At 39.2% G+C, this 72,089-nt stretch overlaps 1 protein-coding gene across 1 annotated transcript; it reads left to right on the top strand.

The window, feature by feature from the left end:
* The first annotated feature begins 21,414 nt into the window (after nucleotides 1-21,414).
* HTRA3 (HtrA serine peptidase 3) lies at nucleotides 21,415-45,531 on the top strand. Its single transcript, XM_062493358.1, has 9 exons — nucleotides 21,415-21,838; nucleotides 29,899-29,998; nucleotides 31,574-31,796; nucleotides 32,437-32,631; nucleotides 35,253-35,285; nucleotides 35,950-36,064; nucleotides 42,346-42,394; nucleotides 44,071-44,166; nucleotides 45,366-45,531. Exons 1-9 carry the CDS (start codon nucleotides 21,415-21,417, stop codon nucleotides 45,529-45,531), a joined length of 1,401 nt encoding a protein of 466 aa, XP_062349342.1.
* Nucleotides 45,532-72,089: the final 26,558 nt, after the last annotated feature.

Genomic DNA, 72,089 nt, shown 5'->3' with positions numbered 1-72,089 from the left:
TGGATGCCAATAAGATTCAAGAATTAATTAGCAGCATTCTGATAGGAAGTCCTCAACAAAAATTACATGTATCAAAAAAGTAATAAATGTATATGAAAAAGTACTAAAAGAATTATGAAAAGATGGAATATTGCAGAATTAAAATTTTGTATAACATGCCTATTTTCCATTTCTTATGTACCTTCATTACTTTACTGCAGATCATAAATTCTTAAAAGTTACAATTTTTTGCAAACATACAATTCATGTTAAGATTTTAGCCCTATTTTTATATTACTAAAATTGACTGAATAATTTATTTTCATACAATACAAGGATGATTGGGACACTAGGAAGATACATGAAACAAAGATAATTACTTGTTAGGCCTTATGGAGTAAAGTGCCAAAGTTACAACCTTTGAGTTCCCCAGATCCATAGGTTCAGCGAGTCGAGTATAAATGTCTCAGATATGTTCACAATCTTGGCAAATGTCTGAATTCAGGCATAAGAAAGAAGAATCTGTTAATTTTTAATATTGTGTTTAGTTTTTGTGTCCTGTATTACAGGGTATGGTGGAATATCAATGTTTGAAATAATCCATATCTTGAGGCAGTACTTCTGAGTAAAAGGTGGAAAACAAAATGGATTAAATTCATCCAACTTTAGAAAATATTAGAAACCAACCCGAAGCTATTTTCTTCCTTTCAATTTCTCAGTCTCCTAAGGGGAGGTGTAGCTCTTTGCTGGGTGGAATTAAATATAATTTTTCATTTGGTTCATACTCTTTTCCACATTAAAATAATGTTCAGTCTTTAAATTCATCTTCCATGAATGAAATAAATTAATACAATCTCTGGAATAAAGCACCACGGAAATAAGTTTTCATTATTGCAGAGGCTTAAATCATGAGTCAGCATTAGGTTTATGTATTTATAATTGAACTTACTAAAAGCAAAGATCTTGTAACAAATGTATTTCACACATCCTTTTCCAAAGAACGTATAAATGTGTTTCAATTCCAAGAGCCTACTCTTGAATGGAATTCTTTATTATTACAGAGAGTCCAGCAGAAAAGCACAAAGTCTCTGCAGTTTAGATTTGACAACAATTTTGCAATTCTTGGATTAACGTTGTCCTTATACTTTGAGAAACCTGTTGTAGCCAAGGATTTCAGAAGTGGGTTTTAAAAAAAACCAAAGGCATAATATGTACCACTGGCATAAAATTGGCAGTAGGAAGTACCAAGATGATGGTAAAGTGTCTTTGAGCCCACAAGTCAGTTTCCCAGGATAAGTGCTTTAATGGGGCAGTGGATGAAGTCATAAATGACAAATTTTGAAGAACAGTGTCACTTCATCCATGCTCTTGTACAGGCATAAATGATGTAAATGTGTGATTTATAAAGAATTTGAAAATAAGCAGCTGTGACTTCACACTATCAAAATGGAAAGCATTTCAAACATCAACCTTCTTTTGAAGAAATCTGGATGTATATAATTTGCCTTCAATGGCATATTGGAAGGGGCTAAATGCACTACTGAGGGGAGGATCAGAATTCAAATCTCCTTGAGAAAGGAAACTTGTGTTAGAGGGCTGTGTTAAGGAAAATAGATGTGGAATGGGCAACAGAAGTGGATGGGGGATTGTGATGGGTGACAAGTCAGACATTAATAAACATTCTGCTTGTAGTACAAAAATGGCAAGCTTCAAATCAGAAGAAGTGTCATGGACAACAGATATAAATTTATTCTCTGTCCAGCGAGGTCTTGGGACTGTATCCAATTTAGGCACAACTTAACACAAGAAACATGTTGACAAATTAGAGTACAAGGAGGAATAATAAAACAGATAAGAAGTTTAGAAAATATTAACTTTGTGGAAGGAGCAATGTTTGTTTAGTCTAGAACAGACTGAGGGCAGATGTAATAGGCTTGACAAAGTAAAAGCTTTTACAAAGAGGATGGTTCCTCTCATCTGCAGGGGAAAGAAAAACAATTTATACTGTATATTTTCATAATAGAAGAAGTAATTCATTAAAATACCAAGATCTATCACATTCTGAGGGTCTTGTTCATTGCACTTGTTTCAAACAAATTGGATAAATATATTTTTTAATATTTGGTGTCCTGGATGTAGGTATTTCTGCCTCAGGGCACCAGGGTTGCACTAGGATCCTTAGGGATCTTTCTGATCCTTTGCATTTGCATGCTTTCAGGATTTAACTTGACAAAACAGAACAGCTTTAGCTGGAGGGATCGAAAGCCTTCCATCTGTAACTGACCCAGACTATAGTAGATAGAAGCCAAAGAAGATGGTGATTCAGACTCTTTCATATCTACTTGTCCAACCACAAGTAAAAAGGCATTATTTCACTTGGTTGTGCTCTGTAGGAATAAACCATGCTTACATCACTAGAGCAAGAGATAGTGGAAACCTGTTTTCTTTCAGACTTTTTAGGCCATAGCCATATCTTTGGCACTGTCAGTGCTAATCTGCTTGTGACCAGTGACAAGGCTCTAAGTGTCATGGGATTTTATCAGGTTGGAGAGTTTGGGAGAGATTTTGAATGGTGGTTATACCAAAACACTGAGTAGATGTTTAATAAGGAATTACATATCCTACAGTGACTGAATGGGCTTTGGTAAACCTGAGCTAAACAATAAAAAAATCTTTTTGGAAGATTTAACTTTTCCATTGTATTATTCTTGTGCTCAGACAAGCTTAGTGCTTGTGAATGAAAGTAGATATGACAGCAAAAGAGACAGACATAATTTCTTTATCTGTACAGGCACAGCACAGGCACAGTATGAAATGCATGATGCTGAAAGGCTTTCTCAGTTTGTGGGAGGATAGTTTAGTCTCCCGGCTGATGCAGCAACAATTACTTACCAAGCCTGATGATTCTGCTACAAGTGCCTCCACTGGGAAATGAGACTGGGAGTGTAGGCTAGCTGTCACTAACATCTTAGACTATAAACCCATAACTTAGAACAGAAATGTTACATCAATTGCATATTACTGGTCTGTTCAGAAATTCATTTCCACTACTAAAACATTTTTATAGGCAGAATTTGTCATATGCAGATTTTTATTTCAGCTGAATGTAAGACTCCCTAATGGTATCTGAAAAACAAAGCTACTTGCAAAAATTTACAATATTTATCAGGAAGAACCAGATGTAATAGTGGGTAAAGCATGACACAATCTTTTCCAGTAATTTTTCTTGTTACTTGTTTCTTCTGGCTTACATTGCTTTTCTGTCCACTGCCCTCAATGAAAAGACTTTGAAGTACAATTGTGTGATCTAGACAGATGAATGGTCAGAAATTCATCACCTGACACCAAAGCTCCAGAACTCCAAACTCATGCTTATCAGCTGCTTAAAGCAATCTGAAATCCCATAGGCACTTAAAATTTTGGCCATTGGATTCTCTTGACTGATGTTCTTCCGGTGGTATAACCTTAGTTTCTATATCACAAATAGCTCAAACCTCAAATCTAAGTCCCACTAGAATCTGCTAACAAGATATTCCTTTGCTTATTTTGGCTGACAGCTCAATACAGAAAGCAGTTTCAAACTTCCTTAACAAATCAGTCTGTTAGAAAGAGTAACAGCAACAGGTTGCCCTCCCTAATCATCAGGCACTGTTAATTTTGGGGAAGAGGCAACAGGAAATGGAGGAAGTTGTTCCAAACAGTTCAGTAAGACTGTGAAATCACACAGGGCCTCTCTGGCTTTGTGGCTGCCTATAAACTGATGGATAGAATCACTGAATATCTTAGTGTTTATCTGAAGGTCACAGATAATCATATGTGGGCCTTGCAGTTCCAAAAGTAGATCCTCATCAGAATAAAAGTATTCTTTTGGAAGTCCCACTGTAAAACAGTGGGGCAATTTCCATATACCTTCTTTAGCTGGGTCTCAGTTGTGTGTGAAGTAAATGATCCCAGTGCTGGAAATTTCCATTACATATCCAATTCACTTGTTGATTGTCCTGTTTTGGCCTTCAGCTTTGGGCACTGTGGTTTAAAGTTGAGGAAAACTCAGGCAAACACCCTGAAGACTCAAAGACAACTGCTTTTCCAATGACTACAGTATTTCTCCAGTAACACTGCAAAAGTTACAAATGTGCACACAACCATTCCATGGTATCAAATCAGTAATGTATACAATAAATTATTTGTATCACTCCATAACTCCAAAAAATCTAGATTAATGAGAGCTTTCTCATGGTTAATTGGGAGAGTTCATGCTACTGTGCTAATTTTGTCACCTGAGAGATTTGTTGTAATTGAGTTCAGTGTCCTATTTCAGGTATAAACCAAGAAATATACCTTAGAGAGTACACAATTTTTAGCCACTCCTTTTATCACTTTCATTGCCAAGGATAATATTTTCAAAATTGAAAAACATGCAGGCTTTCTTCTCATACTTGTTGAAAAAAAAAAAAAATTCCACTGCTACACAAACACAAAAACACCAGTGAGGTAATGGCAAAGCTCAGAAGCAAGTCTGCAAGAACTGAGACTTGCTTATGTGAACAAAAAATGTTAAATTTATAGGCTGGCTGCTGACTGCTGTCTTCCACAGGTGCTAGACATAATTTAGTAATAGAATTCTTATTCATGACGGCATACATTTTTTATTTCTGCTTGCTGGAATTTATAGAACATGCCTGTCAAAAGGCCTTGGTCCTAATTACTATCTTCTGATTACTCTTGCTGAAAAACTTTGATTTTAATGGATAGCCATATCTGTGTTTGAAAAGACAACACTAAAGCTGTGGTTTCCAATCCTCATGCTTGCCGTTATATGCCATAAGTCAAAATGTGGTCCTGGTTATGCTATTAAGAATAACCAGCCCATTACTATAAGCAGTATAGATTGCAAATGATTCTTAAATATTTTTTAAATTAAAATTACTTTCCCTTTGGTGAAAAAGTAAAGTATATAAAATACTGGAAAAATAAAATATTTAGTATAATTTTTAATTTTAGAAATGTGAATAATCTTTCCTCTTTCTATAGGACCAGTGACTTAGTGAGGAAAGAAGAGTGAGGTCAATAAGTTATGTTTTTTATTAGATTTCAAATTCAAAATTCTGTAATTCCAAATGCACCTCAAGGCAAAATGGCTATTACCATGCATATAAAAGGAGATGACTTTGAGAATATTTTGTTTGTGGGTTTCATAAAATCAGATTTCTGAGGTCAATTTATTTCTCACTAATGGAAAATTTCTGTGGATTAATGAGTCATTTTGAGTTATGAAATTATATCAGTGCTGATTGTATTTGTCCATGGAAAATCTTGACCTATGTCATGAGGCCTAAGGGAAAGCAAAACAAGTCCCATTTTTCTAGGAGAGAAGTAGCAGAGAACTATGAAGCTGGTTAGGAGAATAACAGCTTGTATAAATGAGTTTCTAACCTCTCACATAAACGGCTTCTGGGATCTCTACCAGTATTACCCAGGCTATAACAGAGCAGACACCACAGGGATCATATCCTCCAAGCCTGTAAAGAGAACCAAAAATTGCCCCCAGAAGGTCTGAAAAGAAATTCCGTCACACATATGTCTATATTCACTCATATGTGTAGACAAAACTATCTCTGTAGAATGAAGACCATAATCCTCTTCCCTAAAATGTTATAGTCTAATAGAAAAGGTGACAGAACTACTAAGAATTAGAAACAATAGCTAATGATAGATATAGGCCACAGAAAAAGTTACACCATACTGAATCTTCTAAATGAGTAAAAAACCACATAATTAAAACAAATTAACAAACAAAACCCTAAACCCAAACAAACCTAAAAACATTAATCTTCCCCCTCCCCCCAAAAACCAAACCAAAATAAAAACTCATAAAACGAGCATCACAAGTACCACAGCATGGAACATAGCACTATTTCACAAAAATTTTCTGGCCCCAGAAATTCAGAGTTTTATTCTGTCTTTCCATTCAAGAGTCTGGTCATCTTTGACCCAAGGTATGCACAAATATTTTTTTCAGGAGCTCTTTGGGAAGGAAGCCAAAGACTCTTTCCTTGTGCCCTTACATAGTTATGTCCTAAAAATGCTTCCCGTGAACAAAGCTGTTATGCTATGGTTCTTTGGGAAATGAAATATCCTACATTGTAAGAGTCTGGAGTATATTGCCATGTAACCATGTCTGGTTTTCAATCTACAAGAAACCAAGATCTATATTGACTTAGATATGTGTTGAATCAAAAGTAACACCCTTCCAAGCCTACCTGAACTCTGCTTTATCAGACTCTGAGAAATGAAGAAAACGTTTCCAGTGAGTTAAGGATAATGTAGTTCAATTTTTTTTTAAAGATATCTCTGCCTTCCTATGAAATCTATAGTGATAGCAGTGGAGTAAGGGATAAGGAGACCAATATAAAAAATAGAAAGCGTACTGAAAACCAGCTGCTCGAGCTTATTTCAAGCTATGTATACAAGCAAAAAATGGTAACAATTTATCTGTCTATAGCATGTCAGATAATTTCTAGGTCAAAACCAAAATGAAAGACTAGAATTCTTACTACAGCAAAATTTTCCGCTATGCTCCACTGTAGCATGGTAATTTCTTTGAATTACTATTGCATAGAATATTCTCCTATCTATGAGGGTTTGTTTCAAACTCATCATTGAAGAGGCCTGACCCACTGCCAAATGGAAGTAGTGTAAAAACTACAACGAACTCGAGTGAGTTCTTGAAAAAGGAAGATTGTTGTGAATAAAGTTGCTTCGTTTTGGTATGGCTTCCCTTGAACAGAAGCATATTTCCACAACTAGAAGCTTTCATTAGTGGCTACAGGCCTTAATGAAGCAGACAAGCTGAAGGCCCTATATTACCTTTGCTATGTGGCAAAAGCATGCTTGCTAAATCTCACATAATCTGCATGTAACTACTTTCTGAAGGACTTTTAGTAACATTCTTGAAAAAAACAGTGAAAAAAGAAACAACAAATATTAAGAATTAAAATATGCTTCAATGGATATCACACTGAGAGTATTAAAGAAAAAACTGGCAAAAATAATGCAAATCTTGCTTGTGTTTTCTACAGGAGAGAGATCAGAACAGTTCAAGGTCCCTAATTTCATATACATACACTGAAATAATTTTAGGTTTTTCCTTTCTGAAATTATACTTTCTTCCATCCCACAATCTGATTGATATCATCAGTTTGGTGCTGGTGCAGTGGAATGGAATTGATGACACAAAAGGATCCTTGCCCAACCCAAATGAGTCTATGTAATCAATTTTTAGCTAACACAGATTTTTCTGCCCCTCTGCTAATCCTTACAATACAGGATATGTTCCTTTCTTAAGGGAAGGGATATTCCTTACATTTTAAAAAACACAACCCTTTGAATGCAAATAAAATGACTAATGCTTCTTAAGCTCACAGTGGTTCCCTGCAATAACTTAAATGAGAGGCTGTTAGTTCATCTGTGACTGAAAACCAAAACCAGAAGGATTAGTTTGCTAGAGTTCTCACAACACATAGCTATGAGTTATGATCATGGTGGGGAATATATTTCTTTTTCAGTTGCCTTCTTTTAAGCTTCTCTTTCAGCTGTTTCATTATATCGGGATTTTAGAAAATGGTTGCATCTAATCTCTTTCTAAAAAGTCTTACTGAGAAAGAAGGAAGGCACCGACGTTATTTTGAAATGTGAAAATCTAGCTAAGAAGATGAAACACAAGTTTGCTAGCAACAATCCATAAACCCCACACGTTCTTTTACTCTCTCTGTCTAAGGGAAACCAAATTTGAAAACCAGTTACAATGGGAAAAAGAGATATTGGTCTCCTTCTAAAAGCATATTCTTCAAGTCTTTACATGAATTTAGGATAAATTAATTAATGCAAGATGCCTGCTGGTCACTGTTCTCTGTGTGTACACAGAGAAATGCCTAGTGAAACACACTCATCAAAAGAATTTGGCATGAAGATACCAGCAGTGTGGATGGTCATGGGCTTTACTGGAGAACAGGCAGTTCGATATCCAGCTTGGTCAGGACAGAACAACTGTATGCATTCCAAGAAGTAAAGCTTTATATGTGTAAGAAAGTTTTAACAGGAAAAATTATATGTACTCATTTCAGCTCATAAATGCACTGTTTTTTTGTTGTAAGGAGCTTCTGCTCTGAGAGTTCTGGCAGCAGAAGTGTATTTTGAGTCCCTCGCCTGTTGATTCCAGAGTCCGCAGGAACACCTCCACTGCTGTGAGAGAGTGGATATGCTGGATTGTCCAGCATGCTTTAGGAATGCTCTAGACCCCCCCACTCCAATTTTTTTTTAATCTGATAAGCAGTGTGGATGCTCAGTGCCTGGCAGAAATTCCTGAAAATGTTCATCAGGACCCATCACAACAACATCTTTGCACTGTACAACATTTCTCCACTATAGCTGCTGTGATGACTGTCGGGCAATTGCCAGACCTGCTTTGCCTTTATTGGGACTACTGAGACTACAAGGTAGCTTCCCACTGCAGAGGTCTGGAGCTCTCTAACTGAACCAAACTGCTTTGGCAATATTATAAAATCTGGGACTTGGATACAAATCTAGTATCAACTTCACCACTTTTATCAGGGATGTAGATATCTATCTACAGGACTGAGATAAAAACCATCCATTAGATAAGCATAAGTTTCGATCCTGACCTGCTTTGCTTTTATTTGAAATGAAATAATGCAGTCCGGATATTGTCAGTTTGGAGGGCATTCAGTCTCCCACACTGTTACCTTTACTTTACATAGCTTATCTGATTCCCATCTAAACCAAGGGAGAGATTGATGGTGTCTTCTGTGAAAGATGAACCAAATCCTTTTCAAGCTCTCAAATGAAACAAGACACAATGCATGTGATCCCTCTCCCCTAACTTCAAGGTCTGAATTCAACTAAGTACCAGTGCAGACTGTGATTTTTAGCACTTTAATATATTCAAGACATTGGCGAGGCTGCCAGGAAAAATGGGGTATATGAGTGAGCTATGCTCTTCTGCAGTGCCAGTGTGCTTTTGCAGGCCAGATAGAATGCAGCTCAGATGGCAATAGATCCATATGTGTGCAACTGGATTGAGCCATAAGTAGCTGCAAAGGACATGTCCATATATAACTCAAGTATCCAGCCTAATCTTAATATTAACGGAGTTAATATATCAGTAAAATACATGGAATTATTTCTCTAATCTGAAAGTACAGACCCACATTCGATGAAATTAATTGCATCTTGAATTCGATGCATGACATTCATGAAATGAAGTAAATTTTCTGCTTCTCTTGAACTAAACATTCTGCTGTTCTATAACTCAAAGTCCACAACAATAAAAAAGTTAAAAAGCCTCTGTGTTGTGTTTGATAACCAACACTGACTTGAAGTTTTCATTTTTCTGCCAGTGCCTCTAGGTTGATCCATAAGGATTTTCAAACCTCAGAGAACTGTAATGGCTTTCCAGATCATATTTTCTCTATCTCCTGCACATTGTGTAAAACTGTTCCATTGTAACCATAGACTTAGGCATCTAAGTGGGAGCTCTCAGACTGAAGAGACATACTTTCTAACATGACATCAAAGTCTCCTATACATTTTTATTTTTTTCAGTAGCTAACTCAGTTAGATCTCTCTAGTTGTGTCTTGAAAGCCATATTTGTATTCTGGAAGTTGTGTGTATTGTGGAGATTTTAGCCTGTCTGCATAGTAAAGAACCTACTTATCAGATTTAAAGGTTTCTGAAATTGTGAGGCGCTTTCAACTCAGACACTACATAAACTCAGGTTATCATCTCTACAGATTTTGTACAGCAATGAAGGCTCAGAGTGGCTAAAACCAGGATGGCAGATGTGATCTTAAATAGCTGCTGCAGTGAAAGGGTGGTAGTGATTCCAAAGACAGGAGTTTTCCTCCAAGTGCCCAATGTGTTTCAAAGAGGCAGTATTATAAAGTACTGTACTGCTGAGAAAGATAAACCTGACTCTTGGTGGCCTGTGGTCAAAGATCTTAATGAAAATTTCACAAGGGAAAAGATATTGACCTCAGTGTCCTGGACTAGTTACGCAACACTAGTAAAACCAAGTCCAGAACATTTTGGGTCTAGTTTTGCATTCTTCACTCAGCCAGTTAGCTGCCAGTTTCTCTTGGTGTGCTCTGGATTCGAATGAGCTCTACAAACCAAAAGCTGTGTTGGACTTGGCTCCAAGTTCAGCTCCCTTCTAAATCTGCTGTCAGCTGTGCATTGGGAAATTCACCCACAGCAGATGGGCTTTTGTTCTGGTTTGGTTTGGATGCTGTCAGGTGAGTGGGAGTAATTTGAACTCCAAAGACTGAAGTGGAAATCAAAAAAACCAACCAAAATCCCAAGTGATCCTGTCCATGAGCAGATGTTTTCAGACCACAGCCATCAAAAAGCCTGTAGAAGAAAACATTAACTACAACAGAAAAACAGATTGTTGGCACTTTGTGCATGTCAAGAAAAGACAGTTACAAAAATGGGGAAAAAACATTTTGGTTGCTAAATAATACTTTTTTACTAAATATTGATACCACATGACTTCCCATTTGTTAATAAAAACATCACGATAAATGCTTTAATCTAAAAGTTTTTTTTGGAACATATTATAAGATGGGGAACACTTAACAGGAGAAAAAATAGGAAGAGCAGGTTGGTTTATATAAGTAGAAGCAAAATGCTGAGCATATAGGGACAACCATCATCACAATTCACTGGGTTAGTTATACCCTGTGGATACAACAGACAGACTTGACTGCATTCCCAATCCAAATACAGGTTGGAAGGAGAATGGATTGAGAGCAGCTCTGGGAGAAAATATTTGGGAGTGTTGGTGGATGAAAAGGGACCTCTACAACTTGATAAATTATATAATTTATGTGAGTGAAGTTCATCATATCCAAATCAGATGTCTGGTATAAGAGTCACCTCTTTAAATGTGTGGGGTGAATGGTGCAGGATGAATGGAAGAAACAAGGAGGAAGATTCTTCAAGAAGCTGGATGAGAGACAAAGGTAATGTCAAACAAAGCAGTTCTGATGAGTCAACCTCTCAAGGACTTGGGGAAGTTGCTATTGACAGATTAGATGGAGAGCCAGGAGGAGCTTCTCTCACCCTCAGTGTGAGAATGGCACTCAGTTATTTTCCTTACTTTCTGGATAAGCTCTCCAATCCTTATATGGATACATAAAATATGATTAAATCTTAATCTCCTTCAGATCTTCTGAACAGAAGACTTAGGCAAATGTACAGTCAGGGATTATACCCAGATGCCTCAGTGCAGAAGTTATTTCAGTCCTGGGTTTGTTTCACTGCAGTGACTTCCACCTGGCAATGTCACATTTGGCCTGTTTCAGCGATTTTCACTCACCTGGTTGTGAGGAATTCCATTCCCTCTCAGTTGCTCACTTCTTTGTAGCACTGTGTAACACCAAACACCTCATTTACTGCCTTGGAAAACGGAAGCTCATTCTAATCCTACTAAGGGTGCAGTGCCTTCTTCTCTAAGGAATAGCAGGAAGGGCTGGGGAGAGTGGACTGGAACTTGGAGGCTCTTTGGCCTGACTGAATGGCAGTCCAGTGGAGAAAAGTACATTCCATTTGGCACCTGAGTGGTACACTGCTGCTATTCCTGAACACCAAGGAACTGGCAGAACTGTAAAAGAGCTGTCCTTGCAACTCAACCTGCCAAAAACGTCCAATGATGAAAGATTTGTCTGTGGAAAAGCTTTATGAGTCTGTGCACCAATAGAGAGGGAATTATTGAATCCCTGTTCTCCCTTGCAACAACGAACATCACATTACTTGTTAATTCTCAGATTTTATCTCAGTTGCAAATACTGATACATTCATTTTGTTCTCTTCCATATGTAGTCACTACTCTTTCCTAACAACTCTGAAATGCAGCTGCTCCATGACAAGTAAAGGATGAGGAAACAGGCATGCATGACTCCTTGACTAGTAAAATTTTCCAAAGACTGAGCCAGGAGCACAGAGATGTCCTGGGGATAGCAGTAAATATACATTCCCTTGGGTTCTTTGGAGTGAAGACAAGCATCTCCTCTTTTTCCTCCTTCACGTAAAAAATACCCTTAAAACACACACATTTCCAAACACACTTTATGCTCCAATTTCCCTGTAGCAGTATGATTCAGTAATTTCACTATGCAAATTCCTCTAATTTAGAATGCCTATTATTTATTCTTCTTTTACCCAGTCATCACCAAAAAAAGCCATGATGATTTTAACTTATTTGGATAAAGCACAAAGAATTTGTGAGAATACTGATTAAAGCCATTATTTTTTTCAGCATGAAACATTGTGGGATATTTTCTATACAAGGCAGCTTTTGGCCCCAAATGGAAGAGGAGCGTGAAGCAGACGTGAAAGAGGTTCAGCTCCCATCTGTCTTTCAGTGGGGCTTTGATAAGGATACACAGAATTTCAACAGGCCTCTGTGTGGAGGGGGTGGCAAGCAGAAAACCTTGTCGTGAGCACTGGTGAATTTTCAAAGATAGTCATCCATGGAGACAAACCAGAGAAAAGTGATTAATGAGCTGGAATAACACAATCTTGAGGATTACAAACAATAGTTTGTGCTACAATGTTTCTTCACACTGCACACATCTGTCACAAACCGGCTCATGAAATCATTTGCTGTTTGCTTTATCTGCAGAAACATTCTCTGTGTGCTGACATCACACGAAACGTGCCAGGGTAAGCAAATACAACCCTGTGGCAAACAGCTTGGACCAACAGTAATATCTGTCTTGCTCTGGACAATTCTTTCACAGGGCTGAGCTAATAAAAATGCCCATAGCTTGGGCGAGAAGGTGCAACAAGCACCTCTGCAATCGGCCCTTTCGCTCAAAGCTATTCTGAGTCACACGGTTGAGCTGAGATCTCCAGTGTAAAACAGTAAAGGCAGGATGTGAGAAAACTGCTGCTTCCAAATCACCACCTACTATGGGAAGTGTCACTTTCTTTACTTCCTTCCAAGGACCTGTTTTAAGTCACCATAAATGAGAGGACACTGGCCCTTTGGACTGACCTTATCTTCTCCACACTTAACCCCATGTTCTCCTCTTAATGGTTTCCCTCATCCTATCAACCTCCCACCCTGGTTTTTGAGTTCTGCTAGCTCTTCTCTACTGCCATCATTCCATCTTCATAGGGAAAACTGAGGCTGCTTTATAATTTTACTCATTGTGCTTATGTTGCTTTTGCTTTAATTCCTCAGAAGTAGTTCTACTTACCTTTAAGTTTTAGGCCTCTGACTTAACCCAAAATTTCCAACTCTTATAATTTTGTGCTTTTTCAAATCTTGGAAATACGGTATTTTTCTTCAAATATTAATGACTGCAGTAATTTGAGACTTTCCATTCCATAGTAAAATAGTTTTCCAGTTCTCATTTCACAGACAGAAGCTCAGAAACACAACTCCCAGGCTTATAAAAAGACAACCATAAACACCATCTCCCCCCGATATTGGTTATAGATTTGTAAATTCATAACTAGGAAAAAGGTCAGGAGTTTGAAAACTTGAGGTGGGAAAGACTCCTAAACCCACCTCTCTTCAGCAATTTTCCTTTGGACTGATAGTTTAATTAGAAAAATTTGATGAGAAAAGCATCATATACTCTAGGCAAGCACCATATTTATGGTAAGTCCCCTAACCTTTTCCAAGTTAAATGGAACAATTTGTCCTTTCATGAATTAAAGAGAAGAAAGGTTTATTCATAGATTTAAACTTTTAACTTTGATTCCTATAATTAATTCTATATTTGTTTCTCTAATTAATTCTAAAATTCTGTTTCAGTCCAATCCCCATCCCTCTTGGCACCCAACCTGCAGACCCTCTCCCAGAAAGACTGGCTGATATCCAGTGACATCCACACCATCCTTCCACAAAGCCAAGCCACCATAAAAAGATCCATAAAATCTGCAGGCCCCTGAACCTTGTTACTCTGCCAACAAGGAAAAAACCAGTCACACAAAATGGGATGGTATCAAGAAAAAAAAAAACATTAGGGAAGAGCTGGAAAACAGAGGAAGGTTGATTTTGGGATGTTTTAGAAAATATGCATAGTTATATACTGAATAGAGAGTGATACCAATAATGACATACAAAGGGAGCAAGTTGGAATACATGGAATCTGCATTTCTAAAGGAGTAACTAATTTACAAGAAGTCTTTTCTTAGTTGCTGAATAGAATTTGATACAATAAAGTCAGTATAGCTCTATTTACAGCATAGCCTACTCTTGGCAAGATTCTCCAATCTTGCCAATCCTTCCAGGAGATAATACATGCCATCTGGAGGAAATGTTTCTCTTTCCCCCACCCTTCCATCTGTTATGTATTTCTCTCAAATATATTTCACCCTCAGCACTTTATCCTCTGATCATCCCTAGACCTCAGACTCTAGCTGTACAACCATCTTCACTTTCAGTCTCACTGTATTCCTCTTTGGGTTTTGCCTTATGGTTTTATCACTCTACTGAAACTCCTAGTCTGCAATAGTCTTAGCAGAATCCTCCTTCTCTAATTCCAAACTCTTTCTTTTTTTCATCTTGAAAATGTGAGTGGGCTTCCTGAACTCATTAAGGACTTCTGCTATCCAAGCACATACCCTTTAATCAGGCCAATTTTCTGCATTATGGTAACACAATCAGAAATAAAGTAGGGAGCTCAAGATCCTACCTATCCAAGACAGGATCTGTTCTTTCTAGAGTAATTTCTGAACAATAACTATATAAACGTTCTTATAAACAAGGTCTTTAAAAACAGAGATTCTGCATATTGTCCACAAACTCAGTTCCCGTCCCTTGCTATCTTTATATAAAATACACTTTACACTGAAGACAATCTTTGTAGTACCAGTCCTAAAACACCCTAGCAGCATTTGAGTCTTTTTCTTCTTGACCTACCCCAGTGGACACAAATAACAGCTTACTACTCTCTTTCAACAACCTTTTAGGTATTTGAATACCCTTATCATGTCCCCTTTCTGTCTTTTTTGTCCTAGACTAAACAAGTTCAGGTCTTTAAGGTTTAGCCGTAAGTCATGTTTCTAAAGCTCTAATGATTTTAATGATTTCACTCTCGTGTATTTTCTCTAACGGATTCATGTACTACATTTTAAGCAGCAAAGGCAAATCTAAGCACTGAATTCCAGCTGAGAGCTTACAAGCAGTGAGGAAAGAGGAAACAGGAGAGGTGAAGTGGTGGGGTTTCTCACAAGCTTGCAAACTTACATAGGGAACTGTACTGAGCCAGTTCAGTCAGTACAGTTCAGTCTGTTTCACTTCTGGATTGCTCACTACATGTGCCAAAGTGTAGCACTCTTCAGTTGCCCTTATTGAATTGCATCTTATTTACTGGAAACACGTCTCCATTTAAGTAAATAATTGTAAATTTCAATTTTTCTATTCTTTTGTCTTGCACTCAGCTGAAGGAACCATAATAATAGTGCTGGGATCAAGACATGTTCCTATGGAAGCATCCAACATAATTTGTGATGGACTTTGAATGACTGATGACTATTTGGACTGCAGAATTCCAAGAAGTTGTGCATTGCGAAGTTTTACCCATATTTTAATTTCACCGTTTGCTTACAAAAATATTATCAAAGATATTAGTAATATCAGTAGGTGATTATGTGACACCCATAGCTTTTACACAGTCTACAATACTTATTATTTTATTGTAGATGAAATTAGGCTTGTGACACAAGGTATTTTCTTAATCATAAGGTATGTTCTTAATCATAATGTCTGTTTATTACATTATGGTCATCTGAAGGCTTATAAACTGATTTTATTTTCACTGTACTGTGAACTGCTCTTCTAGGTTGATACTGGGAGCTCATGAAGAGCATCCTAAGGTGAAACATATTGGCCCAGCCAAGTAGAAAAAGTATAAAGTGACTCCTTTAACACATTCCTCAGAAATTAAGTTCCTTTTAATGCACTGTATCCTTTTTGATGAGCAGGATGTTGCAGGACATGTATATACACAGGGATACATCAGCTGGGATTAAGTTATATGAAGTTCTAGGCAAGTATTCAACACCAAAGCAGCACACAGAGCAGGAAAAAGCAAATTCCCATTTATGTTTGTGTTTTCCTTCAACTCACAGTAACCATTTATGACAAGAATAAGGAGTTTCCATGACTCACAGCCATTTCCATGTGACTGCTGGTTCCACATATCCGAATCACACACACACAAACCTATGAGCTAGAGCAGATGCAGTGTGGGCCTGGCAACATGTCTTGTCTGAAGAACCCACAAAAGTCTGACTTGAAGGAGATTCCTCTTTCTTTCAGAAAGTCCTTCATGTACTGAATTCATGGTAGCTGGGACCACCACTCTCCCTTTGGAGGCCAGCAGGACGTAAGGATCAATAGATTGGTATTTTTAGAGAACCACAAATTTTGGTATTCTGCAGAGCAGCGACTCTGCCCTAGGTCTGCCCTAGGTCTTGCACAGTGCAGCAAGGAGAGGGGCCTGCAAAGCAGAAAACCTGCACTCCTAGGTGGGTTTGATCTTTTCTGTCTTTTTGCTTCTGAAAAAAATCAAAAGTTTCTAAAACCATCTAAGAAAACTGAATTTTCCAGTGTAGATAGAATGTTTACCTGCAACACCAAAACCAAGTCCCTGTTCTTGACCAGAAAGATCAGAGAATTGACATTGTCTCCTACAGATCAAGGAAAAAGCCTGAAATTTTGCCACATGGATTTCATGGAAGGAAAAAACAAAGAGGACTTTTCTTTCCTTTGCCATTCTTCCTTCTTCAAACACATATTTTGACCTACCCTTGTCTCTTTATAAACACCCTCACACAACACACAGGTCTTCAAAACACAAGTCATCTTGCTTTGTTCCTCTGGACTACTTTCATTTTTATGAATCAGTACTTTCCAATAAGAAAACCAGATTATTTTGTTCCCAAACACCTGCTCAGATATACACTTATCTTTTGACTGCAGAATAACAGTAAAGTATGAGATACAATTCTCCCTTCCACAGCCACAAAAAAGCCAGTAAAGACTGTGGCAAAATTTATAGGTTATGATTTATAGCTTATGATTTCTAGGCCAGTTCTGTTATTAACAGTTTCAATTTCCTCTCCTTAAACATACTAATACAAACTGTTCTTTTGGCTGGAAAGGGAGTGAAGAACACAGCAGGCTGTGGCATTTCCTTCAGATCATCCTGTCTCTGTGCCAAAAGCCTACCTTTTTTCTCCTGCACTGAATGCAATCAGTTCAGAATAGCTGAATACATGTTAGAGGAGAAAAAGCTCTGGACTTTTTACTTTACTTTCAGTATACTTTCAGAGCATTTCTTGAACGGACTTTTGGATTCATTAACATTTCCAAAGGTTATTTATTGGCATCAGTTTCAGGCAGAACACAAAAAAGAAAAATTACTTCTGCTTTTCAATTACTATTAGGAGATGGAGGAAAGAGAAGTAAATTTTTCTTAGAATTATATTTCCAGGGCACAGCTTGCCTTGCTTATGGAGACAGCTGAGAAAGTTCTCACTTCGTTTGAACTGATGTGTTTGTGAAAGTCTTATTTCTTCTCCCACCTCTTCTTTCCTTCTACAGTGTCCAGTCTTGAAAACAAACTGACAGATGTGCTCTTGGATCAGCTTGTGAGACTTGCAATGTCAGAAGTACAAACAGACTTTTGCTGTTTAGTTCAGGAAATGAGATGCAGACAATCTGATAAATAAACAGTGTTTATTACTCCAGTTTAAAGTGTACTTTGGATTTCTTTTTAAAATACTCCTACAAGGAACTGAGGATGAATATTAAACATGTGCTCCTAATTTAGAGACCTCAATGGCAAGGTCAGAGGGCCTTCAACTTATACAATTTGTATGGTTAGGTTATAACAGCAGTGAGTGTTTCTGATCCATACTAAAGAAACAACAAGAAATATGAATTACATAGAAATACACTCAAAATAATCTTACAAGACTTATGAATACACCAAGATGAATTAAAATAATAGGATTTAGGACTGTGTGTGAATTGGAATGTTTTGTGACTTTAACTAAGAGACACAGAGAGATGGCACATAATTATCCAGTATAGAATGGGACAAGACAGAGTGAAAAATATTCTTCTACTCAAGCAATTAAGTTTGCATTTTAATGGTTATGGGCTCATAGATTTAGATATCATTCAAATGGCACTTTCATTATCAGCAGCATCTGGATCCCCAGAACAACACTAAAGCATCATTTAACTTCTAATTCTGTGTAATGTCATGTGCAACCCTATTTCTCTGTCATAGCAATGTAGCCTACACAGCACAGAAGAGCCCAGCATTCATGGCTCTGGTGACACATATTCTGCCAGGCATAAGGAACAGACAGGGACCTGCCCTGCACGATGCCAGGAGATACAAAGAAGCAAGCACAAAAGGACAATTAACTTCACAAAAAGGCAACAAGCATTTCTTTCCTATTGCAAGAAAGAAAAGAGGAGAGTTCAGAATGCAGTCGAGTTTTGGAGTCAACTCTTGATATTCTGTTAAGGACATGGTGACAGTATGCTCTGCTGTCTGTCCTTTGGGACTTGCAAAAACAATTTGGCCCTCAAGAGAGAAAACAGAGACCCACTGACTCACCAGTAACATTTGCTGCATTGCTTTGGATTTGTCTTGAGGCACCTCCCTTCCCTTCCAATTCTAGAGTAAAGCATCATTTCCATCAGACAGAGGTGATTCAGAACCCATGAAACAGTCGTTTTTCCAAGTCATGGAGAACTGTTACTGAATGAGTTATCACTGAAACAGGTTTTAGTGCCACATTTGAATTCTGAATGAAGTCAAATTCTAGTCAAACGTGTTCAAAAAGTGTCATTGAGCCAAGAAACTTTACTCACTGTTCCCAAAAGGAGCACACCCAATACTGGTTGCGAGTTTCATTTTTATTCCTAACCTTACACTCTACATCGCTCTCTTTTTTTTTGAATAATGAGTTTTGGGAGGAAAAGTATCCCATACTATACCTATGCTTATCTGAGAGAAATAATTGCATCTGTTATATTTTGGTTACAAGACATCAGTTGGCAGAAAATGCCTTTCAGATTTATTTTGTTTTGTTATTTTTTTTAAAATCCTAAATGAACAAAACGTAGACTGATAAATTACTTATGAAATAATCTGTGAGTCTCCTTACAACAATGCTATTTGACACTGTCTCCAGTTAAGGTGACTGTATTTACCTGATATTCACTCTGTTTTCTTATATTGCGTGTGAGTTCTCCAAGTGTGACTAGAGAGATAACAATAGGAATCCAGCAGAACTATGAAATAGTCTGTAGTCCAACACCAGTAACAGCAGTACCTCACAGACTATTTTGTGTTTACTATTTACTACTTAGTAATTTGAAAAATTTTCCCAACCTCTTCTTTGTAACTGTCAATGTAAATAATGAAAATATTCACCTTACCTACACACGGTGCTCTTGTTTCCTTCTGATCTATGATCCAAACACTTTTGATCTATGATCCAAACACTTTTCATTCTTATTAGTTTGTTTCCTTAAAGGGCAAATTTATATCAAAACACTGACATTTTTAGTATTTTAGATGTTGCACTATAAAGTAATTTAGGTAAACCTTACCTTTTCAAAGTGTGGCAAAATGTGTGCTACAGCAAAATCATACAGTTTTCTTATCACAAGACATGCCATATCTTTAGCTATGATGTATACCTTTTTTCTTTTACTGTAGGTGGGACTGCTGCTGCTTGGAAAATCTAGGCTTCGACCAACTCTGCCCCTATAACAGAGGGAACAACAAAACACTCATTCACTGTAGTGGGAGGTTCTGGCTGCTGCCCCCTGCATTCAAGAGGTCCTTAATTAGAACACAGTATGGTGATTTCAACCCTATAGCCTGATGCAGCTCAGTGAATTGTGCCTACTTAAGCCTAGTTCACAGGATCCCATCAGAAGGCCTGAGGTAGTACCTTGCAGAACTACATGAATTTTATCCCTCTTGTGAAAAAAGAGGGAAAGAGGAACTGCAGGCAGAATTCAAGGCTGGATGTATCATATGCAGCAAGTAAGACTTCCAAAGTTTGGTACAGTCTGTGGGTGAGCTATGTCAGAAATACGTTTTCTCAAGTCAGCTTATTTTCTCTGAAAGCCAGCTCAACCCATACTTGGATTAATTAATTTGAAAGCTGTCTAGTAAAAATTGTGATTGCCTTAGAGCAAAAGAGAGTATTTTCTTGATAAAGACGGCACGCATGGACAAGATTTACTCTGCATGTTATGAAGACAGTGGAGGTGACTAGTTGACAGAGCTCAACAGATGCTCTCTTGCACCTGACAGTCTCACTGAATACATTGTGATTAATAATGGATTTTTAAACCCCCAAACCCCAAATATTAAGGCTTTGGCAACACTTCAAACTACTATTATAGAGAAGCTGCCAAATCTTTTGTTGAAGCAAATGATGGCGGGGAGCCCAGTAGATCCCCTTTGGCACTTGGAAAATGTCTCGTACGATGTGCTATGATGCCATGCAGAAAAACCGGCTACAAGGACTATGTTCAGCTACTTGTCCGACACCTGCAAAGAGGGATTTGCGTCCAAGAGCATGTTTAACATTACAACAGAGACCAAACTAAGAGAAGACAAACTTCGATGTCGCACTGCCTTCGGTGGCGCCAAATGCCTGACATTAACGCTGACATTAAAGACGTGAGGGAAGGCAAAGCGGCTGCCGGCTTTCCGCCCCTGTATCCACAAGCGCTCACATGTGATGTATCCACGTTTGTTTATGCCGCGTCGGGCCCCCACAGCCCCCGTGTCCCGCGGACGGGGGGGAAACATCCTCAGCCGCACGCAGGGGCTCTCCCCGCTCGGGGCGGTGATTTAGCAGCAGACGAGCGGCTCTGGCCCGCAGCGACCAAATGAGGGGAGCGGACCCTCCCCGCTCCGTCTGTCCGTCCGTCCGTCCGTCCCGCCCGGGGTGGAGCCTGCCCGCCCGAGGCTGCCGGTGCTGCTGGGGCCGGCGGGCCCGTCCCACATAAAGCCCTGCCGCCCTGCCGCCGCCTCCCCACTGCGTCCCGCTCCGCCTGCCCCCGGCGCTCCGTGCCATGGCTCGGCGCCTCGGCCCGGCCAGCTGAGTCCCGGGAGCCGCCGCGTCCTGCAGGGACCGCGCGGGCCGTGACTCCGCGGCCCTGCCCTCCGGCCCGCTCCGCTGCCCTCCGCCCGCTGCCGTCCCGCGCCGCCCGGGGCACAGGGCACCGTCCTGCCCGAGTGCGCATAAAGCCCGCCTTCCCCTTCCCTCGCCGCGATCGCACCTTCCCGCCTCCTGCCCCGGGGCCGGGCGGGCTCGCACTCCGCGCTCCGCCGCCGCTGTCCCCGCCGAGGATGCGGGTGTCGCTGCTGAGCCCGCTGCTCCTGCTGTCCCTCAGCGCCGGCCCGCACGCCGCGGAGCTCCCGCTCGCCCGCGCCAAGTGCCCGGCCCGCTGCGATGTCTCCAAGTGCCCCAGCCCCAGCTGCCCCAGCGGGTACGTCCCCGACCTCTGCGGCTGCTGCCTCATCTGCGCCGCGGGCGAGGGGGACTCGTGCGGCCGCAAGGAGGACCCGCCCTGCGGGGACAGCCTCGACTGCCGCTACCCCATGGGCAAGCGCTTCGCCAAGGGCGTCTGCCAGTGCAAGCTCAGCGCCCAGGTGTGCGGCAGCGACGGCCGGACCTACGACAACATCTGCCAGCTGAAGGCGGTGAGCCGCAAGGCGCTGCAGCACGGGCTGCCCGCCGTCGCCCAGGTCCAGAAGGGAGCCTGTGAATCGGGTAGGAGCATGGTGGGACGTGCCGCGGGGCGGGGAGTGGAAAACCTGGCTTCCAGGGTGAAGACGGTCACCATTTTCAGTGGCCTGGGAAGACCGGGTGGCTCTAGGGACTCTAAAAACCTCCAAGGACATGGCAGCTCACCCAGCCGCTAGCCGCACCGGCGGTGTGTGGAATGGACGCTCGGGTGCTTTCTGAACAGCAAAACGTCTCCTCGGTGCTCAGCTTGGGCTGGGGTTTGGGAGGTTTTCCCCTCGGCAGCACGACCGTGGGTACCTCGGGGGGGGGGTGCGGGTTGCTGCCCTAGCGCTCCTGGGACAAGAGGCGGACGCACTTGCCAGATGGGAGAAGGGTGGGCGGAGGTCGCTCGGCTGCCAGGGCAGGACGGCGGCCACGTCCTCAGCCGTGGCCTTTTCTGTGGGCAGGGCAGCGGTACGAGGCTGCTCCCGTCCTGTCAGTGCCGCCCCCGCTCAGCACACGGGCAGCGAGGGCCGCAGCGCTGGGCAGCATCACCCGCACAGAGCACCTGAGCTCCGGGACCGTCCCCGGGGCAGTTTGGGTGTCAATCGCATTCACCCCACAAGTGAATCAGGAAATGCCTCTAAGATCCTATCAGGGCAGAAAAAACACTGAGTATTAGATAAACCACCTAAAACATAGTCTCTTGCCTGGTTCGCTTTCTTCCCCAAAGGGTTTTGTAGTCTTATGGAGCCCCAAGTAGGGACAAAAAAAGCCTGAGAACCTCCTTTATAGTGTAAAGTATTGATACTCAGATTATCAAATTGTCTTCTGGTTGTAGTAAAGTGTTGAGGCCTTTGTTCACGTCCTGTGATATGCTATGACAACTTCAGGCTTGGTAATTTAACTTTGGGAAGTTTACCAATCTCTTAAGATAATAATTTCCTTTTAGTATTGAAATGTGTCTCTTTATGGAAGTGTTAATTCTGTCACTATCTTCTGGCATACTTACTGATACATTACTTTAAGAGTTTGCTTCTGCTACATTCCCTATAGAGTTCCTGGAAAGAGAAGTGGAGTTTTAAAACATTAATTAGTGTTTCCATTATGTTAGGTGAGCCACTAACCATCCTGGTTATTCATAGCAAACTGGTCAAAATGATTGGGAGGGTTCAGAAGGAAAAGGGCTACTGCTGCAGCATTTCTGTGTATAGGGCATCTTTCATATATATTCTGACCTTTGGAAAGGGTAAACCAGTTCAGAGCAGGAGGACATTCAAATGATATTCCTGGAGTTCCTTTCAGAGTATCTTGTCAGAGCCAAGAATTGTTGCAGATGCCAGCCTGAAGCTGCAATGTTCAATCTCTCCAGTATTTTGTAGTTATAAATAGGTTTTTTTGCCTGTACCTTTTGACTTCAGAATCTGTTAACTTTAGTACTCCTGAAACTTGGTTGAAACTGATCCATGTAAAATAATCAAAATGTTTAACCAAAATGAGTGAACTGGCCTGCATCTGAGAGCTTGCTGAGTGCTTAGCATTTGGTATATATGACATTTTCTTTAAGGAATCCTTCTGAATCTAATGTTAATAGGCTTAGGAATTTGGACCTGTGAGGCAGAGGAGCTTTTCTTTTTTCCAAGCAACTCTTTTAGTGTTCACTTTATTTTGGCTTTATTTTTTTTGTCTCAGAAAACCTCAGCTTAGATGAAGCATGTGGTTCTCTGTTAAGATTTAATTTGCTTTATTCAGTTCTACAGCTGCATAAACTGAAGCTCAAAGAAACTGAGTGTCTTGCCCAAGGTCAGACTGAGTTGGTCATTGAGCCAGGAATAGAACTCAATTATGGTATTTTTATTTTTTTTTTGTTTTTTTTTAACAATAACATTCAATGGCTGTAATGAGAGGCTTGGAAGAAAGTTAACAGTTTAAAATTGCTGTCAAATTTCTTTCTCCTATTCTTGCCTGGCCTCAGATGACTCAGAGTTTGAAGGGATAAGCTCATTATGAAGTAAATGCAGTTTAACTTAACCATCCCTATATTAAAATAATCTCACGTAACAGAAGCCTCACATATTATGGCTTAGGCCCTATTTAGAACATGCACAGACCCAGAGCTGCTCCTGAAATGTCTGCTCCTCTCCTTTTTCAGTTGCTTATGTTGATGCTTAGTTGGATTCTGGCTGTGATAAACCCAGACAGGCTGAGAAACTTAGCCATGGTTTCCGAGTGACAGCAGTCTGGTGAATAGGGATGCACAAAACATGGGTAGTAAAGGATGCAGGAAGGAAGGGAGCAATGAGGTGGCCAGCATTACTGAGTTGTAGTTGAAAAATTGTCAGAACTTAGTATATTTTTTCCCTTGTTGAAGTCCTGGATTAGGTTGAGGAGCACCATGCCAAATTGCAAGTTCTACACTCAGTGTACTAAACAGGGTGTGTACTGCATGAAGATCCAGGAGCTCCAAGATTCTACAATGCTCTACAATATTCCAGTGCCCAGGGGCTTCTCAGGGACACTAATAAGAACAGTCTGCAGAAATCCTGAGCAAAGTTAAACTCCCTGCTACAAATACTGGGTTTTTAAAAAAGTTTTTTTTAACACTAGATAGCTTTATATATGGAGAATATATTGTGAAGCAGCTAGGGGTTTTTTCTGCCTTCTGTCACCTTCTGTGATAACAACAAGTTATTACAAACAAGCATGTAAGTAATTGAAGAGATACTTACGGAGGACAACCTCTGTAATCCAAGATCTATTCTTACAGAGCCCTGTTTCTCAGGGCAGCAAGTTTAACAATACCACGTATCAATCTGCTAAGATGTCAAACATTTCACTCAAAGGATTCACTTGGTCACCTGCAATCTACAGTCAATCTACTTGTTTTCTGCACAAAGGACTGGTTTTGATCTCTCAGTACAACTTTGTGCAGTTAAATTCCCTACAAGGTTATTTTGCAAATAGCTGCTGTGAGAAGAGTTTAAATGCCAAAAGATTTGTATTTTTTTTACCTAAGATATGGAAGAAAAAAAATTTAATACGGGTTCTCTTTTGTCAATGGAGCAAGGAAAATTAAAAGCTTGATTAGAAAACCTTTAAGGCTGGATTTGACGCTCACCATTTATTGTCGTCTGCACTGTTAAACTGAGGTCACTCTTAGAAAGGGGTTGTGATGTTAAGACTCACCCAAGTCAGTTAAATCTTTGCAAGACATGAACTTAAAAATTCATTTTCCGAACAGAATGTTTGAAACACTGTTAAAATGCATGATCAGCGTAATTTCAAACAGTTCTATGTGAGGAGTATGGAGTCTGCCTGTACATAACCTTGAAGATACAGAGGAACAGCTGAGTGTATGATTACTTGAATTTCTGATAAGTTGGCCCAGTAAGGAGTAGAAGTCTCCTGCTGGTGTTTTAGTCACCAAAGCCTTAAAGCTGCCTGCAGCTGTATTTAGGGAAATGTACTCCAAGGTATTAGCTGGAAACACAAACTTTGGTCACATTCCTGTACTCGTTGTTTTCCTTATGCCTGAGTTGGTTTGAGTTACTGCAGGTGAGGATGGTAGTGTACAGTATTTGGTGTACAATTCAGAGTAGAGCACTTTACTGCTTTGTAAAGGACAGGTAATAGGAAAGGGATATTCTTACCACGTCTCCTCATGAGGGTCACTTGGAAGGGAGGAATACCAGGCATGTAAAGCCAGCGTGGTGTCTGTGCTAGAAGGCCTATGCCAGTCTGTCACTGTCTGGCCCTTGTGATTGCTGAATTGCACAAGAAAGCCACTTTGGTGTTGGTTCACCAAATTGTTTTCATCTGTGCACGGTAGACATCCATTGTATAAACAAGTTGCCTGAACCATAATGTGGCATTAAACTCACCAAGGCTTTATGGTCAGTGCACAGCTATGCAACTTGATCTTAATGCTGAATTCATCAGAAAAGCTGCCCATGAACCTATGTTTCCAGCAGATGTTTCTGTTTTTTAAGCAGAGACATTATAATCTTTTATTTGTCTTTCATTTCTTTCCATGAAAGCACAGTAGGGACAGTGTTTATCCCTGGTGATCAGATCTGCCAGGTTGCAGTACTCCCTTAGACATAATAATTTTGCTGAATGCACAGATCTCTTCTGAAGCTGGTTTTAAAAGGGGGATGGGGAAACAGCCTTAAAGAATGAGTTTCCCAGGCTCACAAATTCTTAATGAATATAAAATTGTGGATTTTAATACAATGTATTGTCTTTAAGAAAGCAATGAATGTGATTTGATTTAATTCTACAGGGACTGAGTTGGCAGATATTCAGAAACGTTCAGTCTTCTGCAAATGTAAATTGGTCTGGTTTTATTGTCTTCAGTGGGATTATAATGATTATTTCTGTTGAATTTTTTTCCAGTTCTCTTCATACTAGGTTAACTCTACAGATTTGTTGGCATTGTTCCTGGTTTACAGCAGTGTTAATGAGATTGGAATGGGTCTATTGTCCCTGCAAGAAAGTAAATAAACCACTATTAAATGAACCCATAGCCTGTAGATAACATCACTGTCCAGGAAAAAAATTAAACTGATAATAAGGCTACTCCTACCTGAAAGGCACTTAGCTTTAGCCATTTGAATTCAGTGTAGTTGGAGCCCACAAAATTGGAAACATAAGATCACCTTTTAGAAAGTAGGCTGAAAATCTTCAGCTCCACTTTATGCACTTACATTGAAATCTGGATTTTGAGTGTTCTGCAAGGGGAGCTGGAGACCTAAAGATCTAATCACTTAGTTGAAATTATAGGCTCAAAGTTCAAGGCTGCTGAAAGTCTGGTTGATTTGTGGCTGGTGGATTTGATGGAACGGATCGAGGAAATCTAGGTTTTTTGATTAAGAAATGCATAGACAGCTAAGGACTCATACAGCATGAATTTGGTTTTGTTTCAAATACAACCTGGTTGCAGCACCTTTGAAATCTTGGTTATGCAACAGATGGCTAATCGGATTAAAATTTATGTCTTTTTTGCCAAGATAAATTAGGTTTTGTTAGTGTGAGATGGTTTTGACCACTCAGTAATAACATGGAAAATAATGCACATTATTGAGAGACCTTTGAAGAAGTATGTGGCAAATCTTAGGGGGTCAATGGGTCAAAATCCACAAAGGTGCTGTGAGCTCAGAGCTGTTACATGCTTAGGGCACCAGAGATCTGAGGGCTGTGTGGGGCTCCAGAAGGACTATGGAGGGGGGAGATACATATTTAACTTTCTCTTTTAGTAAGGACAGTAGCAGCAGCTAGTGTCTACCAACTAATGCAAATTAAAGGATAGATTCTACCTTTACAGTTAGAACACTTGTATTCAGGGTGACATTATACAATATAGTCAAGTGTTGGATGTTGCTTCCTTCTTCAGTTTCCCAGGCTTCAGTTCTTCCCTTTTGAAGTATATTAAGAACTTCTGATGAAAACCATCAGTTTAATAATTATACACTAAAATGCTGTCAATAATAACCAACACTTCAGCTCCCTTAAATAGTCTTATAGGTGTGGGAGTAAATGTGAGTGCAGTTACATCTTCTATGTACATAGTTTGAGTTCCTGGAACATCATATAACGGGTTTAAAGGTTCTCATCACTGCCAGCTTGCAGAAAATTATTAAAGAAAGATCTGGTTCTATGAAGGCATCTCAGCTTTGTAAGTCAGATTTCACCAGTGTTTGGTCCCCACCAGACAGGAGGAAAAACAGCTTATCTCTTATCAGCCTAGATCTTCAGGCATGCCTTTCAAACAAAGCCTGGGTGTCTGTTATTCCTGATGTTCCTTTGTTTCAGATTTCCCTTTAACATTGGTGTAGATGTGTATTTTCTTTCAGGTTTGAGCATTCTTCTCTTCTAACCCCAGAAGAGAGATTCTGGGCTTCTGCTCAGACTAAGTGTTTTCACTGTGGTATGAAAAGAGGACAAGCATTGTTTCCATCTCCTCTCTGCTTTGCAGCATTTTATTTTCTTATTTTTTTTTCATGTTTTATCCATGGCCTCTTTCAGATACTTTCTGCCTCCACCAAATGCCACCTGGAAAGCCATTGCCAACCGTCATATATTTGCCTGGTGGCTATTGAGGAGTGGTCCAGACCTGAGGTTTTTGGCAGGCATCTTCCTGTGCTTTAGGCCATGTACAGTGCTGTATCCATTTGGCCTGAACAGAACAGTTGAGCACTCAGAAGATGCAAATGGCTTTGGTTGCCCTGACTCACACAGAGCTATGCTGATTTATACCAACTGAAAGACTGCATTCATCCCCAGTTTTTACCCAGTTCTGTGCTAGCTCATCAGCTGCCAGCTGATGCATGGTCATGTCTGTTAAGATCAATGTGATGGCAATGTTATATCCTGTCAGTGAACACTTGCTGTGTAGGCAAGTGTTCAAAGTAATGTCAGTAGACTTCAAAGGATATACTGCATAATCAGGCAAGCTGCTTGGGAACTGAAGGTAACACAGCTCTTCAGTGGCATAGGAAGCAAAATAAATAACAGTATATTGTGTTTAAATTTGACTGTCCTCTGTGATTCCTGTTTGCGGGTCTCTTTTAAACTAAGCACCAAAAAAAGCACGTTCAGTTGGTGGAGGGATTTTTCAGAGTGCATGAGAATGCACATAGAAATCAATAGACTGAATCTAGTCCTGCCAAGCTGTTCCTGTTGTTTATTCGGTATCACATCAATCTAGCTTCCTAAATTTAGGCAGGGTTTTGTTTCATTCAGAAGTAAATCTCATGTCCAGTAACTGGATAAAGAACTTGAAGGCTTCTGTGAAGAAATTCCTGATCTTTTTGGTCTGGTTTCTTCAAGTCGTTCGCTCCCTTTGGTAGATCCCATAGTTAATTTTAAAGCTTCAGGCTGTGAACATGAAAGATTGCTATTTGAATGTGGTGATACTTCCCCTATCATATGCTTTGCATGTGTGGTGGTATGGCTCTGTGTATCAGGGCCTGCAGAGAATATGACATTGAGCACAAGCAGTGCGATTCCTTTGGGATGTTGTGATGCTAGAATCCAGGATGCTGTTGTATTAGAAGTCAGGATGCTGTAGGCTTCCCCCACCCCCAAGATCTTAATTTCACTCTTAATGAATGCTGTGTATAGTGCTGTTTAATGTAGTACAATACTGGCTTTTGTCAGATATTTTAGTAATCTATTGCTAGGTCCTGCTCTATGTGACAGCTTAAATGTGAATTTGCAAAACGTTTTAGGTGCAAATGTTTTAATTTAAAGCAGGTTTCTAATGTGTCTGCTAAAAATGTTAGAACTTAAGTTCTAATTGTGCCTCCCAAATTCTGCAGCTGTGTTACTCTGCACTTGTTAGACCATATTTGCAATACTGCATTCAGTTTTGGAACCCTCAGTACAAGAAAGGAATTGAAAAACTGGAGTGAGTTCAGAAGGACATGAGGATGGCTGGGCGAAATTGGACATATCTCCTGTGAGAAGAAACTGAGGGTAATGAGCTTCTTCAGCCTTGGGAAGAGGAGGACTTAAGAGAAGCCTGTCTGTGTGCCAGATCCATTCAGGGGTGCATAGCGGGAGGATGAGAGACAAGGGGTGTGAGTTGGAACATGAGCTCAAGTTCAGACTTGATGTAAGAAAAACTTATACAATATGGGGGACAGTGAAGCAGTGGGACACATTTCCCAGGCAGTTTTTGGAGTGTCCATCCTTGGAGTTTTGCAAGTCCCAGCTCTGTTTCCCTTTGTAGCTGATGCAGCTTTGGGCAGGAGGTAGAGCTAGAGACCTCGGAAGGTCCATTCTATCCTGGCCTATATTGTGACCCTATATGTTTTGGATAATAACAAGTAATTGTCAGAAAAATGCTCTAGATAAAGCTTGTAGATTTCCAAAGAAAAGAACATAGAGCTAAGTGATGCTGATGTTTAATTTTCTCAGGATCATGCAGAATGCTAGGTGAGTTTTGAACAATCTTAATTGCTTTGATTCCTTTTCTGTTACTGTTTGGAAACTATTCTAGTAGAAGAAACAGACCAATTCAAGGCAGGTTCACCTTGCCTACTAGATTTAAAAAAAAAAAAAAATTGTCCTATTAACATATCCAATTCTTTCTGCTAGTATAGGTCACCTACAGTCCAGCAGCCCAAGATACAAATTCAACTTCATAGCTGATGTGGTAGAAAAGATTGCTCCTGCAGTTGTGCACATTGAACTTTTTCTCAGGTAACACTCTCAATTCTTTGTTTCAGTTACATTGTTTAACAAAGGTCTACAGTGTAGTAACTTTCTTTTTGAATTTGTGATGTTCATAAAATATTCTAAAACATAAACCCATTTCTCCAGAGAATCTCACATTTGTGTGTTTTGTTCGTGTTCAGTAGGTCTATTCTAACGAGCTTACAGTACTATACAATATATACTGTCTACCCTAAAATAGGTCTGTCTCATTTTTGAAGGTCTCTTCAGCCTTCACTAAAATGTTTTGCTTGTTGGACTGTATTTGTTATCTCAGATTAAATACATACATAGATACTTATGTATATATATTCGGATGGTAAGCTGGAAAAAAATGGCTTGTTACTTTTTAAACTTTGAATGAGAGGCAATTTTATTTTGGCAGGAAGAGCATTAAGAGGTAGAATGTCGAGGGGACGTGGCCTATCTAAACAAAGAAATGACTTCTGATAGGAAAGAAATTTAGTGAATTTCTTGACCAGAACACTACCAATAAGCAGGATGCTGAAGCTGGATCTGAGGTGGCAAGATTAACACTGAGTGCTCAAAATAACCTGGGAGGTTAAAATATGAGTCCTCAGAAAAACCTGCTGTCAGAACAAATCACTACAAATATTGCATGTACTCCATTATGTGAATACCTTCCTTCCTGGAGTCCTCTCAATTTCCACAGATAAAAGAATTTCTTGGAGAACTGTTGTTTTTTAATATGCAAAATCAAGATAGTCAAGTATATCAGGAGACATAGTTTTATGCACATAGTCATTGTTCATTTTTCCTGTTATTGTTCTCTTCCAATATAGAATCAGTATCCAGTGGGATCAAATGCACTCCTCCTTCCTTGTTTATCACCTGCCCTCTTGTAACTTTTTGTTGTGTCTCCTGCCCAGTTGTCGGGCAGGGGGAAGTTACAAGGTTTGTGAGTGCTGGCCTTTCAGGCATTTAGCTTCTCACAGAAACCTGCAGTTTCCAGCCAGCATAAAAAGACCAGGAGAGCAGCTCAGACTTTTCCCACAGGCTTTATTATAGTCCGTGAAGGGCTCAGGCCACAAATCCAAAGATGGGGGATCACACATGTAATTTTATAGGGTCTGGGGGAATCACAAGTAAATTAATGGAAAACAGGGTTAACACATTTTGGCCAACTACATTATCTTTATTTGTTTGGGACAACCAATTACAAAAAACCAAACCTAGCCAATAATATTGCATTTTTCTAACATAAGTCATTCTAAACAAGTAATTTTTCTTATCTCAAAGAAAGTTCCAGGGGGCTGTCACAAAACTAATTGCAGAGGGATTCATCTCCTCTACACCCTCTGTTCAAGATAAACTGTAAAGAGAGAATTGGAATCCAAAGGAAAAGGACTCTGCTGATTGTCTGTAAACCTCAGTTCCTATCTCCTTGACGACTAAAACCAGTCACAATTTTCAGGAAGGGATTCTTTCTTTGTAATTTTTTAAAAATTTAATTCTCAGGGTGAAAGGGGGTAAATGATGTCTAATATGATATTCTCATAAGCTGGCTTCCCTTATGACACAAATTGCTTGCTTTTTGTACAGGCACCCTCTCTTTGGTCGAAATGTCCCCCTTTCTAGTGGATCTGGGTTTATTATGTCTGATTCTGGTTTAATTGTGACCAATGCTCATGTGGTGTCGAGCACAAATGCAATATCAGGGAGACAACAACTGAAGGTACAGCTCCAGAATGGAGATACATATGAAGCAACCATCAAGGACATTGACAAGAAATCGGACATTGCAACAATAAAGATTCACCCTAAGGTGAGTGACATAAACAGAAGAATGACTTGATTTGGGAACTCTATTTCAGTTACACTTAGTACAAAGTGACTGACTAAAATACTTGTTTAAGGATTCCTTAGAAATATCTGTGGAAAACAATGTACTGAAATACAGACCTGGAAATTTTTCATATCTTGGAATTGAATTACTTTGTATTCTGTGCTATAAATCGTAAAAAAATAAGAAAAAATCACTCATTTAATATGTGGCAAAATTCTGCTATCTTTATCTAAATACCCAAGCTAATCTTTCTAAGCAGTATGCATGGACTGCAAGGTGGGGCATAGTGCAGAGAGAATGGCAGTCAACAGCTGGTCAATGGTTGGTTTGTATGCTGATCTAGGAGGAGGGAACAATCTGCTAGAAAACAGGGAAATTTTGATGCCCTTTTTTTCCTCAGTGAAATTGCAAGGAGCTGCAGATAGCTGTTTGTCTTTGAAGACAGTTTAAAACAGCAACCCTCCTAGCATAAATTTTGGTTATAGGATAACGAGTGGCTCTTTCATTAATGTAATGGGAAGTGTTTGTTCCTAACTTTTTACTAGTTTTTGATCTTTGCAACCAGGTTATTTTCAGGTATGAACTAATGCTTATTTCTTTCTCTGTGCGTTTACTTAAGAAAAAGCTACCAGTATTGTTACTGGGACACTCTGCTGATCTGAGGCCAGGAGAATTTGTGGTGGCAATTGGAAGTCCATTTGCCTTACAGAACACTGTGACAACAGGTATTGTCAGCACTGCTCAGCGAGACGGCAAAGAGCTGGGCCTGCGGGACTCGGACATGGATTACATCCAGACAGATGCTATCATTAATGTAAGCATGAGATGTGTGATGAGTTTCACTTCACAGTCCCTCCCCACCTATGCAGCATGGAAGTGCCTGCCCTGAGAGATGAATCCACTAAATATAAGCAGCTTTGTTTAACATCAGTGAAACTCTTCTTTTTTGAAAGTCTGTGCAGTGTCTGCAAGTTGTGTTCAGGCAGTGTGATAATTCTCGTGATAATTCTCCCTTAGAGGATGTCTGTGAAGATGCTGCATAGGTCAGACCCTTTTAGTTCTGTAGATCTCATGCAGTTACATGGTTGTATCAACCAGCAGTAAATCAAAACTTTTCTCTATCTGCTTGCTGAGTTGCTCTGGTCAAGGAAGTTGTAGAATAGAGCCAAAACTTCTTTCCTCCCCATCCATTAGAGCCAGATGGAGTACTCAAACTGAGAGTAGGTGCTTCAGTTTAATGACAAGACACCCAGGTAAGAACATAAGCAGAGGACTGGTGGGGTTTGTTGCTGTTCTTGTTTTCCCTTTGAACATCACATAATCAAAACAAGAATCAAGGTGTAAAATAATGAAGTTTGAGGTGCAGTTCCTCAAACTGTAATAAAGATCCTAGCATTGTGTGTTATATAGAAATACATTAAAATAAAGATCCTAGCATTGTGTGTTATATAGAAATACATTAAAATAATGTTCTTCAGAACAGCTTGGAGTGATCCAGAGAGTTTAAGTTAAGTCCTTGGGTGTGTGTTTAGCTTATACTGCTTCTAAAAAGAACACTGTACACATATCTGAGGAAAATAGCCTGAAATTTTAAACCTTAAATCTGTTACACATTGATATAAAATATTTTCGGGATTTATTTCTTGCACTTCAATGTCAAATTTGACATAACAAGAAATAACACTGAGTGTTTTAAACACACAAAGTGCTTCACAGATAGTCGTTGTCATGTACTTGAGAGAAATTGTATGGGAGGAAAAAAGAAGGTAATTATTTTTTGTGCTAAGATATGACATAAAAGTGAGCTTTTTCAAAAAGCTTTTGTATGACCCTTGAACTGAACCTCTCCAGACATTTAATTGGAATTGCTCTCTTCAGCTGTGCAAGGAGGATAAGGAAAACTTAGGCAAGATGGGTTAGTTGGTAGCACACATTGAATTGGTGGCAGAGACAGAATTAGGACATGGGATTCTTGACTTCTTGCCTATACACATTTTTCAAGCTCAAATTCCTTCCTTGTGTATGTTCTTAGGCATTTTCTGCCCTCCAAAGCTAATGAGCAGATTTAGACAAGGATAGCAGAGTGTGTCAGATAATGCTGGACTGAAGGAAGAGTGATAGCAGATGAGGTGAGGAAAATGACACTAAGTTTGAATTGCTTTGCCATCTGAGACTACAAAGTATGAAGATGGTCCCTGGCATAAGGATGCTTTGTGCTTAGCTAATGCACTCTTTTTCTCCTGAGATTGGGAGGAGTTTGAGAGTTGGTCTGTTCAGAGCATTCCTGTGGCTCAGCCAAGACTTTCCTGCAGGAATGTGCATGCAGCTGCCTTTTGAGGAATGCTGGGACAGCAGTAACATAGAGCAGGAAAAAAACAGTGCCACAAGGTTCTAAATGGACCTATATTGCATGTGCTGAAGGTCTTTCACATCCTTCAAACAGAAGACAAATGAAAGATGATGTGCCTGAGCAAGGCTGTAAAATCATTATCTTGGTCTCAAGTGTACAGCCTCTGGTAACTGGAGAGATACAATATAAGGAACTGATCTATTTGTTTAAATTTGGACTTTGAAGGTGTTTTATAAACTTTAATGTCTATTTTATTCTCCTAAGAATCTATAAAGTTTGCCCAGTGCTATCTAAGTGTAAACAGTTTGTGTCTCACTTTTCTGTCATACATCATTCAGCTTTTGTTTCTTTTGAGTGGTAAGTTGCTGCTCTTGGCTGTTTTGCAAACCTACTTGAAAACTCTGGCCTCACTCAAAAACAAATTGTTGAGCCAGCATGAAGATGAACAAGCAACCTCCCCAACTCTCATTTCCTGTGGTCCTGTTGCATGTTTCCTTTAAAGGCCATTAGGTATTAGGTAATTTTGGGCTACTCAGAGCTGCTCTATGCCTTCCCTAGAGAGGCAAATGTGTCTGTGGTTACTAAATTAATCCTTATATAGTAGCTACCTCATAGCAATATGATGTGATTAAATATGTAAAACACTATTCTGCTCTAGTGGAGAATGAGACTGACAAATAAAACTGACTGACTGAATAAAACAAAAACTGTAGAAGCACCTCGCTGAAGTATAACTTTATGTAACAATTAATTATTGCAAAACCTTGTTTTGACAGGCTTTAGAAGAATCAAAATACTGGTTTTAACTATTTAGTGTTTTAAATTTAGGGTCTGCCTATTTGGAGTGGCTCCTAACTTAAGGCTTGCTTCTGAAAAGAAAAAAAAACCCTATAATCATGAGAGGGGTGAAGGGGTAGGATAATACCTACTTGTAATCTTCTGTGGTCAATATTGTGTCTGTCAGTGCTGCCTAAGAAATTACCTCCTCTCTTCCATTTACTTACAAAAAAAGTACTGTTTGTAATAAGAATTGCATTTCCAACAGCGAAGTATTAATTTATTGTTCCCTTATGTAATTTTTACAGTATGGCAACTCTGGAGGACCTCTAGTTAATCTGGTAAGTCTGTGTCACTTGGTTTTGTTGGTTGGTTGGTTTTGTTTCAAGAGCTAGTTTCAAGTTAGTGGGAGAATGTTCTTTTGGAAAGATTCATAGGTCATTCCTGCTTTCATTCATTTAGCTAATGGTAGGCAGGTAGCCTGAGGCAAACACAGAATATGAAAATTAGGTCTAGTTCACACACTGTAGGAAAACATTTCTCCACTGAGCCCAGAAAACTTGACATAGCAGTGAGGGGGAATATGGGATCTAGAAGGAGAAGTTATGCTTGTTAATGCTGTGAAACCTGGGATGAGCAACAGAGATGTGACCTGGTTAACTCACACAACTCAAAGTAGATTGCTTTAAATCAGCAAGTGGTTTTGCAGGTCAGTGACTTGTGGCTGTACTAGTGGTAGTGACTCCACTGCCCACTTGGCAGAGGGAATCTCTTGCTGAGTGGTGGGATGGACCTTGGATGAACACACTGTACTGTAATCTCTCTGGCCATTACAGTTAAATGGATCATGAATCAAAGCCCAGATCCTCCCTTATAACTAGTGTTTATTTCTTGAGTGATTACAACACTCTAAATTTCTTACACCAGCTTTTAACATGAAATGCTAGACAGGGAGGTGAATCCTGTACTTAGGAACAAATTTAATTGGGTGTTGTCTCTCAACAGGATGGTGAAGTGATTGGGATTAACACCTTGAAGGTCACAGCTGGAATTTCTTTTGCTATTCCTTCAGACCGTATCACTCAGTTTCTCACAGAGTCACAGGACAAACAAAGTAAAGGTAAGGTCATAATGGCAAGGTCTGCAAGAAACAGTGACATCTTCCAGTTATTATCCTGATCCAGGTGAAGTGCCAAAAGACATGTCTGGGATCCTGTTACTGAAAGGAGCAGCATCCTTCTCCATTAGAGCATCACAGACTGGGAAACAAAAAACAATCTCACAAAAGTGGGAGAGACTTTTTATTACTCACACCCCCAGAGAGCAGACAGTATCTGTATAAATATGGGAAATAGGGCCTCTGAGAATAGTGAGGACACAAATGAATCATCACTGTCTCAAATGATCTTGGAAACAGATGATCACTTGTTTAAGGAGTTTTATTCTCTTATTTTCATTTATTGTCCAAGCAAAAAGATTAAGGTATACTGTAGAAAATAAGGTAAAAACCTTTTTAAGTACCTGTCCACAGGTGGGGTGTAGTCCATAGAACCTAACTTATATTTTATCATGGTCATGTATGTCAGTGCTACATAGTCAGATATTGTGACAGGCTCTCAGGCCGTGGTGGAAGAAGGGCTGTTACTAATTAATGAAGAAATACATGGGAAGATGGGAGAGAGGCAGAAAGAAAGAAAGGCTTCAGCGCCAGAGAGCATATAAATCTAAGTATATTGGCAATGACAACTGTAGTACTTTAGACTTTTTTTAATGTGCTTACACCATATCTGTCACCCTGTTCTAGATGTCATTCTACAGGCTGCACAGCCAAAGCTGATCTAGCAACGCTGCATCCAGGCCAAACCTTCCTTACTCTCTTGCTTGCCAATTTATTTGTCCACACCCTACTACTACTCATCTTTTACCATGAGTGTTGGCTGCTGCTGCTTCTTCTTCTCTTGAATGTTTTTATTATTAATCTTGTCTTCTCCTGAGTTCATCCAGTTCCTGATGCCAGGGTTGTTTCCCTACACCATTGTCCTCTACTGTTATTTCAGGAACTTCCCTTAGTCAGCAGTTTTAAAGTGATGATCTGCTTGTATATATGAGAGCATCACAAACCTGATGGGTCCCCTCATCTGTGTTTTGCTGAATTCCACAAATCATATTGTTTTCACTGTTGATTTGGGGGTGGGGGAGGAGTAGATGGAAAAAAAGTTGTAAATTATATGCTGAGAGGTGCATTTCAAAGTAGCTGATGTAATTTTGCTTCAGTCAATATGTCAAAAACCTTATTTCCTCCCCCCCCTCCGGTTACTAACTTATTATTGTTTCTGAAACAAACAGGTGTCTCATTAGTGATGTGAGTTACTCTTTAGAACCAAACTTCTTGTCCCAGTCCTGGGAGGAGCAATGGCTCAGCCTGCAGGCCTGGCCTAGAGGCATGAACTCAAGCCTTATGCAGAACCCACCATCTCCTGATAACTGGAAAGTCAGTGAAGCTTAGAGATGTCACCACAGAAATCCAGTTACCTTGTTTCTTCAGGCACTTTTACCTCCACAGAATGATGAGCCCAGCTAAGCTTTGCCCATGGAAGAATCCTATGAAAAAACTGAAAGATTCAAGTTTATACTGTGATTATAACATACAATTTTTTAAAACATATTATATAATTCCCTAATCAAAGGGATTCACACTTTCTCTTAGTGTCAGTGTGACTGTCACTGCTTCAAATATCCTGAGACACAGGCAATTTTATTTTTTATTTTATTTTTCATTTTTTTTGCTTTTGCTTCTCTGAAGGATGTCTTATTTTGCTGTGACAGAACAGTAATTTATAGCCCTTGATGCATAGAGAAAGTTTCTAGGAGATATTTTCACCATATATTTGAGAATTAGTTTGCATTTTTTAGGCCTTTAGTAATAGTTCACAGGTTTATTATATAGTTGATATTTTTTGGCATAATAAATTTATGTAAGCAGAATTTTAGGGTTGTTTTATCATATTTTCTTCCAGTTATATTTCAGTATTTTCAGTGGGATCCTCCCTTATGGTACAGTTAGGTCATAGAAACATGTTTATGGGCATTACCATTTTTCTCTTAATATCATATTGCCTGAAGATAACATTCCCTTAGGATACCACTCTTTCCAGATTTGTTCTGGCATAGTAGATCCTCAATTGTTTAATAAGCTGGACCTTAGTCTTTTGAATCTCAGTTGATCAGGTTAATGTTTTCTATAGAAGGCATATATTTTTAAAAATCTCATCTATTATATATGACTGCAAATATCTGACCTGTTAAAGAACAGGAGTGGAGAGTTGGGGAAAAGGAGAGGATGTCATTTGAATGAAGAATTTGCACTGATTAGGTTATCTATACAGTCTATATATTACCTAATGCATTGGTAATATATAATAGCACCTAATGTATTTTTGACCAAAAGTTTGCCACAGCCTTAATAGAGATGTTTGTCTGTTGAATGGTCTGAAAGCCTTTGCTAATTTTGGGGTTACCAGTAATGAGGTTAACATCCTTTTACAGTTAGGAAGTTTTAAATTGTTGCATGAAGTTAAGTGTCTCCATCTGTACCTCAGTCTTAACCAGCTGTGTGTTCTGTGTTTACGTCTGGAAGTTAACTACATACTTAAGCATTGATTGATTTTTGTTGTTATTTTTATAAGGAATTTCTTCATTTTGGTCTTGGCTCTATCTATTCCTAGTTTAGACTTGAGAGAACAGTAAAACTAGTAAGTCTTTTAGACACAGTTTAAAGTGGAATTCAGTAAGTCAGCAATTTGACAAAATATTAAAGAGAAAATCCATCCTAAAATGTCAGCTTGGCTTCTAATGAAGTGTAAGCAGAAAAGTGAATAAATCTTGTTTCAGACAGGCAAGGGGAAATAGGGAAGATCTGCATTGGCCACACCCAACAACTTATTTACATGAATCCTCATTTTACATCCCCAGGACCTTGTATTGGTTGTGTTGAAACAGTATTCTTACCTTTGTATTTGGATGATTATTACTCCTAAAAATTACCAGAAGTCGTGAGGGTTGCTTAGGAGCCTTGGTGGGTATAGATTCAGGCCACTGATTAAATTCCACTGTGCAGTTTACTTGACAGGGACACTGCACACAGTCCTGCATTATAGGCTTGAGCTGTTTTCTGTTTGACAGTAGAATATCTTTCTTAAATGCTTTCAGGGCTGCTCATGTAATCTGCAAGATGAACTAGGTGCAAAAGGAATTAGCAGAAAAGTAGTAGTTTTGCCTGGCACTTGAATAAGAAGTGCAGGATCCATTTCTTCACTTGGAAGTCCTGGTGATATATATCCTGGCCCCACTGAGATCAGCTGTATTGAGTATAATTTTGTACCAGAGTTACTCAAGCCTAGAGGAGTTTCTGTACTTTAGTTTGGATTTATCAGTTCTTTTTGCTACAGTTTATAAGTCATAAACATTTCTGCCTTCAATTATGTTTTATGTCTGGTTTGTATCTCTATTTTTGCAAGTATCACTAAATTAAGCTTAACAGTAAGGTAAGTGCTTTTCTTACTGTGGAACAGAAATTTCTGTGAATACTGAGCTGCTTCTAGACACTTAGGGTCAGCTACTTGTTAAATTCATGGTTGGGGGCTGGTTTGCTTGACTTTGTACCTCTGGAATCAGTGCTTAACCTGGCCTGGTGTTTACAAAAATGAGTTGAGATTTGATTTTTCTCTTCTGTGCTGTGCTCCAGCTTTAAGCTGCAATGGTTTTACATTTGTTAACCCTGATTCTTCTAACATAGGAAACTTCTTTGAACTACTGCTGGGACTGTACCCTTGTGATGTGCTCCTTAGATTCGTGGCATCACTTTATTCCAGTTCTCCTAATTATTTTTTCTTTTGCCTATTGATTGCACTCGATTCAAAACTGGCAGGTTTTTAGACTTCTATTCACAGAGCAGATGTAATAAGCCACGTACTGTTCTGCCAATGTGTTTTAGCCCCAGCATCATCATGCCTATGCTTTGGGAATGATGAAACACTACTACTGATTGTCTGTGCCTGTTCAGTCTCTGCTGATACTTCAAATAAGATGGAAAATTATATTCCCACTAATCACTGTTGCTGAAAATTTTGGTTTTTGTTGAAGGTGCTTGACTTGGGTTAAATTCAGTGGAGTGCACTTTAGTAAAACAGAAAGGACTGATGTTTTTTACTTGTATTCTGACACACAGAATGTCTGGGGAGGGGAAAGAGAGGAGAGTATACTCTGCTGTTAAAGTAATGCATGGCTCATAGATTTTAGTTTTACTTTATACAGTAGCCTGCTACTCTTATGTTATGAATTGGTATTTGTGTATGGCACACTTACTGCAGAGAGAGGGCAGAAGGCTTATTTGAATTTCAGTGTGTGAACAGGAGTGAAATAATACTTTGACCTGCCTGAAGATGAAGGTAGAATTAGTATTTTGGTTAGGAATAAGTCTGTAGTTGCAAGATTTATTATTTTCCCTAAAGCTTTATGTTTACATATATCTTTAGCCACTGGGGAAATAATTGCCTGTATCACTAGTGTGTTTTCTCCTGTGTTTTTTCATTCTCGTTGTTCTGTTTCTTCCAAGTCAATTTCTTTTGTCTCTTCTTTAATTTTCATTTCTCATTCATGTAAACATTCCTAACTCAGATTCAGAGTATCTTTGTGTTTCTGCAAATTTCTGCCTCACAGGCAATGACCAACATCAAATTGTTTAATGCAAAGAGAAAACTGTCACCAGAGATGCTGTCACTGATCTTACGAAGGGAATTTCATTATTTAACTGTCCACATTGCATGGACAAGGGGATTATTTTCAGGTGGCAGAATTATCATTTCTGTATATTTTTAAAACGTGAAAAATTGTGTTTCTGTCATGGGAACTGGAAGAGCACCATGAGCTAGTCTGTGGTCATGCCCTAAGTTCTTCAGACTTCAAATTTGAGCAGTTGTACTTCTTGACACTCTTACTATAGCTGATTTTGATCTTGCTAGTTTTACTTTAAAATAGAAGGGTAAAGTAGAGATGACAGTTACAGATGCAAGGTTTTTCAGAGTGCAGTAAATCCAATGTTTAGTAGTCAACATTTTCAGTGACCCCAGTGGGAATATTTGGCATGCATAATATTCAGAACTAAGTCCTCTACTTAGGAGTATTTTTCTTGGAAAGAATAAGAGCTAGAGAAGACATCTCCTTTTTCCGCATATGAGAACCTGGAGAAACTCAAAGGTCTTGTGAAGTCATTGTCCTGGAACAAATAAGGAGAAATATTGTTTTGTGCTGGATGTAACTGAGTACTGCAGCACTCACTTCAGGAAATCATCAAACTGCATTTTTTTCAGAAGACAGCTGTGCAATATCATGACTTACTAAAAGCCAACTTCAGAAATGTGGTGTTCTTCCTAAAGGAGTGACTTCTCACCATTAAAGATTCCACAGAGTCCTGGCAAGTCACAGAATTACAGAATACTTTCTATTGGGAGGAACCTTTGAAGGTCATCTAATCCAGCCCTTCTGTACTGAGCAGGGACACCTTTCATTACAACAGGTTTCTCACAGCCCCCTCCAATCTGACATTGAGTGTTGACAGCTGGGGCATCGGCATCTACCACTTCTCTGGGTAGCATGTTCCCATGTGTTACCACTCTCCTCATAAAGAAATTCTTCCTGATACCTGCTGCCAATCTACCCTCTTTTGGTTTGAAAGCATTACCCTTTGTCCTGTCTTAGAAGCCCCCTTTAAATGCTGAAAAGACTCATTAAGGTGTCCCTGGCACCGTCTCTACTCTGGTCTGAACAACCCCCACTACCTCAGCCCATCTTAGTAGCAGAGCCCAGAGCAGTGCTCCAGCCTTCTGAGTATTTTTGTGATCCTTTTGGCAAAGGTCTACATGTTTGGATTTTTTTGAAATTGCTTTTTATTCTTTGGGGTAGAAGTAACAAGCCATTTGCATTATAATCAGTGTGAGTCTTTTGATTGCCCTTTCTCTGAAGAATGGAAATTTAAATTTTAGATTCCACTTCTACACTTTAATGAGAACATCATGTGATTAAATTGTCTTGACCAGTTTCAGATTAAATGGTAGTTGGTTGTGAAATTTTCCATTTACTGAATTTGCGATACTAGGTCACAGCAACTTCCTGAATTTCCTGAATGAGAAACTCTTGAGTGTAAGTGAGCTTTCTCTCTTACCCTTAGTTGCAGGAAGAGGGATCGTCATTCTGTACACCAAGGCTAACAAAAAAAAATAACTTTAACTGGTGAAAAATAACTGATGCATTCTGTTTTAATTTTCAGGTATTTTGGGTCATCAGAAGAGTTATTTTTGTCAGTGTTTGCCTAAATTTCTTAAGTAACCTCTGTGTTCCTTTCAGATGGGAAGAAACGTTTCATTGGTATCAGAATGCTCACAATAACACCTGCGTAAGTATCTTAGTATCTTAGAAAGGTAATTGTATGTTCATGCACACAAGATGTGGTCAGTAGTGGTTCAGAACTTCATTCATCTTTCATTACAAATCTCCAGAGATCCAGAAGTGGGCATTGGCTTCTAGGAACTCTGCAGGCATATAAATGATATAGGTGAAATCTATATTCTGAGGCCTGGAAATTCTCTAAATACTGATAGAGATTGATGTCCTGCTGATAGCTGAGGGAAAATAGGAAGAGCTTGAATGCAGATTTTGGTTCTTGACAAGGACACCTGGAGTTACACCAGGTTTTAGGTGACATTTAAACAAACTGGTGCTTTCAGGTGACTGAGTGCCAATGACTGATCAGGTGATGGAGGGTTTGGCAGTGTTTTATCAGTGCCAGTGGAAGCTATATGGTGTGAGGTTTGGTGCCTAACCATTAACTAGAAAGAGTTGCTAAAGTTCCAAACTAAAGCTTTGTGCCTCCGTGTTAACAAAGCCAGAAATAGACACCCTCCTCTGGCTCTTTGCTGCATTTTCCCTCTTACATTGCTTTGTGTCTTGCTGTTACCCAGATATATTTGATAATAAATGAGGGCTCTTAATGCTGATGTTCTTTCCCAGCAGTAGGCATGTTTCCAATGTGGCAGTAGACTGCAAAATTAAACAAGACAATTTCCAGCTGGGGTTGTAGTAAAGCTATCTTTTTTTTCTTGAGTTACACTCCTGCACTGGTCCCTGAAGGGTCAGATACTCAGCTGGAATGAATCAGTGTAATGGCAACATCATCACTGATGGAGAGAAACTCACAATGTTTCTCTGCAGAATTGTGAACACAATGTGAAACTTTACTGCTTTTGGAGCATCTAAGGAAGCCATGTAAGATGTCTGCAGGCCTGTTTTCAGAAAAAGACCACTTCCCTTGTTATGTTTGCTTTAACTATTAAATTGTTAGCTTCCTCAGTACTAAATCAAGATAAGCTGTGTAGCCATTTTGCTTTCCAGGTTTTTCATGGTAGACAGCTCAGTAATCCATCTTTGTTTGAAATATTTCTTTCTAGAAATGGGTTTTAACCCACACTGTACACAGTTGTCATCACTGAAATGATGTCATTATCTCTGAAATGAGGGGATGTTTGTAGAGGCTCTATTTTGCAGTGGGTTCCTGTCTTTCTTTAGAAAGTGCCGCACAAAAAAATTGCTGATGACAACTTGTGGAAACTGAAGTTTCCAGCTCTGATCTGTCTCCTCTCTGGAGTTATCAAAAACTCTGTCGTTCTAGATAGAGACAAATTAAGCATGACTTGCAAAGTAAAAGAAATAAAAAAGTTAGCAAATTTCTGCCATACCAAATTTTACCAGCATTAATTCTTAGAGCAGAGAAACATTTTGTCCCCAAGAGTGCTCCTGTTGTGCTCATGAACAAGGCCCTCTGTGCTACTGCTGCAAAGTGCCAGAGTCAGATTCTTGCAGATGCACAGGACCAATAAGTTTAGCCTGCTTTGCACAGGTAAGGAGTTTTGCCTCTCTTAAAATCTATGTAATGTTTTTTAATCCAAGGTCAAATCCCCTACATTTTCATCACAGAACAAGAGGCAAATGATAATTAAGTCTTTCACTTAAATACATAAGATTAAATGCTTTTGTAGTGCAGTCAAATTCTGTATAACTTTGTTCTTCTTTTAGCTTGGTAGAGGAACTGAAGCACAGTAATGCTGATTTTCCTGATGTCAGAAGTGGAATTTACGTACACGAAGTTGTTCCAAACTCACCTTCTCATAGGTAGGTAGAGCACATTATTTTCTTCACCACAAATAAACCTCCAAAGAGATACTAGGAGGTATTACTTCTTTTTATATTCAAGTATTTTCTCATACTAGGCTTGATCTGTGTTTAAACAATTAAAAATATTTGTGCTAAGATTCTGCTCACCTCCACAAAAATGAACAATTTCAGAACTATTTAAATTATCATATAATTTAGTTTGGAAATGACCCTTAAGATCAAGTCTGACCATGAACCTAGAACTGCCAAGGCCACCAATAAACCCTATCCTTAAGTGCCACTTCTACCCATCTTTTAAATACCTCCAGGGATGGTGACGCCACCATTTTGCTGGGCAGCCTCTTGCAGTGTTTGAAAACCCTTTCTGTGAAGGAATGTTTCCTATTTTCCAATCTAAATTTCCCATTGGACAACTTTAAGGCTATTTCTTGTCCTGTTACTTGATAAAAGAGACTGCCACCCACCTTACTACAACCTTTCATGACACTGTGAAATAATAACAGTGTGCAAATAAAAAGAACACCCCAAATACAGTGAATTTATTTGAGGAGTTTTGTGAAGTATGCTGAATATTAATAAACAGAAACTTGGATTAAGTGTAAGGAGGAAGCAGAACAGCATTTACATGTCACTGTCAGAGCTGTTATCTGATACAGTGCTTAAAGGAAGAGGCTATTTTACGGAACAGTTGCAAAATAAAATATTTCTAAAAATTATTTTAGGAAAATAAAAAGCAAAATTAATAAATGCAGCTATTCAGGATTATTTAAACAGCAAGAGAGAAACAGTTCCCCAGTTCTTTAGCTGGTACACTTCACTTGTTTTGAAGTGTTGAGGTTGTAATTTTCAATTCTTGAAATACGTATTGGTGGCATGGAAGTATGGTCTTGCAAATGAACTGAGTAAAGTAAATCAATAATAGATAAAAGCCTCATCTATTTCTCACTTGTTTTGCAGAAAACATAAGAAAATTATTTTTGTTTAAGAAGAAAATCCTCAGTGAAATAACCTGATCCTTATTTTGCATTTAGCAAGTGCTACCTGTTACTCTTTCACAGTCAGAAGGCTGGAACTTCTCTTCACTGGAGACTAAAACAAATAAAAATTTATTGCATTTGCAAAAGAGGTGGTGAATAGCCTTTGTAGTTTTCCTCTGCATAGAATGCATCCTTACTGCCATTCTCTTGTCTTTGCAGAGGAGGGATCCAAGATGGAGATATTATTGTGAAAGTCAATGGGCGTCCTTTGATGACTTCCAGTGACTTGCAAGAGGCTGTGATGAATGAATCACCTCTACTACTTGAAGTTCGAAGAGGAAATGATGACTTGCTATTTAACATTGAGCCTGAAATTGTCATGTAAATAGAACTGAGGAAGCTCTCACCATAATTAAATTCACTTATTCTGGAACACTAGATACCTCCTTTGCAGCTACAGTAATTATACTTCCTGTTGACTAATGACAAGGTGGACTAACTTAATTGCCTGAGCCATTTCTGTACATAGTAGCTAGAGTGACTTCAAAGATGCCATTTATAGAAGATTTACATTTCAAATAAACTTAAGAACTGTGTTCTGGGGAGGAGGAGAAAAACAAATTTTGAGTAGCTGGTAGAAATGGGTCCCACTTTCTGTACCTGCAGATGCAGAGCAGATTCAGTTCTGAATATTGAAAGATCCAAATACTACTGTAAGTGAGCAAGTATATAAAAGGGGGAATTATTCTTAAACAGTCAATAGCTGCAGCAGACCCAAGCTATTACAATGCAAAAATTGAGCGTTATTTTTTCTTTTTATGTAATTTTTTTCAATGTGAACCTATTATTGGCTAAGTTTGTATTTGTTCTTAGTGCTTCTGTGCTCCATGTCAATGCAGGTAGATGAAATCTGTAAATATTGAAAGGAACAAAAATGGTGTCAGGCTACAGAGTGTTACACCTAGGTCATGCAATTTTTGGAATATAGTAAATGATTCTTATAGAATTAATGCCTTATATGTAAATCAAAACAATGTGCTGGACAAAGTTAAGTTTGAGAAAGTGCACAGTTTTTTAAGAATTTGATACAAACTTGTTTTGCATTTTTACTGGTAAGCTTTGCTGTAAAATTTTTACATTACTTTTGGCTTTGACTGTGTATGTTTCTACTGTAAGGAGATTAAAGTTTACACAAATAATCTGTTGATGTAAACCTCTTTTTAAACAAGTGTGTCTTCCATGCTTCTTCCGTTTGACTAGAATAGGCTTTCCCAAGAGAAAATTTTCTTAGAGAAAATTGGGCCCTGGTGTTATGAAAACCCTTGATATAATTATTTCCCCTTATTTAGACTGTATTTAGAAATGCTTTGTACACAAATAATTTATTTACACTGTTTTTCCATATTTATGAATTGTGCTTTGATGTCATTGAGAGAGTATCAAGTTGGGATCCTGTTGTAGTTCTCCCTGTATGTGATGAGAAGCAGAAAGGAAGCACCAGTAACCCTGTTTTAAAGCTAGAGCATGTGAGACTTCTGTGTAATAAACCCAGGAAAGAAATTCCTAAGAGCTAAATCCAGATCTCCTAGGTACCCGAAACCAGACAAGTATCTTCTCCCTTAGTGAATATTGCTTCATTTCCTCAAGAGTCAGAAGAACATTTCTATTTGGAGCATTTTCCACATCAAGGTGTGCTTTCTAGACCTGTTCCTCATGTCTTTTTTACACTGATGCAGAAGGGAGTTTACCTTTGGAGCGGTTCCCTTGAGGTTGCCATCATGCCTAGACTTTCTGGTTATCCCAACTCACTTATGTGTGACAAGCCTTGCATCTTCTGGTTTGTGCAGTACCAGACATGCAGAAAAGTGCAATCTGTTCCCTGCATTCTGGCTGACTGGGACTGCAGCTATAAAGTTCAGAGGTGGAGGGGGTACCTTCCTCTTAAAAATGAACAGTGTTACTTTCCATCACAGGAATGTCATGTGCCTGTAATGACGGCTTCACCACCCCTGCTGTCACTAAACAAAGAGCTGTTTTCACACCACAAACCAAAGGTGCTTAGTTGTACCTGTTGAATATTCCAATTCCTTTGTGTTAAGATTCAGCCTTAACATCCAGACTTGCAAACAGCCTGCATGTGTTGTGAACTTAGGGTAGCTGTGGTGTGCTAGAAGGATGCTCTCATGGCCAAAGTTAAGCTTACCCATCCATGTGTACCATGTTAGTAACATTTTACAGTTTGTGAAGAGTGTCTGTTTGTAACCATTGATTGATACAAAAGAAATTAAAGCATTTCTGAGTTTGTTGCTAGTTTTTCAGGTCTTGGCCAAGAAATTGTTTGCTAAGAAGACCTAGAGAGTGATTAGCTTCTTTTACTGTAAAAGAAGCTTTTTGTCTTCCAGTTAACAAATTTCTGATTTTGAAATAAATTGCATAAAAACTCCTCGTACAACAGTATGGAAAAGAGACTGGAAGTGACACAGCACAGTATTAGCAATTGCAAACGCTGTTGTTAGTGCTTGCCAAATGCCTTGGCCTTTTAATCAAGCCACTGTGTGGGGAGGGAAATGCTATTTCCTTATTCATCAAAAAATGTTGCATTCTACCAGCAATCCTTAGTTTTTGCAACCTGTCTCTGTAAACCTTGATGAACTTACACATCACATTCAATGGTCTGCAGGTGCTGCTGCGCTGTAGCAGATCTCCCTCTGAGGTAATAAAGGTCAGCTGAGGTGCTTCAGAAAGAAAGCATTGTCATTCCCTTTGGCTGCAGGAGCATCTGTGTCATTTCAGCTGTGGTGTGACCCTTGTCTTCTGAGACAGGAGTAGACTTTATTAATTTCCACTTGTCCCCCTGACATCGGCCAGAACTGCAAAGAGTAATTGCTCAAAGATAGGGTCAGCATCTTCTGAAGCCAGCAGTTAGCATTAAGTTTATGACCCAAACTTGATATCTCTGTTTCTTGGATAAAAGAAAGTAAAATTGCAGGTGGTGTCTCTTTAAAACAAAGTATTCTGGCAGTCTTTCTGCCAGAAAGCAGAAAGACTTCTGGCTGTGCCTCTTAGGAAATTTAAAAAAAAAAAAAAAGTGATCTTGATTTCTCAAAAGAACTGGATTGGCAGCTACAGCTTTTTCAAGACAAAGTGGTCATTAACCTCATTATTTCTGCAAGGCCTAATCAGCAAAATAAGGAAATAGAGAGATCACCAGTTACTGTAAGAAAGACAGGAGCATTTCAGGACACTTGTATGCTGCAGCCCAGCAAGGTCATCTGTGGTTGCTAAGCCCTGTGGGGTAGCTCCCTCTCTCCTGTCCTGCTCCTGTGTGCCCACTGTGAAGCTGAGCAGGGCAATGGCAACTTTTCATGCTTAATGTTTGGTACAAAACAGGAATGAGAACACATCATGCACAATAAAATACCACTCATAAACAGAGATCATGGCTGTTAGGAAGACAAGTTATGGGTGGAGCAGGAAACAAGAAAACAGCACACAACAGAAAGAGAATAACCATATCCTGAGGGAAAAAAAAGAAAAGGTATGTCTGTTAATTTCTTTTATATAAGTAGATGGGCATGACATTGGGTCAGACTGCTGGATAGCTGCCAAGTACTTGAAGGTGCTTTCTGCAGGGATGGCACCTTACAACTCTCTGTCCTCAGAGCAGTATGGGATGGGTAACATCCCAGAACATCAGTGACAGCCCAAGAGGAACCGAAAATGGAGAGAGAGCCATTAGGATGAGTCAGTGTGCCACACACTTTGTCATCTTCCCTGAGCCCCACAGAGCTGCTCCCATGGCTGATTATTGGTAGCTCTCTGCTCTCCCACTCTATGAGTGCTCTAACACATCTGTACCTCTGGTATCAGCTAAAAAACTGGGAGGAGAGAGAGAGGGGGGCACTTTGTATTTGCAAACAAGGAAAAACAGGGAATCCAGCACCTGTCAAGGAACTGTACATGACTCAAGATGTGCATGAGCCTCGGGGTTTGCCAAGCTTTCACCTTGCTAATGTATAACAGCAAGCTTGTGATTTGTAGGCTGTGGTGTCCAGAGCACTCTCATGGTCCAGCAGTTGTATATCTGCTGTAACTCCAGGAATTTTGGCCTGTGGAGATCTGAGAAGGCTTGAAAAGGCAGCAGAAATATGAATTACTGGGGAGCTCGGTGTTCACACAGAAAATCAGTGCAAGGCAGCTCTTCTGCACAACCTGCTCTCTGTGTGCTGTTGTGTACATTCTGCACAACCACACAGCCAACAGTCCCTCCTTTCTGTGCATGTCCTGGGACTGCCTCTGCATCACTTACTCTGTGCAAAGCTCTTCCCCACAGTGTCTGCCACAGGGGCTTTCACACCTCTGCATTTGGCCCTCTGCAGCAGCTGCTCTGTTTGCCCTTTTCTGATGGCTTTGCACCAGCTCTTCCATACCCCCATACATCCCAGACAGTGGCCTCACACTCTTTAAAGTTTGTTTTGACTGCTTGCTTCTTGCTTGAGGCTCTGTTGTTTTAGCAGAAATAAGGAAGAAGGAAGAATTTTTATTTCTTTCTTCCCAAGCTCTGGAATCTGGAGTGCTGTGCTGAGCATTTCAAGTTCATAGCAAAATACTAAGGCACTGAGCAGATGAGAAGTTTATTTAACCACAGGACAGTGCAGTATATAGGTGATTCTGCCTCTGTTCAGGTGTCACCAGGCAGAAACTGGTGTCTGTAGGTATATAAGGCTGAGGGCTTACCCCAGGGAGGCTGTGTATGGACACTATGGGTGTGCTTTCTGTGCCCACATACACGACTAAATTCTGAGTATTGTTTTGAAGTAGGAAGAGAAAAAGGGAAGGAAGAGGGTGTTTAGCATATTTTTTAAAATATTATTCCCTTTATTTATTTGGCTATCTGTAATCTTCATTTAATTGGATGTGCCCAGGGAAAGCCTCCAGGTCTGTGTTTATTCTCATCCTTATTCCAAGAGTAGCAGATTAGTTTTGCAACTTTGCTGGTCTGTACATAGTAGATTTGGTCTTTTATCCAGGCTTTCCCAGTGCTAGTGTCATCAGAACAACTCAGTGGACTTTTTCTGTAGAACTTTGCAGGTGATGCCATGGGCTGTAAAGCAAGGCAGAAAGAAGAACCTACTGTAAATTAAGGCAGAGTTGCTTAGGAGACCTTGTTGGTTGTTCCAATTCTCTATCTTCTGTCAAACATTAGAGAAAATGCTATATTGCATTTTTATACTCAAAAAATGCAGATTACATTTACTAGCATTGAACTAATGCTCATGAAGAACAGAACACAGATATAGGAGAGGAACTTCAGTCTGCAACAATCACAAACAACAAAAAAAAGAAAATATACATTTGGGTTTTTTCCTCTTTTGATTTTTATCCTCTGGGGAGAAAGGTCAGACAGTGCTCCCCCCACCCCCCTTTCCTCTTCCCCTCCCTTTCTCCCCCAGAGACTGTGAGAATATGTCAGTATTAAACAGCATTTTCCCTATAAAGATCTCTGGAGAAAAACAGAAGCAACGTCTTGCTCTTTCTTTCTTCAACAAACACCAGCCAGACCTTCACAAACAGCCGACTGAGGCATAGTCAGGAAAAAATAAGTTCTTAAAGACAGCAGTCGCCAAGGAAAATAATTGGGCGGCATGAGGGTTTTGGTGACGCAGCTGCACAGCTGCTGAGTTCAATGACTCTCAATTGCCTCCATCTGAAATTGTGTTCCACTCTTGAAAGGGTTTTTACCTCCACTACTATAAATAGCAGGGCAGAATGATTTTCTGCTTTCAGTCCCAGAAGCAGCTCAGGAAAAAGCAAAAACACAACCAAACCCTAACAACTGACCCAACACAAGAAGAAAACAATAAATGTTCAAGTGTCTTCTCAGTAAGATCCTAAATGTCAAAGAGAGATCACCAAGTTAGACACTATAGTGCTAATGCTTTTGATGATGATTTTCTGACATCTTTGTTGGTCCAGAAGATGTGCAGCACTACAAGACTAATGCTAATTGCTCTGTTCTTCTGTAGGAAGAAGTCCCCCCCAGGGTTGGTGTCACACAGACTGCTGGTCATTTCATCAGAGCTGCCTGTCTAGATGCCCCTTAACATCAAGGGAAAGAAACAGTAGCTTTTCTCAGAAAGTAGAGGTTCAAAACAAGTCCAAAAGATTGTATCCTAAAAATATTTGCTCTAAAGCCCTCCTTCCTCTGAAGAGGCCTCAGATAACCTGAACTGATGTACATGACTGCACTGTAAAAATCCCAGGTTAGGTGAGATGTCTTTCAATGGATATAAATAACCTTATAATCATAAGATGGATTCAGAATAATGAAGGTTTCACCTTTGATTACTAGCTTATGTTCAATTCTAATTTTAAATGAGTGAAAAAAACAAAATCTCAACATTTTTCCTTGTCCAGCAGAAGTAAGCCATAAAGTTCTGCAACAAGGTGAGAAATGTACTTTCTGAGTGTAGCAATAGATGATTATTAATCATACTTTGTAGGTTCATCTACAAGAGCAATGGAGTAGGTTTTTCTACTGAAGGCAGTGAAGGCAGCAAAATGTTGGTTGCTGACTTGTTCAGATGTTAAGCTCATTCCCCTGCGACATGTCCTCCACAGCCACCTACCTAAAGTTGTCTGATCAGTGTTTGAAGTGCATTAATTGCACTTCCCTTCCTAGTTGTTTCACCACCAAAGCTGTTTCTTTCCTGTCTATAAATCCAGATGGAAGGAGCATAGGAAAATACACCTCAACCAGCAGAAATGCTCCCAAAACCCTTTTGGATGTACATAAAAATATCTGAGCTTGGAAGTGCACCATGCTGGTAGTCCCTGTGTTTGGACACCAGTGCTCTGTTTGTCTCTGCGGGTCACCCAGTGCCAGGTGTACATCCCACTGGAAAACGAGCTATTTTTTATCACTTTAAAGGCATAAAGCTGCCAGTTGTGCCTCTGCAGAAGAACTTCAACATCTGAAATATGTTACTCCTCTGGGGTTAAATATTGCCATTCTGGTCCATAAATCTTGCAGCTCCTCAGTGGTTTGGGATGTTAGATGTTATACGAAGAGGAAAGTCAGTGGGCAAAATCTGAGAAAGTGATGAGAGGTGCAATGATGAATATGTACCATTGTTTTGCATGCTTTTTCCCCAAAAATTTCTGAACACATAGTCTCTGGTTTTGTTGGTTTTATTTTTGAAGTAAATTTTCTGAGTGTCTCTGAGATTTTTTTAAGGAAAAGTTATGACATCTTGCTGATCAATGTCTTTAGTCTTATCAGTATAAGGTTAAGCAATCAAAACCAGAAACTGAACATGATGTAGGGGAGATGCAATGTTTTTTTTTTGGGGGGGGGGGCGATAGGTTGTTTTATTTTGGGTTTAGGTTTTTTTGGTATGTTCTGTTTGTTTGTTTGTTTGTTGCTTCACATCTGTAGCATCAGCTGCAGAAGACACAGGAGCAAATTCTAGCAAATTGAAAAAGAGCAGTTTCTGAAGGCAGCCTGGCAAACTTCTCTTTATCACCACTACCTTTTAGAATAAAGTAAGTTTTGGTACAGCTTATTTATGCCATTTAAACAATTTAATATTTGTGTTGAAAATAAAATTAGCAACCTTTACCAATTTTGCAGTGATTGGCATTACAAATTTTCCTTTAATTGGAGCAATATTTGAAAAAAAATTGAACCTATTTTACCTTGAAACATGGTAGGTAATTAAATAAAATCAGTATTTTCTTAAGAGAGAGGAGAACCTTGTCTAAGATAACTTTTTAAATGGACAGTGTTTACATAACACATTTATTTTGCACATTACTGAGGAAATTTCACCCCACAGAGAGAATTACTAATGCTGATAACCCTAGTGGCATGCAGTCAGATTCTGGAATGAAAAACTAAGACATAAAGACTTTGTAAAAGATACCTGAAAATTACTTTGTCAGCTAACAAAGGCCTGCCATGGAGTTTGGGTAGGTTTCTGTAATTCTGCTGACTGCTGCATACATTTGCATACATTTGCCTCTTCATGTAACTCTGAGAGTTTGCAGCAAATGTTATTAATAACAACAGCTGGGCAGAAGTTATATCCCCCAGCTTGCTAATATCCACCTCCATCTGTTTGAGAACATAATTCTGCAGGTGATAAATCAGCATAAAATATAATTTTCTTTTCTCCTGAAAACTGATTCTTGTTTACATTTACTTCTAATATGCAAAAAAATTGCTACAGTTATAATCTTATTTGGGTCCATGAGATTTGGGGAGTAAATGCAAGGAGATTCTTAAGCTTCAGGTGGTCATTGAGTAGAAAGCTATGCAGTTTAAAAACCTCAGATTTTGAACAACTCTTGGCACGTTTTCATTTTGAGTGTGCACCATGGACTTACAGTCACAGATGTACCCTCTGTGAAATCAAGCCTCTGTGGTCTCTTTTATTTTTAGAGAAAAACGAGAAAGGGGATGCCAAAGAGTGAAAAATGAGCTCCCCACCATCCTGCTTTCATTATGAGCACGGAGGAAAATGAAGGAGAAGAGAAATGCAATGTTGGCCTATAGCTCAGCTTGCTCTTCCTGCAGTTCAGAGTGCTTGGATGATACAAAGGTTTATTGAACTGTCTGTGTCTTTACACTGTCCCATTCCCATGGCATTTGAGGCCCACATTCTGCAGAAGATGTAGGTGGTATTTCATGAATACCTTATGGATTACATGATTCGCTGTGTGCGGTACTTTATTTCCTAGAGACTGGCCATAAGACAAAATTTGTATGTGTGTGGCAGTATCTAACACCACAGCACTAGTTTGTGTCCTGATTTAGGGGAGAGAGCAACAGAATGTAAACATCTTTATTGGAGGAAAGACTTCCCTCAGCTTCATCTCAGTGCTTCTAACTACAGAAGCACATTTTGAGGTTCATTTATCTCCCTAAAAACACATCAACGGCTCAGACAGAAAGAAAAATAAAATATTTTGCATCACAGGGCACACAGAGTGTCCAGAGGGTGGCAAGAAGAAGGACATTTTTCAAATTTTTAATGGCAGATGTATATAACTAATTTTAAATTGTGTAGCATCTTTAGCTAAAATGAGTTTTGAGAAACTACTTCATGTCCAGCATTTAAATTCATAGGAAATAGGAAAGATCTGCATGACATTAAGGCTAACTGCTTCATGATGTGTAGCAGCAGCTCATTCCCACTGATAATTCTCCACCTCTAATCGTGTCAACTTTAACAAGTAGAAAGCCATATTGATTATAATGTACTACACAGGTGATTATAATGTACTACACAGGATAGGCTTTGTTTAGATTGAAATTTTCCCCTAAGAAAACAAAAGAAAATCTGAGCCACTGTAGGTAATTTTGCTTTCTTCCGTGTGTGTGCAGAGACTAGGATAATTAGAAAAGGGGGTGTTAGTGGCATAGAGGATGGTCTGGGTTAAACCCAAAACCTAATCCCATGGCTGTAGCAATAGTATTTTGAAAAACCATTTTTCAGCTGCTATGGTAAATGTTTCTAAAAACAGAGGAGAAATTTATAGACTGTTACAACAATGAATCAGAATAACTCTGCTGATTTTCCATGCTAAGTCTCAATGGCTTTGATAAACACCATATTGGCTCACTTGAAGCAGGAGAGTGATTGACAATGTAAGGTAACTAAAATCCTGAAAGAGAAAACAGGCAGATTGATTATCCCTGAAATTAATACTCATCTGCTCCTCAGTTCCAGGCACGGGAGCTGTGTCTGCTTAACAAATAATCTGTCTGTGGGTTCAGCACAAATACACCATAGAAACCCACGGCCTGATCCTAAAATCTGGGAAAGAAAACATGTGCTTGAAGTTGAGCACATGATTCATATATTGGTGAACACTGAAATCTGGTCCATGCTGGAATTCTCATGTGTCCAGTATTAAAAATTCCCTCCAAATCTTTGCAAGTGACTGCAAATGACAAATGTCTTTGCAAATGACAATTTGCCCATCCAACACATGTTTCATCTGCCATAGGGGAGCAAGTTCATAGCAGCCCTGATCTTATGAGATGAAGACACAGCACACACTTCTAATGAATTCCAGGTTATATATACCACAAAATACACGTGATGCATTCGTGTTGTGTGTGCATATGCACTCTATATAAACGTAAGAGACAAAAAGTAGAAATTAACATAAAAGAAAATATAAAAATTGTAGAAGTATTCACCAGGGAAATCACAGATGAATTTTGTGGATAGAAGACATTAAAAAAATCTGATCAGGAATGGGAATGATGTAGCAGGAAGAGGGCAAGGGACAAGGGGGCTGTGGTAGATAAGGCCTGACTTTACACAGATAACAAGTTTTCTGCAACTTACTTGAAAAGTGGGGTGGTACTGCAGTTTAAATCTACTCCAGACTGTGATCAATGGTGGACTGGTTGTTTAACTCCTCTGCTTCAGTTTCTGCAACTATTAGATGTAACTAGTAGCAATGCTAACACAAAACATTCTGAAAATTAAGGAAAATAAGATTATGTTATCAAATTGCAAATTCTGTCTCTATGTGATTTAAAACAACACTACTCAATGAGCCTGAAGAGGACAGGACTCAAAGGACACTGTCTCCTCTCTGATATTCAGTCTCTTCACTGAAACCTTAGCTCATGGCTGTGAATGTGAGCTTTTATAGATACCTGAATTCATTCTCAGCAGACTAAAGACAACATGCCAAATTAGTCAGTTTAGGTTTTTTTTGTTTATTTTGTTTTGTTTTGTTTGTTTTTTAAAATTTTTATATATTTTTTATTTGTTTGTCTAGTCTAAACTAGAACGCTCTCTTAGGATACTAAGGTTCTTATAATTAAAAGACAGAATAGTAAATATAAAATTAATAAATAATTAGATAATTTCTTCTTTATCCTCCATAAGGTAGGGTCATACTTCATACCATAGGAAAAACTCAAAGTTAATATGTCAAAACAAGATAAATCCTGCCTTGCCAGAGGATTCCACTTGGTTTTACCCTCTGAAAGGAAGTGACTGGTACTTGTGTCAAAACTCAGAGAAGTTCAAACACAATAATGCTCCCCAGTTTTTATAGGGATTAGAAAAAAATCCCCAAATACAAAAACTGTGCCTGTGTTGACAGATCTTACCTGCACAACCACAGCAAACATTTGTCTGAAAGGGTCGGGTTTTTTTGAAGACAGCTTCCATTATCAGCCACCTACAAATTAAAAACAAAACTACAACTAGGAACAGGAAAAATTCCTATAAATATCTTTGTGCATTAACAATGTGTTTGGTTCTGGAAGGTCTGAAATATCTGGGAGCTGTTGGAGTGTTTGAATATGAAAACCAGCTGAGTGTTTTAAGGTGTGCTAGTAGTGGCTGACCACATGCTACCTGTCAGCCTCCCTGTAAATCTGTTAGAGAGCAGAATATGCACAGGCTGGCTGATACTCCCTATTTTTAGGAATGCAATAATATAGCAGTAGGTGATTTTAACATAAATCAAGTAATCTGTGCACTTCATAGAGTATAAACTCATCAGGCAGCTATTGGGATACTGGCAAGGCTTCTGAGCAAGGCAGTTTTGAGGGGGAAAACAGAAGACAAGATTTGTTCCATTTTCTTTGATACCTCAAGATGCAAGAAAGCATCCAGCCTTTCTGCTACTAAAGCCTTCACAAGACCCTTTAGGGATCATACCAGAGCTCTGTGTTCTGTGCTTCACCACGAATGTCAAGTTGTCAAATTAAATAATCTCTATCATTTTTATTACTGTCTTTCCATGCCCAGACTTTGCTTTTTGCCAAATTGACTTTTTCAAAAAAAGCCAGCTGACAAGCTTGGGGAAACATCAAGTGAAGAAAAGGAGAATTTATGAACAGAAAAATGCAAAAATTACAGTTTTTTAACAAGAATAGCTACGATTTTATTATCTATATGAAATATGGCAAATCCCAGGAGAGAGAGGTAGTGAGGCAAGATTTATTAATTAGCTTATCATGAAGTGTAGATAAATAAGAAAGCTTTTTTTACATGTTGGAAACCAGTCTTTTCCTAAAAACACACTTTTATTTTTTGGGGAAAAAAACCCTTATCTGATGAATATTTGTGGACTTTATTTTCAGTTATGACTCTGAGAAGCGGTATGAAAAAGGCGAGGAGTAAATCTAGGCCAGTCAATCCCTTCCATATTTATTGCAAGTACAAAGAAGGTACTAGTCTTTGTGGTAAGTTACAAGCTGCTGAGATCTGGTCTAAGAGCAACAAAGTCCTTTTGCATCTGTCATGAAGTAGCTATAAATTTGTGTTAAGGAGTGACTTGGATTTGAGCCAAGTGGCCAGGTGGAAAATATACTGCCAGTTTTAGGAGCTGTATAAATTACTAAGTTGACTTCCTCTGAAGAAACAAAGCTAGAAGTGTTCAGATCCCTTTGAAACATTGCAAGAATCCAATTACAGGTATATCAAACCAAATGGAGGACAGTCTAGTTCTGGCCTTGCCTGGTCTGGCTTGCCTATCCTATACAATGCTATCTTATTCTATTTTATGTTTTTCCATTCTGTCCTCACCTGACTTTGACCTTACTGTGGTAATAAATAAAAATGTGACTATGCAGTCACTAGGTGCTATTCGGTACTGCTCTTCTCAAGGAATGCACACAGAAGTAAAAATAATGGGATTATGTAATGGTCTGCACTTCTTAGCTAAATAAGAGTAAGTTTAGCATCTAAGAAAATATTGTCCTCAAATCAGAGTTTTACCCAGAGCAGGATGAATTTCAGAACAGCTTAGGTGTATCCTAAATTTTAATCATAGATTCAAAGGATCACTGGGGTTGGAAAAGTTCTCCAAGGCCATTGAGTCCAACCATTAACCAAGCACTGCCAAGGCCATGAGTGTCACATCTACACTTTTTTAAGTACTTCCAGGGATGATGACTCTCTGGGTAGCCACTTCCAGTGCTTGATAACCCTTTCCATGATGAAATTTTTCCTAATATGCAATCTAATCATCTTGTGGAATCCCTTAAGGCTGTTCCCTCTTGTCCTGCAACTGGTTATCTGGGAGAAGGGGCTGAACTCCACTGGCTACAATCTCTTTTCAGTGGTTTTAGTGAGTGATAGGGTCCCCCCTGAGCCTCCTTTCCCCCAGACTAAACACCCTCAGCTCCCTCAGCTGCTCCTCATCAGACTTGTGCTCCAGACTCTTCCCCAGCTCCATCATCCTTCTCTGGCCACTCTCCAGCACCTCAGAGTCTTTCTTGTTGTGAGGGGCCCAAAAGTGAATATAGAACTTGAGATACAACCTCACCAGTGCTGAGAACAGGGGGACTAGCATTTACTAAGTAGTGAAGGCTTTTAGACTAAATAGAGGGCCCATGTTGCTATTGAAGTGAGAAATATAAAGCCACAAGTAACTGTAATTACTTGAAAGAGAAAACAGAGCACATAGTCCCACAGAAACAGCGTAGATGTTTTTAGGTTAATGGAGGGGTATCTCAAGAATCAAGACAATAACCTTCAATTCAAAATACCAGATCCAATGTATAAATAGAATAAGATGCAATAGAAAAATCTTGTTGCAGTCTCTAATATTGTGAGAATTTTTCAGTCTACCTCTGATGTATAAATACAGAACTAACAAAATCTTATTTTCAATACTGATGCAGCAGTAAGATAAAATTTAATCACACCAAAGCCAGTTTCATAACATTTATTTTGGAGCTGGATGTACTGATAGAAACTTTCAACTTCAGTGTTGCCACTTGCCTCTTATATCCTGGAGACACATTTTTTGATACACAATGAAATAATTCTTATGACATCTCTTGCAACTATCTCATTGTTCCAACAGGAATTGGATATGAAACAAATATTTCTTTTTAACTCTACAAATTGTAGCAACTTTTGTGTTACGGTGGATATTTTGTTACTCTGGGAGAATCTCCCAGTTAGAGGTGGCCTTTTGTAAGAATGCTTTTTAAAATCTTTGGCTGAAAACTGGAAAAGTAACCCATAACATCATTGCCTTGAATCTTGATCCTGGACTTACTTCTGCAGTTAGATGAGATCTATTTCCAGTTACTTTTCTAAATCCATTTATGGTGATATAGAAGGTAGTATGACCAATAATGGAAGTTTAGGAAGACTCCAATAGAAGAGCTTTAATCCGATCCTCAATAGCAAGTAATAAAATTCTATCCTTTAGTAAAGAATTATCAGATCTCACAAAATAACCTTTACAACCCTACTTTCCAGTTCCAAATAAAGTAGACATGGTTCTGATAAGACTATTATTAGGATTTTCCTTTCTAGGGCATAAATAAATCCAAATTCCCTTTAGAAAACTAAATATTCACTGCTTCATGTACCACGGTGAATTGGGTCTTCTTTCCTACTGTGGACTGGAACTGCTTCAGAGCAACAACTGACTCTTCTCTCTGTGTGCACAGCCTGTAGCCCAGCCACTGCTGAACTCTAAATAAGTGCATTGACTCACACACTCACTCTGACTTAGCCTGGCTTTGTGGTTTGATAGATTTACCAAAATCTTTGAGAACTTAGTCCGAGATTTTTTGCCTGCCTGGCATATGGCTTAATGCACATGCAAGAGTGTTGGAATACACTTTTTTTTTTTTTACTATTTCTCTCTCATCAATAGTAAAAGACTTCTTCTGTGAAATTTTCTAACAGGCAGGAGTGCAACAGTGGAGCCACAGAAGAAGTCTGTGAAGGTGGGTAGTCATGGACTGAGCAATTCTGGGGTCAGTCCCGTGGCTTGGATGGAAACCCTCATCTCCACCTCAGCTTCCTTGATGTGTTGAAGGCCTTATCCCAGTGTGGGCTCTGAGCAGTGTCTGTCAGACCAGCCCATCCAGCAGATGTGCTGCACTCGGCCATGTGCTTACTCATTAAGAGGAAGAAGGGACAGCAATTGCTTCACTTTTGTGTTTACTGGAACTTGGACACTATGGAAAGGTTCGGGGGTTTTTGTTTGGTTTGTTGGTTGTTTTTTTCCATGTCTTTTATTTCTTCCTTTCCACACAGGGCAAGAATTTAGTTCCATTCAGACCAGTTGACCTTTAAGCTCTGAACCTCTCATGAATTATAACAAATACATTATCTAATTGTACTGGAAATAAGAATTGGGAAAACTGGATTTTCTTACTCAGGGTCATGTGAGTTCTGTAGTATTACTGCCTCAAGGGAAAAACTCAAAAACGAGATTGGATTATGAGAAGTAGGGTCTGAGAAGCTATCTGAAATAAGTCTTAACTGAGATTGGATATAGGGGTCCAGTACTGCAATATTGAAATGCGTCTCAAGTGCCATCAATCCTGGGAAACATCCAAACTTCAACCTACATCTGCCTCTCTGCATCTATCCAATGTCAATGCAGCTGTGATGGGACTAGGACAAAAGTTCCATGTGTAATTGTCATGTTTAGAGCTCTTTTCCTTCCACTCAACTTTCTTTTTATTTGTTGTTAGTTACTGGCCACTTTTAGAGAGCTTTCACCAAGAGCAGTGCAAGTGAGCCCTGAATGGAAGAAAGTCTTAAATCAGTGTGAAATGCTTTCAGAAAGAGATGGTGTATATATACATATCCTTTCTTCTTTGTGGGTGGCTCCAGAGAATAATGAGCCTACTTTTTATACAGAGGCAAAAGGGCAAGACAGGAGAAAAAGTTTGACCAAACTGTAAGCATCACTGTAAGCAGCTCAGGGGGAGGAGGGTAATGCAAACATAGCTCCACAAGATGGAAGGCACTTTATTGAAAGCAGCTGGCAAGCAGAGAAATAGGATATCTTGGCACCATCAGAAACTTTATCAAGACTTAGCCATGTAAGGTTGCATTGATTGTTGTTTATAGCATCAGCTTAGAGGGGGTATGGAAATTATACCAGGAACCTCATTAGTATCAGCATGAGAGCTGTGTCCAATCTTTCTGCTCCAGTGATTGTATTCATTCCATAGCACAGATAGAGCATGCAGTCAGGGAGAAATATTCTCAGTGCCTTTCGGCCTTATTATGGAGTAAAAATGTAAAAATGGAGGGCAACTACAGTGCTAGCCAGGCAATACTTTTCTTTTCCTGTCTTTTTCTAGAGTCCCAGTCATATACTGTCACCCCACCTGCCTTCCTCCCCAGTGGAAAGCACATTTCTGTTTCGTTCACAAATTAAATCATTGGAAAGCAGAAAGTTTCTAGAGATAAAATCTGTTCTTATTTTTTATCAGAAGACAGTATATAATTGGCTGAAACCATCAAGGAATGACATATGCCATTTGCAGATATGCAAATTATGTACTGTGTGGCAAAATCTGCCATTAATTGGTTTTAACTGTAAACATCTTATTAATTTGAGAATTTTCCAGTCTTTCAGGAACTTATTTTCTTTAACTAGGTCACCTGATAGTGAGCCAAGTCAAAGAGATGGCTGCTTGATTGTATAAACCAGGATGCTGCCAGTTGCTAATACTGCCTATATAATACAAATACCACTATAGGTGTCACAGCTCTGATTTATGCCTAATTTTCAGGCGGTCTGTATGTGCTGCAGTGTCATTTTGAATATTTGCTATACTCATGTTTTGCTTCAAAAAGCCCTTTTTCAGGTCTGAGAAGCTGGTGTGTCTGTCCCACTAGATCTAGTCAAGGAAAAGCTGAAAGAGGATTTGCTTTTCAAAGTGTTTGAAGGACTAGAATGTATATTTGAGGGCTTTGGTACTTATCTGGTTTGCAGACTGTATCATCAGAGAATTGCAGAAGGGGCAGATGGAACTTGAGGAGTCTCAATTTATATAAAGAGCAGACCTGCAAAAATGTTATTGAAAAGAAAAATCATGTCTTGAAGTGTAGAATTTTCCCCATGTGCTTACTACTGCTTATTGTGTGCATTTAATAACATATCCAGATTTTTAAAATTCAGACTCATTTGCAATCTGTCCTTATTTCTACTAGTTTTGTATCAGGTAGATCAAGTGGAAAAAGACATGCCACAGCACTATATTTTGAAATTTTGCGTTCCTGTGGGAGTCTGTTAATTTTCAAATGTTGCTGTTCGGGCTCTAACTGAACAACTGGGAAAGAAGTTAACAGTCTGAAGCTTTTCAGTATTAAGCCTTAGCTGAATTGGATTTAAAGTTTTTTTTCTTTCAGACTGAATGACATTTTAGTACATTTTCTTGTCTTATGTTTTGGATATTACAGGAAAATCCAGAATATCTGGGCTCTGAAAATGTTATTTTCAGGTGAAATTTTTATATCCAATTTTTTTCCTCCTTTTTGATAAAATTCTGCTCCGATCTACCATTTGCAACTGTTTCCTTCAAGTCTTTATGAGGGCTAATTAGATCTACCACAACATATGTGCATTTGAATTGGCACTTTGAAATTCACTCTTAATTCTTTCCCATTACTGTTAAAAATCAGATGGAATATGATCACATATTTTCAAATGCTCTCTTTTTTCTCATTGCCACTGCAGAGATCCTTCTGCATCATTTATCTCCAACACTGCTTCCTCTCCTGGGCTTTATAACATTTGCAGACAAAATTGAGGATTCCTAATAGGCACTTTTACTGAGAAATTACCTGCAATGTGCATTTTTCTGTAACTCTGAAATAATGTCTTTTATTCCCTAGTAGTGTTTTATGGTGTTTCATTTAAGATTGGGCTTCTGCAATCAGAAATTTCCAGCCCCACAAAGACCTTTTAAACTTACTTTCTTTCAAGCCTGTCAAGAGGTGACTGAAGTTGTGTAATCTTGCATTTTCTGAGCCACAACTGTTGAAAGGGGACTCATGCTGCTATTCTCAAATGAGCTATTAAATGATGATAGAGGATTGCATGGTTTTTGGTCACTGCACTAGAAGTGTAGCAGACAGACATTAAACATCCTGTGCCTCCCATTTGCATAAACATTGGTTTGGAAATCAGTAGGGTCAGTAGTCTTCAAAATGCTCAGTAACCACCTGGCTGCCATTAGGGAATAAACATGCAAGGCCAGCTTCAGGGCATGAGTGAGATGTGGGTTCAGGATGGTGCCCAGGCTGTGACCAGAACCTGCTCATCACACAGCACTGGGTAAGGGCAGAGGAGGGGGAGCAGAATATCAAAAGGACCAACAACACAGATCAACAGCAGTGTTTTTATGCCCTGCAAGTCAGCACTCCTCCTAGTTCCACAAAAACTTAGGTGGGATGCAGAACTATAAAAGAGAGGTTTCTGCTTTCCTAGAAAAAAAGTGTGTTTCCTGCCTGAATGCTTCTAAAGCCTCTGTCACATATTTAGAATTGTTTAAGGATATTCCCTATGCCTACTAGTACCTGTACCAAAGTTAGAAAAAACAGCATTCTCCTCTGACTCCATGGGAAATAAGTTGAGCTTCCTAAGAAAGATTCCAATGGCTGAGATATGAATATCATCTCCCTTTGTAACTGTTGTTGGGTACCCATTCAAGTGTGACCAGGGAGAAAGCAGCATTATGTACCAGCTTCTGAGTTCTGAAGTAGGAGTTAGGGATATGAAATAGTTTTAAATATTTGTAGAGATTTCCACAGAGATAGTGACAATCAAGGAGAGAATTTGATAAAGTAAAAGGGGAGAAAATGCTATTAGGCAAATTGAAAATCTGGGGTAATGTGTTGAAAAGAGACAGGCTGAAGAATAGAGGAGTGTCTGGCAAATGTTATATAACTGAAATTATTCTGGCCAGCTTTTGGGTAGAGAAGAGCCAAAACCCAGAGCAGGGTCTGGTAAGGACCGCCCAGAGTGAAGAATTGGAATGGAAAAAACTTGTGAAGCACTTTCCAACTGTCCCAAATTCCTTTGTCAGTAAGTGAAGTGCTCTTTACGAATTGCCTTGGATGGGCTGGAGGTGGTGAGGTAGTGTCTAAGCTTCGGCACGTACCTTGCAGCATCCATGCATGAGCAAGCTGAATTGGAGGAAAGTTGAGTTCCACAATATTTCTGCAGAGGGCAAAAAAAAAATTGTATTTAATTGCTTATCTTTTCTCAGTTTGCCTACCAGCACTAAGCCATTGTTAGAACATTCAACTCATTTTCTCCAGAAAAGATGTTACCAGCAGAGCAGCTGTGGTGTTTCAGTGAACCATCTAAAATTAAATCATATGAAGCCATCTAATTTCTTATTTTCCTGTTCCAGTAAAGTCTGTTTTCTGGTTCAAAACCATCTTGAGTGCCCTCAGATTTTTATGACCTACATTCCATGCATTAGATAGTCTCACCCTGCCCCCCCCACAAGTGACAGACACCCAAAGACAAAATGTCAATAATATTTTCCCAGAAATAGGGATGATGCATGTCTGAGTCAGGGAGAGAGAAACCAATGGGTGTATAAACAATACAAACACAGAAAGATGAACATGAAGCAGGAGAATCTGACAGATTTTTTTTGTGTTCATAGTTTTCCTAAACACTCAATATATTCAATATTGAAGCGATGTTATATGCCTTTCAAATTGCTAGAAGTGAAATAATTGTTTCACCTCTTTAAAGGTGTTAGACACCTTTGTTTACCTTCCTATAATTCTCTATTGTGTAAAAGGGCAATTATTTTTAACTTGTATAACTCAAGTGTGTGATGATGCAATTCTAATTTTTTACCTGGACACTTATTAATGACACCTTTTGGCATGACATATATTAGATACATATTCTTGAAATATGTCTCATGACATATATTAGATATATATTCTTGAAATATGTCTAAGTAGTGTGATTACTAAAGTTTTGAAGTAGAGGTTTGAAGCACAGTGAGGTTCGAGGACAACCAACAATGTAGTAGCTGAAGCTGATGGCAGCCCAAAGATATGTAGCCTTCTTAAATGTCTAAGCCTCTTTTTCTTTCTTGATCCACACAATTAAGATTTCGTATTTTGGAACACATAACTTTTTTCTTGATAGTATGAAATTAAAGATTGTGGTACAAATGGATTTGGTGGTAGTGGGTAATCTGATGGTTTTTAGAACAAAAAAGCAGATTACAGAATGCATCAATGCAACTTGAGTTGGAATGGACTGTAAAGATCTATTTCCAACCACCTTGCCACAGACAGTGATGTCTTTCACTAGACCTGTTTGCTCAAAGTTCTAAAGTGTCCTTGAACACCTCTAGGGATGGGGCATCCACAACTTCTCTGTGCAATCTATTCCGGTGTCTCGCCATCCTCACAGAAAAGTTCTTCCAAACATTATGGCTTAGCCTCCTCTCCTGCAGCTTAAAGCCATTCTCCCTGGTCCTGTCACTACAAGTTCCTGTAGTCTCTCTCAGTCTTCCTTGTAGGCATCCTTCAGGTACCAGAAGGTCACAATTAACTCACCCTGATGCCTTCTCTTCTCCAGGCTGACCAGTCCCAAATGTCTTAGCATTTCCTCATAGCCAACAGGTAAATAGCAGACTTTAGATGGCACAGAAAGAGCAAAGGTCTTTTTAGCAAAGTATTCAGTGACATCTTAAATAGGGTAGGAAAAGGGCAAATAATCAGTAATATGTAGTCCTTGAATTATTCTACCAAGAAAATATTCCCCCATGACTTAGGGAATTTGAGATTCAAGTTATATCCTTCTATCATTCACTGATAACTGATGTAGTTGAGGGAATCCTAATAGAAATTTTGTTTCTTGTGGTAAGGCATTAGCAACACTTAGGACAATAACTGGAAAATGTCAATGTGTATGGTAACATTTATCTCTCTATTCCCATTCACACTAAGGAGAAGTGAGTATAGACTGAGCTAGTTCTTCCACTTTTATTGGCAAATCAGTTGCACAAATTTCATCAGATTGGGCTGGGTGGCTTCAGTGGCAGGATGAAAGAGTATTAATTTGGAATCACAAAGTGCAAAGTCCAGCCAGTAGTTTTCCATAGCTCTGTTACACAGAGCCTTTATGTCTCCATTTCTGTATTAAAAAAAAAAAAAAAAAAAATCAGTGTTTTGTTTCTGTAATGTGTTTTATAAACATTCTGCTTGTCGCAATATAAATTGTTTTTCTATTTTGGGGGTAGAGTTTTTGGTGTCTGGATGTTTCAAATAGGCCAAGTAAATTCAGATACCAAATTTTGTTACATACACAGACAAGAAATGTAATGATATGGATCTAGACCTTAGGTTGTTTTCCTAAGAGAACTTTGACGCACCAGCATTTTTAATTAATTGACTCTCTGAGTGCAAAGAATAAGTGTGTATGAAAGTACATAGGCTTTCTTTGAAGAGCAGGGGAAAAACTGGACATCTTGGAAAAGACATAACACATGAATTAAACAAGGAGAAGCTTAATGCTAACCAACAGTAAAAAGTAAGAATGGGGTTTTTATGTGTTGTGAATACTATCCCTCTCCAGAGCATAAACTCTGGATTCAAGCCTACAGAATGATGTATCCATACATTTTAGAGTTTAGAGGGTCTTCTGTGGCTAGAGATTTACATCTGGTTTTAGAAAGAATAATGCTTCATGCTTTTCTTTAAAAATAGTACTCCTCAAGACAAAAGTGGTTCCCTTGTTTCATGAGTCTTAAGAGCTTTAAGCTCTTACCAGGCAAGGAGCTGGGCCAGACAGGCACTGAATGAGGGTCATTCAGCTGTGCTGTTCATGCCAGATAGCAGTGCTCTGCCCTCCTGGGCTGGGCTGGGCTGGGCTGGGCTGGGCTGGGCTGGGCTGGGCTGGGCTGGGCTGGGGGGAACTGGAGCTCTCCATCTCCACTGAGCCAACAGGAATCCAAGGCCCAATAACGAACAAAGCCAGGATCATGCACCTTATGGCTGGTGTGGAGCAGGGAGTCTTGTGTTTTGGTCCACTCTAGCACAGGTAAAATCTGCACTGAAAATTTTTTGAAGAGAATATGGAAGGAAAACTTATACTACATACGCAAACAGTATTCTGTCTTCTTCAAGATTAGGAATCTCTTTAAACTGGATTTCTTTGGGCAAAGCTGGAGGAATGGCTTCTGCCTGTATCCCAGGTAGGCACAGGGCAGGAAGCATCTAGCCTGAGACACTTGTGCATTGGTACCTTTGTTCTACCAAAGTCCTCTGTTCATGGTCTAAGTTCCTCACTGGCTGTAGCTGTCAGAGACTTGCTTAGATCTGCTCTATTTAGACCAAGGGCTGAATCTAGACCTCCTCAGTCTGGCCTACAGCCTTACTGCAAAGCCAATAAGATATATGTTAAAGCCACTGCTGTAAGTTGCCGCCTGAGGACTCCTAAATTTGTGAACCGTTTCCTCCTCTGAAAAATTGATCTTCTCAATTTCCTCCATTTCAGAATGGTGAAAAGATTTAATAAGAAAATCCTAAATCAGCAGTGCTTGATCAGAGTTCTAACACCTTCTCTCAGACTCACAGTAGGAAGCATTGGAGAGCAAAGACAAGATATACGCTGCTTTAGCTCAAGTAAGCTTCAACCTTTCTGCTGTAAGCAAGAGGAAGAATTTAATTCTATGGAGCTGAGGTTTTGGTGTTTGATGCTGAGTGAAAAGGGAAGCTTTGCTGGCACTGGTGTGACACAGAGTGGCTGTTCAAAGTTGGAGGCCAAGCCAAACTGTGGAAAAAAGAGTGACTGACTCTTCCTAACCTCAACTGGAGATGAAATGGAACTTCAATAGCGCCTTAGGTTTTTCCGACCACAGACAAATGTCTGTGCTTTTTGGGTTCAGTATACCAAATTCAGAAAAAATATCAGGAAAGGTTTGGAATTTTCTTCTTCAGTTTCAAAAATAAAGAACTGAACACTGGACTGAACTATGGGCCATATAAATTTTCATATCCAGAATAAAATTTCTAAGATCAGGAACTAAAATAAGGAAATATCATGTGACGAAAAAGAAAATACACAAGGAACATTTCATATTTTAGGGAACTCTATGCATCAGCACATGCAGAACTTTTTAAAATGACATGGGCAAATCTAGAAACTAAAAATCAGGCACTGAAATCTTAAGATACCAATATTTTATCACAAGCATTTGCCTTCCATTGATATTATGCAGCATTTTCTACAAACCCACTTTATCATCATTATACCAAATAAATTAACAAAGCCCTGCCTATTTATTGTTTTTCTACCAAATAAAGATTTTTAGGCTTTGAAGTGTTTAAATTCTTTCATTGTGTTTTAGGCCACATCCTAGCTGGAGATTGCTGCAATTATGAGTTAGGTGACCGAATTTTGGAAATGCTCTCTGTCAAGTTCAGTGCAACATCAGTCAGATCTGAGCATTTTTCACCAAAACCTCACCAGAATTCACACTGAATATGGAAGAGATATTTTTAGGCTTCTTTTAGAGATAATGGAGCCATTGGTACAGTTAAACCACCAGAGGAAATAGACTTTCTGTCTTAGACGGCAGTGTCATCTTAAACCACAGTACCTATTTCTGACCAGGCCTGATTTCTTATTGCTTGTAAAATAAATAGAGGTATTTCATCATATATCATTGCTGAGCACAGCAGGGTGCTGTCAAGCAGTTAAATAACTTATAGCAGAAATAAATTGACATAATTTATGGAGACCAGCTGTGAAGAAGAAAAATGCATTCTAGATCACCAATGGGTTTCACAGCTAATATCTGGCAAGAGCAAAGGATGAGGCTTAGGAAGCTGGGTATCAATTGCAGGCTAAAAAATATGTTATGACTCTCAACTTGTCACTTCATGTCTCACCTTCTCCAACGTGTTCCTATGGCTGCATTGATTTTTCTGGGCCTCTCATTCCAAGTAATTCATCCAGGCCCACTATCCATCCTCCAGAAAAGATTTAAATCTTTGTTCACTCAGTTTCAGAGTGTCATTCTCTTCACTGGTCTGTCCTCGCCTTCTCTCCAATTCTTAGTAGACCATTTCTTCTCTGTGCTTCCTCCCATACAAGTTCATGTTTCAGCTTGATTTTTATTGCTTTGTTTCTATACCAAGAAGTCTGTTCCCAAAGAGAGGAAATCTGGAAGATGCCCTGTTTCCAACTCTGAGACATCAGCACTATCGGAGATGTGAGAACATAAAGACTGTTCTGAAGACAGAACTGGTGCTGTTTAGCTTTTAAAACAGAAGCTGTTTCTGTTGGGCCCATTTAGTCTATGATATCATAGAAGTTTATCTTGTAAAACTTTGTCTAGATTTGGTGGAAAGAAGTGAAAACATGCTTTATGTAAGGAAGCATAATTTTCACTGTGCTTCCAATACGTCTTGTAGCACAGGCTTCCAGCTTCTCCAGAGAGAATGTCTGTGTCCTTTTAACATAGCAAAAAATATTTAATTTTCTCAGTTTTTTCTTGAAGAAAGCTGGCCGTTTGCACAATTTTGGCTCATACTTGCTGATAAAATTCAGCCTAAGGCTATATTTTCTGAGCTACATGTGAAACTGCAGCCCAAACCATTCCAGTCTGGCAAAGCTATATGCTGTTAAACACAGAGCCTTGTAAGTGGAAGTGTTAGTAATGTTTAATAGTAGGCAGTGCTACCAACTCCACCTCTAGGATATCTTAAATCAACTATTAGGTCTATAAATAAGATCATGCTAAAACTAATATTAAAGCAAACATGTTTAGTAACAAACACGTTTTTATCAAACTTGAAGCGTCATGAAAGGCTTTATAGCTTTAAGCTGATATATAAATGTAGGTTCTGATCTCGCAGTATATCCTAAGTGGAGGCAGAAGTCAACACTTTTCAGTTGTGGTGTCAGTATTCCCACAAGACCGTGTTGGCGGGGCTTCACTACCTTGATCTGCTACATAAAATTTCTGTGGGAGTTTCTGTGCTCTGCAGTTCATGACCTGAAATCTCTGCTCCCACTGAAGTCAAGTTTCCCTGAGAGAATATTGAGAAATAACTAGATAAGGACCTCAGTGTGTAGAAATGTTTTTACTGTAATGTTACCCGTGTAATGTAGATTGTTGTGCTTTTATGATGAAGGAGAACAGGATCAGGGTGTACACATGGCAGGGGGAGTAGGCAAGCAGTGTAATAATTAATATCTAGCAGACCTAAATTATTCTACCTTGCTGGAAAACAGCTGTTAAAGGGATTAAAACAAAGAAGAAACAAGAACAGTTGTTTCAGACAAATAGGTGCACTAATGTCTTCCAAAGTTTACGTGAATTCTCAGTAGGCAAGAAAATGGAGAACAGAATGAAATGTCAGGGATCAAAATGCGTTTTGTTGGCAGAAAAAGTTGTTTTTTTCTGTCTCCCTTTTTTTTCTACATTTAGAATTATTGGGGGGATAAAACCAAAACATGGAGCAAAGAGAATTAAATATCTTGAAGTGCTCATAATTGTAACTCAACTCTCAGAGCTACACCACCTTCATCTTTATGCTTTATGATCAGTAAAAATACCATTTCACTTCTCTGTGCCCCAGGCCCAAAGAAACCATATAAAGTTGTTCTACCAATCTTAGCTAATCCCCAACCCTCTCAGGAATTCCTAACGTCTTGTCTTTTCTCATGGACATTTTCTCTTTCCACCTTATGTTTCTGTGTGACAGGTTTGGTTGCTTTAAAGGAATTTATTTTGTCTACCTCAGGCTGTTACATTGCTTTTGTTATCTTACTGCACAGAGACATCCGTAAGCACCAGCTACAAGGTCACAGCAGAAGCATCAGTTTATTGGATCAAAGTGTGTCTGATGAGATTTTGAGCTTCAGATGCCCTAGAGGGAGATTGAAAGTAGGTGTTAGCAACTGAGACTGATGCTCTTTACTTCTTGCCAGTGTTGGGAGTTTATTCTGCAGAATCAAAATCAGAAAATGAATGAATTCTCCAGCCCCGAGCTTTGATGATAATTATTTTACTTCCTGAAGATGTTGTAGACTGTATTTTACATCACCTAAAAGTCTGTCAGTGTGCTTATCCTGTGCAATAATGCTCACAGGACAGGGAGAAGAAATGAATACCATTAAATAAAAGCTTTGCTAGATAATTTATCGCTACTCTTACTTATATCCCTTATTATATTTAAGAAATTATAAGAGGTTGATAATTGCATTTGATGGAAATAATTTCTGCCCTTGCATTGCTCTTCAGATGCTCTTTTGTGGGTTACTGGGCTGTTTGTCCCTGTGCAGAGGAGGCTTTTCCTTATCTAGATCCAGAATTCCTGCCTCTATGAATCAGATTTTCAGTTGCCTCCATTCCACTTATCAGTAAAGACAAAGGAGGAAAGAAATCAAGGAGAAATGAATTTTCAGCAATTTAGAAGCTTAACTACCCCTTTGATGGTTACAGTGAGACCTCTGAGAGCAAGCACTATTTTAAAAAACACCTTTGAAAAAGAGCAGGTTTTAGTCCTCAGAACACAATAGAACTGTATTGAACACATCAAGGATGATCATACTGAACCAATTCCCCCTCACAACGCCAACTTTCCAGAAGGTATTTAGAAAATAAATAACAATAGAAATGAACTATTTTTCTAATAATGCAGATTAATGGAGCCCATGCTTATGAATTCTTGAGGAAAATTAATAAAGACAATTTCATGCTGGCTCCTTGGCATTATGATAAAACAGAAGGTCTGTACTCCTGTACTGAAAAGGGATATGATTATTCCTGAAACCCAGTCATCTCTTCAACCTGTCAAGCCTATTTTCCTTATTCTTGTGGTGCTAGGAATGCTCATTCTTAACACTCCTTGGGCTTTGTGTTCTCCTCGAAGTGACATCTCTGGTTAGATGGAATGGCAGGATTAATACACAATTGGAATTCAGAATATTTTCTGAATCTGGACTTTATAATAGCATGGCATGGGAGTCTCATTTCAGAAATGAATTAAAAATGAGTAGGATAGCTACACTTTCAAGTAGGCTGGCAAGCAGACAGGAGACCATAAATCAAGGTTAATGATAATGGAAATGTTCCAGTTTGGAAGGGAAGATGAACATAAGGAGTGTTACAAGAATTGGTGCTAGGCCCAGCTTTACTTA

This window comes from Cinclus cinclus, chromosome 5, assembly GCF_963662255.1.
Source record: "Cinclus cinclus chromosome 5, bCinCin1.1, whole genome shotgun sequence".
Lineage (NCBI taxonomy): Eukaryota > Metazoa > Chordata > Aves > Passeriformes > Cinclidae > Cinclus > Cinclus cinclus.
Note: the sequence above shows the minus strand (reverse complement) of the source record. Positions and strands in the feature narration are given on the sequence as shown.

Coding starts and splice junctions, on each gene's coding strand:
- HTRA3 (XM_062493358.1), top strand. CDS start 21,415: ATGCGGGTGTCGCTGCTGAGCCCGCTGCTCCTGCTGTCCCTCAGCGCC. Junction 21,839..29,898: donor GAAGGGAGCCTGTGAATCGG/GTAGGAGCATGG, acceptor CTGCTAGTATAG/GTCACCTACAGTCCAGCAGC. Junction 32,632..35,252: donor AGACAGATGCTATCATTAAT/GTAAGCATGAGA, acceptor TAATTTTTACAG/TATGGCAACTCTGGAGGACC.